Genomic DNA, 71,124 nt, shown 5'->3' with positions numbered 1-71,124 from the left:
ATTGGGCTGCAGTCCTCAGCTTAAACTCTTCTGAACTGAGAGAGTTAGACCTGAGTGACAATGATCTGGAGGACTCTGGAGTGCAGCAGCTGTCCTCTGGACTGGGGAACCTGAAATGCAAGCTAAGGAAACTGAGGTCAGCACCTCCAGAGTGTGCTTTTCCAAGCATTCAAGGATTGGCCTCTGAACAATGGCCACTACTGCACCAATTAAGCATTAATGTACAATTAATATACTTATAAATACGTATAAATATTTAATGCGATGCAGGACATAATATCTCATTGAGTTTTCTGGAAAAGGTATCGTTTTACATGTGGGCTTGAATCCTTCTGTAATTACATATGTAGTACTGTGTAAGTAATATGTAGGTACACCTTAATAACACAGTAATATCAGTTTGAAAGAGTTTAATTGCACATGTATAGCAAAGTAATGCATATGAATTTGTTACATATGCATAATACTTTAAATATTTTAGATGGTTAGAGTTTACATTCATGAAGGTGCAATAATACTGTGTCATTAGTATGGATTTGCATTATACTTTAACTACACGTACCACATTGCTTCCATAACACCTGCATAAAGAGTCCACAAGGCCTGACATAACCCTCCATAAATAATGACACCTTTTTGCACGCCCATGCAAACTGCTATCAAACAAGAAAAGATGTGATAATCTGCTATAAGATGTCATAAATGTTTATTGTAAATGTTATTTCAGATATGAAAAATAAACTATATGCTCGCCTTACACTGTATTCTTATTGACAGAAGGCACAAGTGTACACAGATGGTACAGTAAAGGGTTTCAATGGCCTTTCTCTCTGCAGGTTGTCAGGGTGTCGAGTCACAGAGGCAGGCTGTGCTTCTCTGGCTTCAGCTCTGCGTTCAAACCCCTCACACCTGAGAGAGCTGGATCTGAGCTACAATCATCCAGGGGACTCCGGAGTCAAACTGCTCTCCGCTATAATTAAGGACAGCAAACACAAGCTGAAGAAAGTGAAGTGAGTCTGTTTTACTCGGTGAAGCTCTGTTAACAAGCACAAAGAGCTTTCCCACTCGTCACAGAGCTCAGGGTTCCCACGGCGCACTTCACGGATAGGCTGTGCGTTTCTCACAATACCTGTCTGTTCCTCTCCGTTTCCCACAGCACTGAACACGGTGGAGAGCACAGGAACAAACCAGGGCTGAGGAAATGTGAGTACTCTACCGCACTGATTCTCAGTCCTGCTCCTGTGGGGGGGGCCCCCCTGCTCTGAACGTTTTCCATCTCTCCCTGCTCTACCTACCTGACTGCACTCATCAGTGGCACTTTTGATTAGCTGAGCACACTTGATTTAATCAAGAGCATGTTAATCACACTAATCAGGTGTATTTGGAGCAAGGATAGATAGAAGAAATGTATTACAGTGGGCCTCCAGGAGTAGGACTGAGAAACACTGCTCTACCATATTCTTGCATTAAGGACTTATTAAGGAATTAGGATGCATTAAGGAATATTCAGAAAAGTGGTGTCAAACACACCTGAGTGGCATTTGTAGGTGCCAGTGAAAAAAGGAAAACAGCTTGTCTGTACTGTATATATACTTTATAAATGTATTGTTAAAATAGTAGTCATACTTATCTGGGCCACTTTTGTGAACAAATTTGGGTTGGCAGTGCAGAGTAGTGGTGAAGGTTAAGCCAGTAGGCTTGCAAATAGAAGGTCCAGTTATCAACATTGAAACCTAATGGTTCAGTTTCCAGGTGGGACACTGCAGTAGTTCCCTTGGAAAAGAGACAGCTGCATTGCTTTTGTTAATTCCCAGCTGTATGGGTGGATTTATAAAGTGCAAGCTATGTCCCTGGTCCTCCAAGAAAAGGACATTTGCTGAACAGCGACAAGAAATGTTGCTGGCATTGTGATGTCAAATGTGATGTCGTTTCCTACGCTCCCTCCTTTCCCACAGATGCCTGTCAGCTCACGCTGGACCCCGACACAGCGCACAAGCACCTGTCCCTGTCTGAGGGGAACAGGAAGCTGACGCTGGGTGGTGATCAGCCGTACCCCGCTCACCCAAAGAGGTTTGACCGCTTGGAGCAGGTGCTGTGCAGCGAAGGGCTCTCCAAGGCCCGGTTCTACTGGGAGGCAGAGTGGAGTGGGTGCTGGACGTCGGTGGGCGTGGCCTACGACGGAATCGGCCGCGAAGGGAAGGGCGACAACTGTCGGCTCGGGTACAACGAGCAGTCCTGGGCCCTGCAGTGCTCTGACGCCGGCTGCTCCGCCCAGAACGGTAAAAGGCTCACCGACATCGCCGTGCCACACTCCAACCTGCAGAGAGTGGGGTTGTACCTGGACTGCCCGGCCGGCGCCCTGTCCTTCTACAGCGTCTCCTCCGACGCCACAACCCTCCTGCACACGTTCCACACCACGTTCACTCAGCCCGTCTACCCAGGGTTTGGCGTTGGGTTCGAGATGAAGACAGGGCAGGGGCATCGATTAGACAGCTGGGAGGAGCCCTCTTCTCTGTCCCTGTGCCAGCTGGATTAACACAATAAACAGAGAAGAGTCGTATTCTCATCAAAAGTCAACAGAAGTGCATGATTTCTCTTTTTCCAAATCAGTGAGTGGAAGTGATTTAATTAGTGATACATAGCTATATGCCATCTTATCCTGCCCTGAGATAGAATCAAATCAATACTCAGCTGAATGGTTGAAAAAAATTACCTTTTTACGTTTTACACCTGTTTCTCGTTGATTTATCATAAATGAATAGTCTCTCCAACAATTGTTCTGTGAAGTGGAGACTTCACCTGTCCCTTAGAAACTGAAAGTTTTTTTTTTTATTAGTTTGTGTTAATCATTAAAATGTTACATTTTCAAGGGCCCTTTGTCTTCAGTCCAATTCAAACCTACCAATAGCAGATCACATTTCACCAACTGCATCCAAACCTACTAATTGTTCATTTGCCTGTTTATCATTGTAATTGTCAAATTGTGAAGCCAGCCATTGGTTAACGGGCCACACCTGCCTAATAAAAGGCACATTAAATACAGATGTGTGGGGGGCTGCTGGTAGACTATTGTGAGCAGCTTGGGGTGCTTGTGTCCAAGGCTGGGTTTCTTTGCATTGTATTTTACAATAAACTATTTGAGTTTTTTGTAAGTTTGTTCTGTTCCGTTCTTTTGTTTCTGGCATTGGCCAGCTTCCTCACATGTTCTAACTGGGATGTTTTTCTGACACAAAAATCACATGACTGTGTTATCTTGAGAGATGTAAACATAGTGTATTGCATTTGAAATGTGTAATTCTGATAAAGGTGTCCATATCCATGCAGTGCATGGCTGAGACAGAGGGGGCGCTGTGGAGTAAATATGCTGTGACAATGGGTCTAAACACTTGGATTTCAGCATCCTGCTCAAGCACAACAAAAAAAAAACCAAGAACATGTGTGTATGTGTATTATTTTATTTTTACACTCCTTGCTTAGAATAAAGATGTCAGTGCTCCGCCTCCTTAGCTGTCGTGCTTTTGTTTTCCATGTATTTTAATCCTGCCCCGCTCCCCGCCCGGTCTCTGCCCGCCTGATTGCCTGCACACCTGCTTTCCATCCCCTCGTCAGCCCTGCCCTATATGTTCCCTGCTTTTCCCTGTCCTGTTGCTAGTTCGTCACAGTGTTTTTCTCCTGTTTCGTCCCCGCCGTTTGCTTTCTGCTTCTGTCTGCCTGTTTCCCGTTTTTTCAACCCTGCTCGTACCCTGACCTCGTTTTTGCCTGCCTCCTTGCCTCGTTCGCCTGATTGCCTGCCTGTCCGGTTCCCGACCTTGCCTGCTCCGATTTCCCGATCCTCGCTCTGTCCACGGACTGCCTCCCGGTTTTCGACCCTGCCCGTTTTCTGATTCGCGATCTGCCTGACGATTCCATTAAAGACGCTTGGAACCCAAGCTCCCGTGGTCCGCGCCTGAGTCCCTGCCTGAGCCTCGACAAAAGAAGTCTTTTGGTGTTAAAGTCATCAATGAATTATGATTGTCATGATTAGATCTTATGATTAAACACAGATAAGGTTCCATTGCCACTTGCCACATTGAGATTATTTTGCTAGTTTATTCCATCTTCAGTCAAAACGAAAGTGGTGATGTCATTGAAACGGTTTTGTCTCTGTGAACCTGGTCATCATACTCTTTGAAAATGACTGATCAAAAAAAATTGCAGAACCCAGGTTACCAAACAGCAGTTTGGGTCTGTAATGATTCAGCAGGAGAAACAGACTTAGGTATATGGAAGACTCACAAAAGGATGGAAATACATTTGAATTCTGCACAGGAATTTGTGCATGCAGCATTGTCTCAATTGGAGGGTATATTCTAACTGATGATTATTGCATAATTTATCATTTATGTTCATATACATGTGCAAAATGCATTCAGAACAACAATAATATCCGTCTGACTTAAGGGTAAGTAAATGTCTCGGATAAGTATACCATTACTGTATAAACGTCCCCCAGAAAGGAATTTAAAATAACAGGCACTCAAAACAAATTTCTACTTACTGTACACCTCTTAATAATTATAAAATAATGTAATAACAATAGTCTGGATAAAAAAAAAATCTAAAAGAAAAAAATGTTTTGCTCTAGTATGTTGCATTTAAATGGGACAATATGACTGGCCCATATCAGGGGTATAATTTGGTAAACTGATTCTGATAAAACGGTAGATGTGCACAATCACTGAATACATTGCAGTGAATTCAATCAATCACAATGGATCTTTCATTTAGTCATTATATATCATTACAACAGAGCCAGCACTGCCTCGCATGCAGTGAACTGTAGCCAATTGTGGAGAAGCTGGCCAACACCTCTCACAATTAAATGATAAAAAAGAGCAACGATTCAAATAATAATAAAAATAATTTATTTTAAAAACCAAACAGAAAAAAAACAGCTTGAAAAACTGACATCAGAAACAAAATGAGTGTCCCTTGCCCTCCAGCCACACACCTGTATTTAATAGGCTTTTAATTAGGCAGGTGTGGCTGATTAATCAATAGGCTGGTTTCCAGACAAATTAAAAACATGTTAGTTTTTAACAGTTAACAGGTTTTGGTTCAGCTGGTTAAATAAGATCTGTTATTGGTAGGTTCAAATTTGATTGACGACAAAGGGCCCTTGACCATTTAACATTAATCATTAACGCCAACAGTTAACAAACTTTAAGTTTCTAGGGGAGGTGAAGACTGTCGCAATGCACTCTATAAATCAACATCAGCATTAAAAAAAAACATAAAAGCTCAACGGTCATTGAAACTTAATGTCTACCTGCAGGTCTTTTATCAGATAATATTCTCATTCCCTATCACAAAATGTTTGAGCTATCACATTGAGTCATCATTAAATTATCTGTTTGTATTACTAAATGATCAGGTGTTACTGAACTGTGGACTTGAGGGCTCTGGTCTGGGTTTTCAGTTACCCTAGGGCTCTGCTGCTGTAACCTTACATAAGCTACAAAAAAAAAAAAAAATGGAGGGGGTTGGGGGGGGGCGGCATTCAACTGATCACAGCATTCTTGGTAAATGGAAACTGTATTGCACAGATTTAGCCATCAGACAGAATTTTCCTCCAACAGCCAAAACAACTGAATGTATTTTCTGATTTCACTCAACAGGGAGTTGCAAATACGTTCTTTTTTAAAACATGATTAGACTGAATACCTCATCGTGTTTAAATGGTTGGTTTTCACTTCTTACATATTAATATATTTATATATTAATATGTAAGAATATGGTTATATTAATTATATATATAATTGGCCCGGGGACCAACTCCAGTTCTTTTGTCAGTGCCTTGGTCAAGCGCACTGACAGGAGTATTAACCCTAACATGCATGTCTTTTTGATGGTGGGAGGAAACCGGAGCGCCCAGCGGAAATCCACACAAACACAAAGAGAACATGCAAACTCCACACAGAAAGGACCAGGGACGGCCAGCATTCGAACCCAGGACCTTCTGCTGACCACTGCTGTGAGGCAGCAGTGCTAACCACTGAGCGACCATGCTGCCCCGTTGTGGTAAGTGTATTAGCATATGGCAAATGGTATGATAACAGCCTTTAATGCCAATGTTCAGGACATTATTCTCATGGCCATTGAGGTCCCACCATATTATATAAGCTGTAGGTGTAGTGGTAAAGAGAAAGGCTTGTAACCAAAAGGTCGTTGCTTTTATTACCCTGCTGAGATACTGCTGCTCTCCTCTTGGGCAAGGTACCTAACCCACAACCGCCTCAGTAAATTCCATCGGTATAAAAGGAAAAACATTTTAGCCTCAGATGAGAATGTCTGCTAAATGACGATAATGTAAAGACTAATCTCCTGTAAGGTCACGCAGTAAGGTGCAGGTCATGGGCTATAAGTAGGCATTTCATTGAAAAAGATTTCCTTTTGTAAAGTGTTGTTGCCGGAACAAAGTGTAAATAACATTAATGCTTGTGATAAACGAAGCCAAAGCAAAATAAATTTCAAAAGATGCGAGGTCAAGGAACAGTCAGAGAGTTCCAAAAAATATTACACAAGATGCATGGGCAAATTTTAAATATACAGTATATTTATGTGTATTTAAGTAAAAAGAACACTTGTTTGATAGAACATAATCTTATTTACATATACACATTTACGGCTTTGTACAGTGAGAAATGGAGGGAGCATAACACAATTTGCATATACATTCACATGATAAATTTACATTATACTGTACATGGCACATTTATATTATATATTACATGTTGTATATTATAGTTGAAACAGAAAAACATATGGACTTAGAGAGAGAATATACAATTATCCATTCCCAAAAGTAGGGAATGAGGTTTGTCTTTTTAATTCAACACAAGGGATACGAGGCAATTTTCTTCTTTTTTTCTTTTTTCTTCTTCACAGCATTTTGACTTAAACATTTTGAGTTCAACAAATAAGGCTCTACATGTAAGGAGAAAAAAAAATATTTCTCCATATTTGCTAGATTACCAAACCAATAATGAATCAAATATCTGTCTGAACCTCTGGTAATTGATGCAGCGCTTAAATTAAGTAAGGATTATTATATATGCATCAGTGCATTAATGGACCTGTGGCCAATGGAATTTTTTGCTAATAACATATTATTTATCCTCCATAGTGACCACCCCCATTACACAACCAAAGCAACATACTGTATATACAGAAACAAACTGAGGCACCATAAGACTCTGACACACTTTCTTTAGCAAAAAGCATTGTATATAATATAATCTTTGCTCCACAGTCTTACGAAGACCAAACAGAATGAAAAAAAACACTGCAGGCTAACAGATTTTCACAACCAGTCCACAACTGATTTTTCGTTTCACACGCGCTCCTCTTCAGACCGTAAAGCCTGTAAGAACCCAGCAACCATGGGCAACATCAGGCCATTGCAAAAGCTTAGTCACCCCAACACGGCCATCACTTTTACTGTGAGGAGCAAAACTCACCGGGCTGCCAGAGGGACCAGTATGCATCTTCACTCTCAATTGATTGTCTGTACTTGCAGTTACCAAATTCCACATACTGCCATATTCCTACTTAATCTTACCCAGCTAGCTGTGCTCTTAACTCCCCCTCCCACCCAAGCCATCACATTTTGCCTTCACCTGCCAAGGACAGTAGTGCCAACAGTCAGAAATGGCGGATGTCCTCCTGGGTAAGGGGGTGGGGGGGCGCACTCAAAAGGGTTTCTGCCTCACAAAGTCAATTTTGCATGTTTCATTTAATGCACACCAAGGTTCACAAGCTGTCCAGGCTGATGCCAGCCATTACAGTGCAAAGCAAAAGCATGCTCAAAGCTTTCCTGTCCCCACACTGTGGAATTCGCTGTGGGAATCAAGAGCTGGAGTGCAGATCTGAGGGGCCTCAGACTCAGATCTCTGCCTCTCTGAAATCTGAGGCACAGTCGCGGTTAACGAACGAGACACGGGACACGAACTCCGTCTCCATCTGTTTGTAGGACTCCCTGTTTCCTGAGATGGTGCTCACACCTTGCCTTATGTGGTAGGTCTTAGAGTGCAGGGCAATGGAGATTGTAGGGGTGGGTATGGAACGGGCCTTGGCGAAAATCTCACTCCACTGTGGCATCAGAATGAAGATCTGCAGGCCCTGCAGTGTGATTGGCAGACAACAGGAGAGGGCATTTAAGCATTCATAAAACATCTTGAATTTAAAAACACGGTGAGCCACTTTTTTCATTCTTGCAGAATACTACATGATAATATATAAGCAATTAAAAGAACGATGGATGAAAGAATGATGGATGAGAATGAGGATGTTTCTCCTGTGATCTGAGTTGATGTGTAACATCATGGTAAGCCCCTGCAAAAGTGAAACTCAGTTTTTTTTTCAAAGCACAACAGTCAAACAGCACCTTCTCCAGGTTTCACTTTTAAGCACACACTCACATACTGAATAATCTGAAGCAGACTTTGGTGAAAACCACATTGCAACATTCCACTTACGGAAAGCAACAGCCATCAGTGTAAAATTCGTTTGAATGTAGCACAGCCTACTTTTGAGTGTGCAGATACTTCACTGGATTAAGAGATGGCCGCATACAGTATGTGTCATTGACGGCTCTGAGCTGGTGACCCACCTGGGTGGTGTTGAAAACACAGAAGATGATGCTGAGGACATGGACCACATCTGGGTCATGGGTCATCAGAATCAGGAAGCCCAGAAACCAAGAAAGGCCGAGCAGCACCGCTAGGGAGAGGTTGCTGAGGAATGCCTTCACCATCGTCCTGGGGTGGGTGGAAAGAACCGCTGAGAACAGTGTCTTATCTATGGTATTGCAATGTTGTCAAGTACAAGTATGGGTTTACAGTCCTTATTGAAACAGTGGGAAAGTCTGGATATATGAGGTGGGCTGCTTTCTTATGTTTCAGAATATTATATTGGGTTTTGTTTCAGTGGACCTATACCAGTAGACTGAGGCTAGCTAACTGACCAGACTTATATGCCTCTCTCACAGAAACCATATTGCACTAATCACCAGTTTAGCTTAATGCCACCTATATCGTAACAAAGCCTCTTACCACTATGTGCAGCATAGGTAGTGGTAGTGGTAAGTGGAAAGCAGCAGGGCTCATAACTGCAAGGTTGCTGGTTTGAATCTCCGCTGGGGCACTGTTGCTGTACCCTTGACCAAGGTACTCAACCCACAATTGCCTCAGTAAATATCCAGCAGCATAAATGAATAACATGTAAAAAAAACTGTAACCTACGTAAGTTGCTCTGGATCTCCATCTGCTAAATGAGAGTAATATAATGTAACGCAAATTTACAGAAGAAAAACAGACCCCTGGCCGCACCCCTGAGAGAGACAATATGCTAGTCATAATAAGCAGATATGAATGTTGTGGATGCAACGCTGCGGTATGCCACGTCAGCTGCATGAGCAGACTGCCTCTCCCATGTTATTGGTTCTGATTTTTCCCCCTTCAGCGCATTTACCATCTGCGGACGTGTCGGCCAGTCTTGCGGACGCTGCCGCGCTGTGTCTGCCTGGTTGTCATGACAGCGAAGTACACCAGCTCCCCGGTGTTAAAGAGGAGTATGAGGGCCACGGGAAGCAGGAAGCCCCACAGCATAGGCTTCCCGGCGTCAAAATTCCCTTCTTTGTCCAAGGAAGCCAGCCAGCAGCTGCAACATACACAGGTACAGTTAGGTGTGGGTATGTGCATATGTATGTGCATGTACATGTGTGCAAACACGTATGCACATAGTCACAGACACACACACACACACACACACACATAGGCACATACACATACACAGGCACAGACACACACACACACACACACACACATAGGCACATACACATACACAGGCACAGACACACACGCATGCGCATGCACACACACACATGCATCCACACGCACACACACACGCACACACATACACTCACTCACATTATTACTGCACACTTCCTGGCCTGATAAAATCAGTTTTAAATACATGGCTCTCATAGGTTCAATAATGTCTTGCATCCAGTGATATTTTCAACTGTTCTGGCAATCAGTGATGATTTACTGATCTGTGTTATTAAATTCTTATGATTAGAACTCATAGTCAGCACACTCACAACTCCTCCTGGCGATAGTTCAGAGGGTTGCTCACTCTGTATGTGGCCCCTAGCGTGATAGACACCACCAGCAATGGAAAACCTGAACAGTGACAAGGAAGACAATTGGACGAGAAATGCCAAAAGCTTAGCATAATGTTCCAGATAATATGAATAGGATAAAAACACAGTTTTACAGATGTTTTTGAAAAATGGATCATGCCATTTTGTGTGGTAAATCCATAAAGATCATACTCGATGTTCTAATAGATTTCATCGTAGGCATCGTTGATATCTGCGTACTGTTCCCTTCCATTTTCTCCTATGTGTATCAACAGCCCTCTTGGTAGCAGTGCAAATGTGAGTTAGCTTACCTCATAGAGCATCGCGAGCATTGTGAGCAAGCTCACTTGCAAGCACTGAATATTGCCCCTGCTTTCCATCTCAGGACAAATCACTCTTTGAGACAATGCATAAAAGCTACCTATAAAGTATTAGCTTCAGTAGTCATCTAGTAGTGAGCTATCACACATGGGTGCTGGACGAATTTTTTTTTTTTTTTAAACTTGCATGCACACAGATGCATGTAAAAATAAGAGGGCAAAGTTTAAGAACAGGCTGTTATGCTAAAAAAAAAAAAAATGTGTTTCATGCTCCTGAAATGACTTGAATTCAGACGGCTCCCTCACCCCAGCCAATCGCCATGGTGATAAGGTTGAGCCGGGACCGGGACTGCTTGCCGTGCTGGAAGCGGGCCTTCCTCAGGTTGGTCAGCAGCAGCTGGGTGGCATAGAGCGCGTTCCAGGTGAATGTGGCCAGCAGGAAGTAGTGCATCAGAGCGGCGACGGGCGTGCAGTGGCCGCCGTCGGGGTCGACGTGCTCTTCCGACGGCGGCCGTTTGTTCTCGGAATTGGCCCACACGGAGACCTTCTCCCCGGGGGAATTTTCGGACCCGGTGACGAAGAGGATGTTGAAGATCAGCAGAGATGAGTAGGTGCTCACCAGGGTTACGGTGGAGTTGCTGGTCCAGGACTTACTGTGAACCAACAGAGCAACACTTTGCTGGCACAAGACTGAGGCTAAAGCATCTCAGAATATTGAGGTGGGGACCGAGCCCTGAAATTGAGGGAGGCCCCTGGAATTTGTGGTGGTAAGAGGTGGGATGGGTAAGAGGTTCAGGGGCAATATGACTTTCTGGATGAGACCTCAGAATGATTGAGCTAATAATGACAATCTCTACTGATCACAAGAATCACATGTTGACTCTTCATTTGTGCTACATTAACAAAGATTATTAAACATAAACTTGACAATTTAATAAAATATCCAGCTTGGCTGAATATGCATAGATGATAGATAGTTTATTTCTCATGAAAGTATTATGGGAAAAAGCTTACTTATGCTCTGTTCAACCAAAATTCCCTTTCAACCACTGAAATCAGGATGTATAAATTCTTGGTAAATAGAAATTCATGTCAGACTGTGGCCATCTGTGTTGGTCTATTCTCACATTCGACATGTAATTACCGGTGCATATTTTAATTCAAGTCATAAAAACATTAAATGATATTAAATGAAAGGTCTTACCTGACCATCAACTCAAAAATAATCGTCAAGGTCAGGGCAATCATCGACAGAGAGCATCCAAACAAACTAATCCATTCCAGTGTTTCTGCATACTTAAAGTCCTGCCTAAAAGACTGCAGACAGACATAATTAGGCTTAGGACAAGCCAATGATCACATCAGAATGAGCAGAGTGAATTCTGCTGGATACCATCAAACACCACCAAGTCTTAAGGAAAAGTGCTAGCCAATTGAAAAAAAAAAACTTCCAAGATTGTAGCACATTTTTGCCTAGGTAGTATAGCAGCACTTTATTGTCCCAGTGACTGTATTTGATATATGTAACCTTAGATAAGATTAGTTCTGTCTTGCTACACTGACCTTTTGCTCAGCTTCAGCACTATCTGCATTGTATGACCTGTACACATCTTGCCCTTGTGCCTGCTTGCCCACTATATGCACTTTTATACGTCGATTTGGATAAAAGCGTCTGCTAAATGAATAAATGTAAATGTAAATGTACTCCACCACCATATTACAAAACTTTTCTTCCTTTAAAATGACATGATTTTGATTGAATCCCCTACTTATGATCGTTTGTCATCTTTAATCAGATAGAACAAGTATCCGTAGCTAGAAAATAGCAACAGAAAATATCTGTTAACTACAGCTAGAGAAAATCTTCTCTGTACGGCTATTTCTACTTAGTGGCAAACTAAGTACAGCAGCTGAGTACATCAATCATCTTTTTTTGCATTTTCTTTATGCTTTTTATTATGTTATTGCCATTTTCATCTCTAGCTGAGCCTATCTTGGGCCTAGGTTTGGATTACAGTGAGGCAGTGAACTGAGTTTGGCGGAAGGGGGTTGTCAGGGTGACGGGGTGTTTTTATAATTGGGGAGACAGTAAGCACGGGGGAGGCTCCCTCACCATCAGCAGGGCAAAGTTGGTGGTGTGGTTGCAGACACAGCCCAGGCTCCCAGGAGTGCTGCTGTTTTTTTTTGTGCAGCCCACGGTGCTCCAGTCTTTTGAAGTGTAGTCCCAGAACACACAGGCATAATCGTGTAGGCTCATGTTTGGCACAGGCTGAAAAAAAAAAAAACAAAAATAAAGACTCTCATAAAACCCTTAAAAACACAAAACCATACAGTCGTTAAGCAGTATGCCTTCGTGTTTTAAGCAGACACAGGGAGTAAAGATGACTATTTGCTCTGTATAGTAGTAACAGTAGTATATCATCTCTTAGGGGTGCAGCCAGGGGTTTGTTTTATTCTGGTAAATTTGCATTATATTGTGTTACTGTCATTTAGCAGACACTCTTATCCAAGGCAACTTACATAGGCTACAGTTTTTACATGTTATCAATTTATACAGCTGTATGTTTACTGAGGCAATTGTGGCTTAAATGCCTTGCCAAAGGGGACATTTGGGAATTGGGAATGCAGCAAATGTTAATTGGTGTTCCGGTTAATATTTATAGCACACAGAAAAGGGCAGGTCATGGTGAGATGGGCAGTGCGTGTTTGGGGTTTGGCAGGGTGGGGCAAGTCGCGGTGGGCGGGGCACAGGAAGCACTTACAGCTGGCCGGAAGATCATTTCCACCCGCTGAGGCATCACCTGCGCTCGGCTGCTGCCGCTGCTGCCCAGACTGGCCGAGATCACGGTCCGGTTGATGCCCAGCGTGTTCGGGAAAACGTTCGACTGGAAGAACTTGTCGTTGTTGTAGAGAACAAAACCGATGTTTGTGTCCTTGCGTGATCCTCCTGTCACAAGGAGGAGAGTGTTTTGGGCAGACAGGTTGTGATAGGCAGCCAGAGTGACGGGAGGCAGGTCTTATACTTGACAGTTCATCAAAGACAGGTTGGACAGATCCATTCATGTGGCACAGAGTGTTGCACTGAGGACTCTTGCTTGCTGATGCCATTCATATTAAGCTGAATATAGCTCTGTGTAGTGAAAGCATTTTGAGCAGGACAGCACTTTGTAGCAGTGGGCTGCCAGTTCTAATGTGGGCCTACACTGACCTGGGCCTGATTCAGATATATTTATATGAACAACACTGTGTAGTTAACAAAATAAATCACTAGTGGGAGCTATATATCAGAATGTGGGTATTTTTTTATTTATGCTTTAACATGCCAGCCTACACTGTTCTAACTTCAGCTGTTACCTGTATCTATACTCACTTGGGCCTGTACAAGCTGGGGCTTGTATTAAGGCCTACACAAACTCTTACTTTTATTAATCTACATCGAACTGTAACTTTACAGTAGTGTCCCATTACCACACTGTACTTGGTATGTCTTGCACTAAGCTGTCCTCTCCAGATTTGGGCCTCTGGTGATTTGGGCCTTGTATTCATGTCAGACCATACCAAAGAAGCATGTTTATCATCCTGATCCTATAAGTTATACCCTGCTCTAGCCTCAACCTGTACTAACTTGGGCTTGTATTAACCCAGCACCATGCCACACGGTATGGGCACTATCTTGGGCCAGTTCCATCCTGAGAGTGCACTATGCTTACCTGATGGAACTTTGATGAAAATGTCTACGCTTGCCCCTGTGCCGTTGAATTTGTTGGCTGTCAGTTGGGAAGCATTGGGGTTAAGATGAACTCCTCTGGACACAAAGCCACCTGACGTGCCTGAGAAGCAAACAAGCAATATAAAAAACCTTATGTGGTTAGGTAATGTGGTGGTCAGAAGTCTCTGTTGGGCAGGATTGTGGGTTTGAACCCCAAGGAGGACACTGCCTCTTGTGCCCTGTCTTCTGCAAAGATCCTCACTTTGATTAATCCATTAGATTTAATGGCTGTATAAACTATGTTTGTGAGATGTAAAGCTGCTAAGCAAATATGTAACGTCCTTGTCTATAGAGATGGATGGTGACACTCACCAACCATGGCTGAGAACTGAACCCCTGGAGATGACTGGGCAGGCACATTGCTGGACTGCACTGCCAAATTGGGCTGGACCAAAGGCTGGACCAAATCCAACCTTGAGGCACTTTGGTTCAGAGCGAACGTCTCCAGTGCCTTTGTCAGACTAAGAGTAACACACACACACACACAGCAAAGGTGAGGGCAGTCTAAACCAAAAACATCTCTAACCATGATGACCCAGTAATTGCATCAATCAGGGACAGGAAAGTGATCATTTTTGACTTTCCGTAATCTGACAAATCTTCTAAAATTTATGACAAATGATAAATCTCCACAGACGCAAAGGGTTAGCCTGAATCCGTGGGAAAGTCACTGGTTTGGGTAGTAAAGCCTTTTTAGAACTTAATGCTTCCACCCAAAAGTTACAAGATAAATGAGTGATAGTGATATTGTCAGAGGGCAGGCCCACTTCGAGGGCCCTTCTCTCAAAGTCACACGCAGGTACGTGGCATGAATGGCAGCACTGTGATCACCTGTTACAGGTGAGCTGGTTTACCTCTGTGTGGTGTTTCTGCTCTCTGAAGAGAACTGGTCATTGTTAGCTTGCAGAAGCTGACTGATGGTGGTCACCGTGGAGACAGCAACGTCCTGTGACATGCACAGAACAGACAGACATGAACCACATCTTAATTGGAGTAACTGCAGCTTAAGGTAAACCCAAAAATAGCTGCGTCTTCATTTTAGAAAACAATAATCTCTATTGTGTTTCCTTCAGATAATGATAAATAATAATAAGTTACATTTATATAGCCCCTTTCTCAATACCCAAGGTCGCTTTACATGGTAGTCAAGGGGAAAAAAAAAAGGTAGAGCTATGCAGTGGCGGTGGAGGAGAAGTGATCATTGAAAAGAAAGATTTTGAGATGTGCTTTAAAGAACGAAAGAGAAGTCAGTCGCAAAGAGGTTGAGGGAGGGAGTTCCAGAGTTTGGGGGCCATGGCACTGAAGGACCTGCCGCCCGGGGTGGAGAGTCTGGTGTGGGGGACAGCTAAGAGATTTTGGTCAAAGGATCTAAGAGAGCGGGATGGAGAGTAGGGGGTCAAGAGGTCACGGATGTAGGGAGGAGCAAGGTTATGGAGGGCTTTGAAGGTGAGAAGCAGTACTTTGTATTTAATCCAGGACAGAACTGGTAGCCAGTGAAGCTGATGAAGAATGGGGGTGATGTGTGCAGATCGTTTGGTATGGGTGAGGAGTCTGGCTGCAGAGTTTTGAATATATTGGAGTCTTTGTAGGGATTTAATGGGGAGACCAATGAAAAGTGAGTTGCAGTAATCTAGGCAGGACATAATGAAGGAGTGAACCAACGTTTGTGCATCGCTGATAGAGAGGAAGGGTCGGAGGCGAGCAATGTTCCGGAGGTGAAAGAAGGCAGTCTTGGTGAGTGTTTTAAAATGGGGATCGAAGCTAAGAGTGGAGTCAAGCTGTCTGCCAAGGTTTTTAACAACAAGAGTGGAGTTGACAAGTGTACCATCAATGTTGAGAGTGAAACTGGGAGATTTGGAAAGCAGAGATTTAGGGCCAATAAGAAGAATTTCGTTTTTGCCTGTGTTGGGTTTGAGAAATTGCTATGCATCCATAGTTTTAAGTCGGAAAGGCAGTCAGTGAGGGAACTGGGTGGGGGGTCAGTGGAGGAGGAAGTGGTAAGATATAATTGAATGTCATCTGCATAGCAGTGGAAATTTAGGCCGTGGCTGTGAATAATGTGGCCAAGTGGGAGGATATATATGAGGAAGAGGAGGGGCCCAAGAACAGAACCCTGGGGGACACCACAAGTGACAGGGGACATGGGGGATTTATGTGGACCAAGTGTGACAAACTGCTTTCTGTTGGTGAGGTATGACTGAAACCATGTGAGGACTGTGCCAGAGATGCCAATAGCAGACAGACGGGAGATGAGAACATTGTGATTGACAGTATCAAAAGCAGCACTTAGGTCAAGGAGGATGAGGATGTTTAATGAACCAAAGTCAGCAGACAGGAGAAGGTCATTGACCACTTGTAATAGGGCTGTCTCTGTGCTGTGATGTGTGCGGAAACCAGATTGAAAGGGCTCATATAGGTCATGGTGGCTGAGGAAGGTGTGTAGTTGTGAGGCCACCACTCTCTCCAGTACCTTGGCTAAAAAGGGTAGGTTGGAGATAGGGCGGTAGTTGGACAGGGAGGTTGGATCGGAATCAGTTTTTTTTAAGAATAGGAGTCACTGCAGCAGTTTTAAGGGCAGCAGGAACAACACCAGAATTGAGGCAGGAGTTTACAAGCAATGTGATGGGTTCAGAGATGACCATGGTGCATGCTTTAAGTAGAGGGGTAGGGGCTGGGTCAGGGGTAGGGGCTGGGTCAGATGGGTGTATTAAAAATTATAAGACTAGTCCACAACTTCAACACACACACACACACACACATACATGCGCACATACACATCGCTGTGTCAATGCTATGGCAATGATATGAAGGTTATACCACTACTGAGCAGGTTCAGTCTAAAGCGCAACACATTGCACCGTGGTGAGGACACAGAGCTATTGATGGCAATGAGTCTTATCTGGGATATGCACTTTGTGCTGTGCTGTGATTTGATTCCACAGTATTTGAAAGCCCTTCTGTGCCATATACAGCTGACAGCACTGATAATTGAACAGCAGCACTTGGAGTCAGGAGCGCACTACCTCAGAGAATTTGCCAAGCAGGAGTTTCTCTGCAATTTCAGCTGCAGCGGTGATGTTCTCGGCTGTGAGGTTCTTGGAGTTTGAAGTCAGGATTTGAGTGTTGGAAGCAACCTGTACCACATTGGCTGAGGTTATCTGCAAAGAACAGGCAGTTTTCTCACTGATTATAGTAAGCAGGCAATATCTGTGTACTTACACTTTATATTACACTTAACAGGTGCTGTGTGACTTTCACACCCAATAGAGGCACTTATGCAACCTTTGAATTTACATACAATTACATAAAGGGTTGTGGGAAGGTGAAGAACTCTGAGAACAGCAGGCACTAGGGTTGAGGTAACAAAATTCAGATAACAAAGGTCATTGCATTGCTGCAGATTAGAATTGCGTTCCCCGTGTGTAACCATGTAAGTTTGCATCCAGCGCATTCAGGATCAATTTCAGGATCAATTTACAATGCGGTTAAGTGAATTTAAGGGGTTGGCGCAACTGCAAATAAACAAGAGAGTAAGTGCTGTGCGTTATAAATATGAACTTTTTTTAAAAAAAGTCTTTGCATACATGTTTTATAAAGATGAATATGTTTGACATTTGTTCATTATTCTGCAATCAAACTACGTCAGGCAAGGCACACTGGGGTTCATTGTCCACAGAGCATCAGATTCTTTCCCCCTGCGTGCTGATAAGGGGAGAGACATGTCGCTTAATGCTGATTTAGGCGGGAAAATTTATGTCTGATATCACTGAGATTAGGAGTTGCTCCTTAGAAAGTGAAAATACAGGCCATAAATCAAAATGCCAACTCTGCTGTTTAGGTGGACGGTGTGTTTCCCACCCTGAGTGCATTGTTTTACTCCTGTCAGCTCTTTTTCCTGTGGCTTTCGGACTGAGGATATGTATGTATCAGTACATTGCAGCTGCTTAGTAGACACTCTTATCTAGACTGACTTTCAAAACTCAACATTTTTGTGTGTTATCCATTTATAACAGCCAGATCTTTTCCACACGTCATTTACGTTGGAGTGAGGACCTTGTCCAAGAGTACAACAGCCGTGACCCACCTGGGAATCAAACCAGCAACCTCTGATGCACAGCCCCTTCACCTTACCACCACACCACACTGCCGTCCCATGCATATCACCACGTAAAATGTGTCAGCAACTAATACTCCTTTTTTGATTCACTGATCAAGTTTAAAGAACAAGACCTCATGATTACATTACATTACATTGCATTACATTCATTAAGCGGAGGCTCTCATCCAGATTGACTTCCAGCACAATAGAATAAAAGTGTATCCACCCAAGTTAAGTGAGCGCCAGGCAAGGCTAACAAGTGTCAAGCAAGGTTAACAACACTCTCAACCAGTGAACGTGAGCACAACACCATTCAAGCACTACCACAAGTTAACTTGTGCTAAGCTGAAACTAGACAGCGTAGAAACTAAGAGTCAAGTACACACAGCTTCATAGAGAAGCACAATGTAATTTGGAGCCGAACTCCTTTTGGCCTCCCTCAAAACTCGGTCTGCTCTTGCCGGCTGCCAGTGGCACCTCCTCACAACCCCTCTGGCTGGTACTCACGTCCTTCTGGAGGTCGCGCAGGGTCGCACCACAGTCCACCTCCTGCACTGAGTTGAACTCGATCATTCCGCTGTTGTTTGTGCACCTCGCCGAAGCCCTGGGAGCTCCCGCTGACAGAGAATGGGAGATCGTATCAGCAGCCTGCACCTCATTGTCCGCATTGTTTTCAGTTTTATCGCCCCGCAGTCACACTTATCCAGGGCAACAGCGCTGAAAGCACATCTCACAGAGTCGCAAAGAACAGCGGTACATACAGAACGGGACAAGCCACATTCGAAACGCGTGTCAATCCACAACACAGTGCAGTAATAAGAAACACATTGCTATATCTGCTGCTAGTGCTAATGCTGATGCTAGTGTTAAGACCTTTTCCTTTTTTTTTCTGGGTGATAGAAAACTGTGGTTGTGTGGTTTACAAGCAAGCGAAAAGCCAATTAACATCTCAGTGCTTTCAGAGATTCACTGATGCTGCTTCATTTGGTCCATTACAGAAAAACGGTTTTCTTACATAGAATTTTGAATGAATGATAGCGTGAAACTATTTCTTTGCTGTATGTTGGCCCCGGAGTGCACACACAAAGGACACGAGCATGCTGTATGCTGGATGGAAACCTACCGTTTGTTGTATTTGAGGCACACAGCTCGAGAGAATAGCTGAACAATCCAACAATAGTTTGACTGAATGTGAAATTTTGAATGGTGTCGTTCTTGCAGAAATTTTCTATGGGATAAGGCAAAAGAAGACAACAGGATGAATTAAAAATAATTTAAAATTAATTTCTGTGTGTATTGGTGTGCACATGTGTGTGTGTGTGTGTGTGTGTGTGTGTGTGTGTGTGTGTGTGTGTATTTGTGTGTATCTGTGTGTGTGTGTTTGTCTGTACGTGTGTTTGTGTGTATGTGTGTATGTGTGTGTGTATGTGTGTGTTTGTGTGTATGTGTGTGTGTATGTGTGTGTGTGTGTGTATGTGTGTATGTGTGTGTGTGTATGTGTGTGTTTGTGTGTATGTGTGTGTGTATGTGTGTATGTGTGTGTGTATGTGTGTATGTGTGTGTGTATGTGTGTGTTTGTGTGTGTGTGTGTGTGTGTGTGTGTGTGTGTGTGTGTGTGTGTGTGTGTGTGTTTCCATCAGTGCTCACGTGTCTCGCAGGTCATCCCAGTCCATTCGTCAGGACAGAGACACACTTTGTCCTGCAGAGTTCCGCTGTTCTTACACACCGGGGCTGGCTCTGTTGTAGTGGTCAGGAGTTCCGTAGTAGCAGAGGTTAGTTTAGTGGTAGCAGCGCTGGTGGTAGGGATCAGTGTTAGATAGGTAGTATTTGTAGGGAGTGTCGGTGTGGTGGTAGTGTATGTTGTATCAGCAGTTGTGGGGATTAGTGTCTGATCAGTGGTATTTGTAGGGAGTGTTGGTGTGGTGGTAGTGTATATTGCATCAGCAGTTGTGGAGTTTAGTGTTAGATAGGTAGTATTTGTAGGGAGTGTCGGTGTGGTGGTAGTGGTTGTTTCAGCAGCAGTGGTGGAGATTAGTGTTAGATAGGTAGTATTTGTAGGGAGTGTTGGTGTGGTGGTAGTGTATATTGTACCAGCAGTTGTGGAGTTTAGTGTTAGATAGGTAGTATTTGTAGGGAGTGTTGGTGTGGTGGTAGTGGTTGTTTCAGCAGCAGTGGTGGAGATTAGTGTCTCATCAGTAGTATTTGTAGGGAGCGTTGGTGTGGTGGTAGTGTATATTGTACCAGCAGTTGTGGAGTTTAGTGTTAGATAGGTAGTATTTGTAGGGAGCGTCGGTCTGGTGGTAGTGGATGTTGTATCAGCAGTTGTGGTGATTAGTGTCTGATCAGTGGTATTTGTAGGCAGTGTTGGTGTGGTGGTTTCAGGGGTATCTCTAGCAGAGGTTGTGAAGGGCAGTTCTGTTGTGTTCAGTGGTAGTTCTGTTATGTTGAGGGGTAGCTCTGTGGTAGTGAATGCCGTTTTTGTGGTGTTGAAGGGTAGTTCTGAGGTCGTGAGTGTCGGTGTGGTGGCAGTGTATATTGCATCAGCAGTTGTGGAGTTTAGTGTTAGATAGGTAGTATTTGTAGGGAGTGTTGGTGTGGTGGTAGTGGTTGTTTCAGCAGCAGTGGTGGAGATTAGTGTTAGATAGGTAGTATTTGTAGGGAGTGTTGGTGTGGTGGTAGTGGTTGTTTCAGCAGCAGTTGTGGAGTTTAGTGTTAGATAGGTAGTATTTGTAGGGAGCGTTGGTGTGGTGGTAGTGGTTGTTTCAGCAGCAGTGGTGGAGATTAGTGTCTCATCAGTGGTATTTGTAGGGAGTGTTGGTGTGGTGGTAGTGTATATTGTATCAGCAGTTGTGGAGTTTAGTGTTAGATAGGTAGTATTTGTAGGGAGTGTTGGTGTGGTGGTAGTGGTTGTTTCAGCAGCAGTTGTGGAGTTTAGTGTTAGATAGGTAGTATTTGTAGGGAGCGTCGGTCTGGTGGTAGTGGATGTTGTATCAGCAGTTGTGGTGATTAGTGTCTGATCAGTGGTATTTGTAGGCAGTGTTGGTGTGGTGGTTTCAGGGGTATCTCTAGCAGAGGTTGTGAAGGGCAGTTCTGTTGTGTTCAGTGGTAGTTCTGTTATGTTGAGGGGTAGCTCTGTGGTAGTGAATGCCGTTTTTGTGGTGTTGAAGGGTAGTTCTGTGGTAATGAATGCCGATTTTGTGGTGTTGAAGGGTAGTTCTGTGGTCGTGAGTGTCGTTTGTGTGGTGGCGAAGGGTAGTTCTGTGGTCGTGAGTGTCGTTTGTGTGGTGGCGAAGGGTAGTTCTGTGGTCGTGAGTGTCGTTTGTGTGGTGGCGAAGGGTAGTTCTGTGGTAGTGAGTGACAGATTTGTGGTGGTGAAGGGTGTTTCTGTGGCAGTTACGTGCAGTTCAGTTGAAGTGAGGGAGATTTCTGTAGTGTTGAGAAATGGTTCTGTGGAAGTGGTAGTGTGCGCAAGTTCAGTAGGAGTGGAGGAAGAGTGCATTTCAGTTGTAGGCACGGGTATTGTTCGTAAAGTGGTAGCGTTACTCAGCAATTCTATGGTGGCATCTGTCAGGGTATCTCCTGGAGAGGTGACAGAACTGGCAGTTGTGGTGACATTATAAAATGTGGGGGTGCTGGTGTCATGGCTGCTGGTCTTAGGAAGGAAAGGGGTAGGTGACCTCTGGCTCACTGACACTGCGGCAAAAAGAAAGAGAAACAATAATGACATGTGCTGAAGACACTTAACGACCCAATAAATTTGCTTTACTAAATCGAAAAAGGAGCAGAGGTAGATGTCAAAGGAGGTTGTATAAATGTTATTTAATGCCCTTGCCAGACCACATTTGGAGGGTCCAGTTTTAGGCACCAAGCTATCACAAAGACATTTTAAGAAGCTCCTGTAAGGAGAGGAGCAACAAGACTGGCTCCAGGTATCAAACATGTACGTAACAAAAAGAGACACGAGACATTTAATCTTTTAAGTCTTGACAAAAGGAGACTTATGAGATATTTGATTTGAGTTTTTTTTTATTTGAGTTTTTTTTTGACTGAGTTTTTTATACATTTTTCTAAGGGATTATAATAACAACAGAAGATATTTTGAGAGTAGTTCTGTCAGCAAAATGAGATGACAGAGGTGGTGTCTAGATAGGGAGAATGATAAACCTATTTGGCCTGAATGGCCTGTGCTCAAACTTTTAGGTTCTTTTAAGTTTCATGTCCTTGACTGGTGGATTCTTCTGGAACAAATCTACTGTTTTGGGTCAACAGTTGATAAATTGCAACTGTTATAAAAACTAAACAAAAGAATTTGCAGTTGAGCTACCTGCCAAAGGCAAAGCTCAGTTCATGTCTTGGTCTGCACTGTGCTGTCACAATTTAATGAAATCAAAAGAGAAATAACGTGCAAGACAGAGAAAACGTCACTGGACTGGATACTTTTTATTTCCTTTTCTTTTCTCTTGCTGACATCACCCCCTTTTCCACCTTAGTTCTTAAGGCTAACTGCTGCTTTAAGAAGCTGTGAAGACCCACATCCCACTTTTTGTTTCACCGTCCCCTCAGTGTTGGAACCAAAGCATAATGAGTGAGAGAGTGCTCTGACCATGGGTCCACTCTTGCCACACACATTGTAGTGAAACGTTATGTGATTTGCATCTATACGGTGGCTCTGAGGTTCAAAGCACAAATACAAAAGACGTATCATTACAGAGTTGTGTCATGCTGTTCCCAGCAACATCTAATTCATGACACACCTGACTCTTTGAAGATGTGGTGTGGAGCCGCAAATCAGCTAAAATGCCGGAATTCTGCTTTATTACCTAAATGAAGCGGAATCATAATTCAACCAACCTTCGATCTCAAAAAATAAATAAATAAATAAAAACACATTGTGTAGGTGGCTACTCTTCAATAACGTCACAAATTCAATGGCACTGGAATCATTGGGATTGAATTTCAAAAGTTTTTTTTTGTTTTTGTTTTTTGAAGTTCAGGGCTACAATTTGTATTCCCCAGGGTGGAGCTCCACGCTGCAGCACATCAATATCTCTGCAAAGAGCAGCAGTTTGCCAAAAACATTCATCCGCAGCTCTGTGTTCACACAAATTTTGAGAAAATGGGCAGATTTCAGGTCCTGAAATCAGATGAAATACCCTTCGATTTTTTTCAGTATGTTCCTTTGGCTCAGATCGAGCCATTGGTGCGCTTAAAGACAGGCTTGCAAATACAATACTTAATCGCTAATGTGAATCAGTAGCTCCTTTAAACAATGAGCTTGTCTGAGGGCACTTTGCATTACATTACATTGCATTACTGGCATTTAGCAGACACTCTTAGCCAGTGTGACTTACATAGATTACAATGTTTTTATGCTGTCCATTTCTACAGCTAGATATTTACCGAGGCAGTTCTTGGTTAAGTACCTTTCGAGCAAAGGCAACCTGAAAAACACCTCAACAGAACTAAGCAATAAAGTTGTTCCCCTCATGTAACCTGAGATCATTTTTAGCCAAGTTCCGACAGACTTACAGCCTTATAGCACATCATAAATCCTGAATAACACAACTGCGGGGAAATAAAAATGCACAGCATGAAGTCATAGTCACAAATAAGCAATGTAAACATAAACTAACAACTGTCACAACTCACACACAATATGGCTGGATAGGATAGATACAGGGAAAGAGAGATACCAACCAATAACAAATAAACTATGAGGCAGACATTTATTTTTAAAGATGATAGAAGCGCTGAGTGCATCTGTCCTCCATTTTAGGACTGCATGAAAATCTTTGTTAGTTGGTTCAGCTCTACAGTTTTTTATTTGTTTCTCTTTTTTTGTATTGGTCAATATGCATTTACATTTTAAAATACATTTAAAAAATGTATCCCATGCCAAAAGAGGGAGGAAGAGAGAGAGAGAGAGAGATTCATGCACTGGCTAACACAGTCATACTGTACTAAGTTGCAGCTGTTTCTGATCGTTTTAAAGCATAGCGCTGTAGCATAACAGTCAGCACAGGCGTGAACATAAAATGTTTAATTGAGTCTCTTCTGCTGTATCATAACTGTACAGGTTCAGATGCTTGCGTGCCGATTTATATTTGTGAGTTAATATTAGAAAAAACAGCTTGCGCTGTGTTTCTGATCTACAGGGGAAAGAAAAAAGCTTAAAATCTTTGTAATCAGTAACTATCATTTGAGAACTGCTCTTTTATGAGAGTTCCCTTCCTGCTGATCACACTCGAAACACTGACTGTGGTCACCCCTTATTTTAATACGTCATTAATGGATACTGAGAACCAATGCTGGCATCTGAATGAAAAAGGAATCCCCAAAATTTACCCTCTCTATAGGACCCTACCAGCCCCCTCTGTCCCCACCTCCCCCCAAAATACACAACAACGTATAAAGACACCACTTCACCTGAATGCAAGCAGTTCAATTATCTAGATGAGTAAAGAGACAGATATGCACATGACAGCCTACCTCCTGTGAAGAAAATCAGTAGAAATATGGGTCTGATCTCCATTCTATACCGATATTCACTCAGTGTATTAGCGGTCAGTGTAAGCAACAGGTTGTTCATAGTCTGCCCTGTCATATGTCACGGTCACATGCATACGGATGCAATATTTTTTTTATTGGATGTGTCAGATTAATGATTTACATACCCTATCAACCCTGTTAAAGGCAAACTGCTACTGTAAACCACTACTTTTTTGCTTTTCCTTTGTTTTTTGGATACAATGTGCTGAGCTAAGCGGGGATTTTTTTTTTTTTTTTTTTTTTTTTTTTTTGCTTACGTGAAGAACCTAGGTGTTATCTTTGACTCAAATTTGAACTTTCAATGGCATGTTCAGAGGGTGTCATAGACATGTTCTTATCTGGTAAGAAATATTTTAAAAATATGGTCTGTGCCCTCTTTTAAGGATACTGATGTAGTAATCTACAAGGTCACATCCCCTCATTTAGAAGACTGCAACACCTTTTGAATCCAAACGGCTGAGGGAACACCTTACCCTGGTTGTAGCCTTTGTACACCAGCTACCAGTTCCCTTTAGAGTTGATTCTGAGATTTGCTAATGTTGATTGTTGATTTGCTAATCCCATTTGTACAGTACCAGTCAAAAGTTTAGACACATCTGATTAAGATAATGGGGAACATGCATTCAAAGACATTTTGATCTGAAGACTTATACTTAAAATTTAGACAAATATAAATTGTGACATTTATGCCTGTATATGAATTTCTCTCCATTTTTTTTTTATGTTTTTTTTGGCTATTTTGAAGAATCTAAAATGTAAGATTTGTTTATAACTCATTTTGGTCACTGCATAACTCTATTTGCATAGATTTGATGTCTTTACTATTATTCTAAAATGTGGAAAATAGTAAAAATAAAGCATGCCCAGACTTTTGACTGATACTGTACCTCAGAAGGTTTTTAGATCATTACTCTCTGTGCTCAAAACACAAGACAAAGGGTGACCCCTCTTTCCATTTCGTTATTGTGATTTAGCAGCCGCTCTTATCCAGAACTTACATAGCTAATACTTTTAGAAGGGTATTGCAGATCTGCTCTAGTAGGGAATCAAACCAGCAACCTCAGGATTGCAAAGCCAGCCTCTTTCCACCATACCATGCTGCTGCTCACATGAGTTCTCCACAAATCTCTAAGATATGGAATACTTTGCCAGAGAACATTAAGTACCTGCCAGAGTACCCTGTAGACCCGCGTTCGAGGTCTACAGGGTACCGGGTGGGGTGACTGCTCTTGCCCTTTGCTACAAATGGTGCCAGAGCGGTTTGGCTGGCTGCGAGGCCATTGGAGGTGTGCCCAGTGTGTGAGCCGTACAAGGGGGCCCCCAGGTTCGGTTGACTCCGGTGTGTGAGGAACCCCAGAGATGGGTGAAGCACTGGTTAGTGGGGCACCCTGGGATGGGAGAAGAACAGCAGCAGAATATGTGAGGGACGCCATGGTGCGTGAATCGCATGGGAGCGCTTCCCGAAGGGGAGGGCAGTGTGATGGAGTGCGGTCACTACAGTTGAGTATGTGCTCTGACTGCCATACCAGCTCTGACTGCGAGCCTGGCTCTTTGGCGTTGCGGTCAAAGTTGCATGGTTGGTACCCTGTAGACCCGTGTTCAAGGCGGGGTGGGGTGACTGTTCTCACCCTTTGCTACATATATATGGAGAGAGCGAAAGCATTTCAGATAAAGAATGACACCTCTCAAGATGATCTGTATCATGAAAAGGTGCAAAGCAATAAAACATTATCTATGATATCTTATTTTCTTATCAGTGGCCTTAATCCAAGGGTCATGTTTGCAGGGGTTTACAGGAATCAGTCAGGGTTCTTATAATGCATTAGAAATGAGTTATCTGTAGAGCACTTCATATCAATTTCCTGATGTTGATACTGTACCTGTAGGGTTTGGGGCCGAAGCCCCCGTAAGCTCTCCATGAGTGATCCTTGTACACAGGATGCAGCAATAGTCTTTAAACAGTCATTGGGTGGTCACTAAAACAAATAGTAACTATTATAATAATAATATAACTATTAATATACTAGTCATTTCAATGTCTGTGATAGCAAAGAGAAGAAGGAGAGTTAAAATGCAGCTACTCTGGTGCATATTTTAGCACAAAGGGAGCGTAAAGTTGTGTAAAGTTGTGTACACTTGTTCCCACACCCCGTGTGGTAGTTCATTGTCTACCAGAGTGTGCAATAGTGGTGATCTCACCCCCTGGAGGCAAAACAAGAAACACAAAGAGTATCTCACGCAGGAGGGTGAATTTGAGATTGCAGACCATGAAGTCACTGTTTATTAGGGCACAAACTGTAAAGATGTACATTTTATGTATCCTGAATACTTATCGTCTGCAACTGGTCATGACTGGTCACTGTATGTCTGTCATGGGAAATGGGGGAAACATCTAACAATGTGACACATAGTTTAGCAGGCCAATACTTTACTCCAAATAAATTTTGTCATTTTTTAGACACAGACAGAAAAAAAATGGCATTAGAAATTACTAAGATGAAAAAATGAAGTAAGTAAATTGAATCAGCTGTGCTTGTTGGAGATTTTGACTTAGGCAATAATGTAAATGATGGATATTGCTTCCGAGAAAGATACATTTTAGCAGGAAGGGGAAAGAGAGGCAGGCTTGTTGGCAAATAGTGAGGGTAAGAGGGATTTTGCTCTCACAAATTGCAATTCTGCCCCCTGGTGGTGTGTTGAAGTTGCTCTTTTTTGTTCACAACATGGTGACTGTCTCCTACCCACACACAGTTATATATTTACCACTTGAGTTATTTTTAATTCCATCAGAATAATGTTCACCTAGAGGCCATATGGATTGAGGCACTTTTAAACATTTTTATCATATTTACAATATAACTGTCATGTTTGAATTCACTTGACGTACATTCTTTAAGTAATGAGCACAACACAGGGGAAAAAAAAAGGTATAAAACATTTACTGAAAGGTGAGTAATGGGTCTGCATAATTAGGGATCCCTGTCTGCTAACAGTGAAAAATATGACACATATGTGAACAGCACCCAAAGCAGAAGGATAAACAAACCAATCAATGACTTGCACCCAGAGTTGTAGTGAGTACTGTGTTTTGACTGGACAGGTGTTCCTGAGGTATGAGGATTGCAAGTAGCTGTGGCTTGTTTGTTCACTCATCTGTTTTCAGTTCTGTTCATGGAATTTAAATTATTATTTGCACTATGAAATATTAGACAGGGCCACATGATTTTTCTGATTTTATGGTCTCTTTTCTATAATGTTTCCCTATGTTTTCATGATTGTGTGTCAGTGTAGATGTGTGTGTGTGTGCGTGTGTGTGTGTGTGTGTCTATGTGTGTGTGAATGTATATTTTCTTGCTTGTTTGCTTGTGTATGTAAGTGTGTCTGTCTGATTACTGTATATCAGACAAAGGGCTATTATGTGCATAGGTATGGGAGACTTTGTGCCGATGTAAACGCCGCAGTTAAATTATATGCGTAACACAACAGTGGCTCCAGTTTTTATTACCGGGGGTTAACTTGCAGAATGACAGGTGTCTGCTGCTTGCGCTTAATAAAATAATAAGTAACCGGTTTATTACTCCAGGCGTATAAACTTCTGTTGCCGCGGAGCTAATTTAGGGTTATTGTCCCCTATGTGATATGCGTCTTGTTTGAAGTCCAGCAGTTGTGTCAGATCAACCAAACCCACTTTATTTTTATGAGAGAAATTAAAGAGTGTGATACTGCTGAAGGAAGTATCGGAGAGGCTGTGTGTCACACATATTAGGCAGAGCAAGGCAAATGGTGTACAGATGGCACTGCATGGGCACCGGGGGAAGCCTGTTTTGCTGTGTGGGTAGGACTGAAATCGGTGTGTGACACAAAGGCTGAAATGAGGCTTTCCTAATGGTGAGTACATCCAGTTCTATTCATGTGTGTAATGTCTGACTTGTGGAAAATGTGTAGCAAAAAGATCCAAAGAGAAGTGTCTCTGAGGAGATTGTGTTAACAGTGTGGGCTTATACATGCTCTTTACAGCACATATATACTTCTTTACATTTATTTATTTTGGCAGATGCTCTCATTCGGAGCCACTTTCAAAGAGGATAGTGAGTAGAGGCACTACAGTCATACAGAAACATATTCAAAAGCTGCCACTGCTGGCCTTATTCCTTTCCATTGCTGCCCACTGCCAACTGTTTCACATTACCAGGAGTGGGGTTCGAACTGCTTCAGTAAATATGTAGTTCACCCCAGGTACTGACACCTGCCAAGCAAATTACGCAATATTGAAGCAGCTTCACACTTGCTGTCACTGGACAGTTCTGTCTGTAGCCGCAATGATGAGGAGAATCCAGGAGGAGCTTAAGCTGAAGCTGAGGAGAAGGTGGGACAGCATAACAGAGGGGACGGCCAGGCTATCACCACCAGCACCCCTTGGCAGGGTTTATACAGAGCTCTTCATCACAGAGGGGGAAAGCCAGGGAGTCTGTGAGGAGCACGAGGTGTGGCAGATCGAGACAGCATCCAGGACACAGGCCTCAAGAGGAAACGCTCTTAAGTGCAGTGACATCTTTAAACCCTTACCCGGCCAAGAGGGACCAGTCAGAACCGTGCTGACAAAGGGGACCTCCGGAGTTGGAAAAACAGTTTGCGTGCAGAAGTTTGTTCTCGACTGGGCGGAAGGAAAAGCCAATCAGGATATCAGCTTCATATTCCTCCTTCCTTTTAGTGAGATTAATTTGAAAAATGAAAAACACTGTAGTTTGATGGGACTTCTGAAAAACTTGTACCCTGAACTGAATCAGCGTGAAACTTTGAGTTTGAGCTCCTGCAAGGTCCTGTTGATATTTGATGGTCTGGATGAATGTTGCCTCCCTCTAAATTTTCAGCATAACAGGAGCTTGTGTAATGATGAAGCAACGGCATCAGTGGATGTATTAATGACAAACCTCATTAGAGGGAATCTGCTTCCTTCCGCACTCCTCTGGATCACCTCCCGACCAGAGGCAGCCAATCAGATTCCTCCTGAATGCATCCACCGGGTGACAGAGATACACGGATTTAATGGTCCACAGATGGAGGACTACTTCAGGAAGAGATTCAGTGATCAGAGGCTGGCCAATAGAATCATATCTCAGGTGAGGTCATCAAAGGCCCTATACTCCATGTGTCACATACCAGCCTTCTGCTGGATGACTGCTACGATCATGGGGAGGACGCTGAGCCAAGCTGATGGTGTGTGGGTCTCCAGTCTGACTCAGGTGTGTTCACACTTCCTGATTCTACAATGCAATGTCAAAGACCAGATGCGCCCTAAGGCTGGGTGCACTCAGGGACCATCAAGCTCGGATGGAGCTTTCCTTCTAAAAATGGGACAGCTAGCTTTTCAACACCTGGAGGACGGTGACCGCGTGTATCGAGAAGAGGACCTGAGAAAGTGTGGTATTTGTGACAGTGAGATTGCGGAGTACTCCTGGCTGTGCAAAGAAACCTTTAAAAGAGACTCGGAGAAACCTAAGCTTTATCGTTTCACATTTTCATTCCTCAAGGATTACTTCGCTGCCCTGTACGTCTTTTTTAACTTCAAAAACAACAACAAAAATCTGCTCGACGAAGCCGGAAAACACGTCAGTAAATGGTCCAAGCTCCTCAAGAGGCTCCAACAGCCTGACTTGCTCAAGAGGGCAGTAGATAGCGCCTTGGCCAGCGAGAACGGACACCTGGACCTCTTCCTCCGCTTCCTCCTCGGCATCTCACAACGGTCCAATCAGAGCCTCCTGCGGGGCCTTCTGACTCAGGGGGACTGCGGCTCCCAGGGCCTGGAGGAGACCCTCAAGCACATCAAGGGGAAGATCAAAAAGAATCCTTCTCCTGAGAGGACCATCGACCTGCTCCACTGCCTGAGCGAGCTGGACGATGGCTTCCTGGTGGAGGAAGTCCAACGGTTCCAGGCGGCAGGATGTGTCGAGGGAGAGGAACTCTCACCAGCCCAGTGCTCAGCACTAGCCTACGTGCTCCTGACCTCCGAGGAGGCCCCGGACGAGTTCAACCTGAAGAAGTTCGTCAGATCAGATGAAGGGCTTCTGAGGCTGCTGCCAGTGGTCAGGCGCTCCAGGAGAGCTCTGTAAGTACTGTCACCCCATGCCAGTGATTTCTACATCAATGTAAAAAATAAATAAATGTTCCTCCAACATTTAATGAAATTTCATTGAAGGTTTGGACCTCAACACTTGCTCAACTCCCACTTCCTTGTCTTGACAGTCAAATTGATGTGAACCGTGAACCTAAAAGATTAAAAGCCCTACTCCTAAACCACTTCTGTACACTGCAACTCCACGAGCTCAGAGACAATGTCCATATTGTCACAGCAGTTGAGCTGTTTCAAGTTCAATATGCCCTCTGTATTGTTACAGCTCTTCTAAAGATACTTGGTTTTCATATCAGGATGAAATCAGGATTATATTTCTAGTCTAAAAAATGATCACATTTCAAAATGCGAGAAAATCTAAATGTGGAAATTGTTACATATTTTGAGCTGTGAGTAAACTTGTGTTTTGTTGGGGCACCACTCCATTGAAAATATGTGTGCATGAATCCATAACTGATTAATCCATAGCTCTAAAGCACAACATTTGGTCTATTGGCAGGCTGGATAACAGCAACATCACTATGAGAGGCTGTGAAACATTGGCCACCAGCATTAGCTCAGGACTGATAGAGCTGGACCTGAGTCACAACGACCTGCAGGACTCAGGGGTGAAGCTGCTGTCTGGTGGACTGAGGAATCCGCACTGCAGATTGGAGATACTGAGGTCAGTGCTGGTCAGGAATCTACACTGTAAACTAGAGAGAGCCATGTCAGTACTGTTATTAAATCCATGCTGTAAACCAGAGGGGGCAAGGTCAGCTCTTTTAATTTATTTGTGACAAGGGCTTACAGTATGTCAACCAGATCAGATGACATGTTCTTAAGAGAAGTTTTTTAATGTAAGCAAAAGCTCTTAATGAAAACCATCAGTCATCACTGTATCAATATATACATCCGCATAGAAATAGGTCACAACAAACAAGCACCACTGCTGACTTGACCATCCCAAATCACATGAGCTGTTACCAATTGAGTCAACATAATAGGACTTATATGGGGCTGCTCCTAGCCAATGTAATTCCATTCATGACTACTAATGGCAAAAGGAAAGCAGATAAATTAACAGTCCTCAAATGACATTCCTATTTATGTTATAGCTTGTACTGTATGATATACAAACATAATGGCTACACTATTGCTACAAAGGCTGCATAATGACATGTAATGCACAATATAACCAATCATTGAAAGCACTTTCCGACAGGATCCCTTATTGACTGCAAGAAGTGGTTGTGTGCATCTTACAGATGTTTATAATTGACTATGAAGGTGTTATGGACTGCTTATGACTGATAGCCTAAGTAACTGCTCTGCGCGACTTTTCCGATAGGCTGGCAAATTGTAAGCTCACGATGAGATGCTGCGGCGTGCTGGCTGCCGCCCTCTGCTCAGAGAGACCTCCTCTGAAAGAGCTGATCCTGAGCCACAATGACCTGCAGGACTCAGGAGTGAAGCTGCTCTCAGACGGACTATGGAGTCCCCATTGTTGCCTGGAGACATTGAGGTCAGTGCTGCTGGGGAGTCCACTCTGTAGCCAACTGAAGACCATACTGTGAGGGTATCACCACTTTATTGTCCCAGTGACTGTATTTGATATATGTAACCTTAGATCAGATCAGTTCTGTCTCGCTACACTGGCCTTGCGCTCAGCTTCAGCACTATCTGCATTGTATGACCTTGCCCTTGTGCCTGTTTTCCAAATATACGCACTTTTGTACGTCGCTTTGGATAAAAGCGTCTGCTAAATGAACAAATGTAACTGTAAATGTAAATGTATCAGAGAGGATGATCAAAGCATCGGTCCAGATATTTGGATGAGTAAGCTTTCATAAAGGTCTACCTTCCGGCAGCAATTTTATGCATAACAGTCTGAAGTAGCTCGAATTACTAGAACAAATTTACATTATTGTACATACCTTACATAATATCATCCATTAACAGAGCAGAATATTTTCTGAAGAAATTTTGGTGTAGTAATTTACTGTAACAGCAGTGATCCACCTCGGATTGGAACCTGCATAATTAAGGATAGTAGACACAGCTCAGATTTAGCTTTTTTTGATTGGCCTTTTGACTTCTGAAATTCAGATGAGAACTTTTACCTTACCATAACATCTAAGACAATGTGGTCGTGTGTTAGGCCCTATGAATAACAATAAATGCTCTTCTGTGCACTTTACAAGCTGTAGGTGGATGGCAGGAACCTGCCACCTGTGAAAAAGTGCAGTCTGTGTCTTGGCATTTTCAGTGTCGACTTGCCGCAAGTGACGCTGGCAATACATACAGTAGAATAATATGCATGAATACACAATAGCGCAGTAACAGGCAAAAACAGCAACAGAACAAAACAGATGATTACAAGCCTTGCATTAAAAATAAATAAAAAATTCAACACATTACAAACCAAGACTGCAGGCACTTCTTTCTCATCACATGGGGATGATGAGAAATTTATTCAACTGTGACAATAAATAATAATGATAATAATAATAATACATTTAGTTTTAAATTACTTTGTGTTTAGTACAAGGCATTTTACATAGAAGGATACAAAAAAAACCAAAAACAGGACATGACATTGTGGCAGTGCACTAATAGGACAGAAACAGCACAGAGGCTTAAACAGTAACGTGTGTCCTGCGGTTATCTTATGTGAGGAAACAGGCCAACACTTATTGCAAAACACAGACAAGAAGCAAAACTTACAAAAACTATAAAATTATTTTCAAAAACCACAGACAAAAACCATCCCTGCACTGCAGCCAAACACCTGTATTTAATAAGCCTGATTATGAAGGTGAGGCACGTTAACCAATGGCCAGCTTTTACAGACAAAGACAATTGCAAATCAACAAGTAACCATGAAACAATTACCTGGTTAGATGTATTTGATGTGAAATAAGCTCAATTACTGACAAGGCTGAATATAAAAAGACAAGACATTAGACATTTAAACAACTACTGATTTTGGAGAAAGTTCTCCTTCTAACAGTAAATGCCTTTATAAACCTTACAGAACATCAGCAGTACATGACTCTGAAACTACTGCCAAGCCCTCAGTGGTGTGGTGGCACATGCTACCATTTCCTCATTTCAAAATTGATGTGGTGTGCAATTTCTCCTGCCTTCCTGATTCTGCAAAAACCCAGTTATAATGTTTTTCAGGTTATGTGACAGTAACACTGGTGGGTGATACACTGGTTTTAATAGTGTGTAACCTCGCTCTTGTGTTGACATGTCCATTTCCATACCCATTCCACATATTATATATCATTATATATCATCATATTATATACATTCATTCCATATACCTCATATTTTATATGTTTACCCTGTTACCTGTTTTCTTCCACTCTCTCTTCCAAGTGTTGTGTTGACAACTGTGAGCTACTTAAGCAAGAATGCCACATTATTTTTGAGTCTTCTGATTTCTTTTAGCCTGGACTGGTGTAACCTCACAGAAAAATGCTGTGAAGCGTTGGGCTCAGCTCTTTGTTCAAACCCCTCACACCTGAGAGAGCTGCATCTGAACGACAACGACCTGCTGGACTCGGGGGTCAAGCTGCTGTCTGATGGACTGGGGAATCCACACTGTAAACTGGAGACGCTGGGGTCAGTACTGAGGGGGAATCCACACTGTAAACTGGAGATACTGGGGTCAGTACTGAGGGGGAATCCACACTGTAAACTGGAGACACTGGGGTCAGTACTGAGAAGGAATCCACACTGTAAACTGGAGACACTGGGGTCAGTACTGAGAAGGAATCCACACTGTAAACTGGAGACACTGGGGTCAGTACTGAGGGGGAATCCACACTGTAAACTGGAGACGCTGGGGTTAGTAATGGGGGGAATCCAGACACAGTTTATCCAGAGCTGAAAGAGTAAAGACCTCTGGTTTCCTTCCTCTCTGCAGGCTGTCAGGGTGTCGAGTCACAGAGGCAGGCTGTGCTTCTCTGGCTTCGGCTCTGCGTTCAAACCCCTCACACCTGAGAGAGCTGGATCTGAGCTACAACCACCCAGGAGACTCAGGAGTGAGAGCGCTCTCTGCTGAACTGAAGGACCCCAGCAGTAAACTGGAGAAACTGAAGTAAATATTTAATTTTTTTTCCCCTCATGATTCCACAATCTAGCTTTCTGAAAACAATTATGTTTTTGGTCAGATTTCATGTCTAAATTTCTGTATTTCCAAGATTTTGATCTCTTTTTTTTCTCAGATTGATACATTTTTGACAGTCACTACAATGAAACAAACTGTTCAATAAATAGCCTTAGGTGTAGTTCAGAAATGTCAGAAGATGTACCATGAGTATTCAGTTTAAATCTTGTTGGCTGTTGGTTCAATTCTCTGGTAGGGCACTGCTTTTTTACCCTTGAGAAAGGTACTTAAGCCACAATTGCCTCAGCAAATATCCAAAACTGTAAAAAAAAAACTGTAACCTATTGTACGCATGTTGCTCTGCATAAGAGTGTTCACTAAACAACAATAATGTAATGTAAAAAAAAAAGTCAAAGGGAGATCTTTGAGCTGAATTTTTTTTCAAGGTTCCCATGGTACAAACCTCTGTGACAAAGAAGTGCACTCAAAAACAATTACACTTCATCCAAAAAGGATAACTCTTAGTAGGACTTAAAACTAACGATGAAAAATAAAGCTAATTTTTGAAAACTGAAAAATTTTAAAAGTTTTAAGTTACCAGTCATGATGCCAGAAGGTGTTGACAATCAACACTAATTAACATAAGAATTTTTAGTTGTGTCTATTTGAGTGCCTCAGTCATTCAGTCGCTGCCTGTTTTCTTAATTCATGTACAGTTTGGACCACAATGGAGAGTCCAGGAACAAACCAGGCCCCCAGAAATGTAAGCATATTCATAATTTACTAACATACTACTTTAAAATAATTGGTACTTGACAATGCACACAAACAAAATTTGCTTGCTTATAAAAAAGCAAGTGCATTTGCATTTCAATCAAATATAACATTGTTTTTAAATTATAACTTCACTATAACAGAGCTTCATACTCAGAGTCTCCCTGCAATGTTTCCACACTGCCCACAATTGTTGCACAACTAGACTGGATCAGTTCACGTTGACGATGTATCAAATAACCACCTGTGTGGTTTCCTACAATCCTACACTATAGTCCAGTGATATTGGTTTGGTTATTCTTCTGTCTGTGAGAAGGTAACATTACACATCTTAAAGCAACTGGATTATGCAGGCCCTTTTTCTAAAATCAGTATTTGTTTAACTGCACGTTACTCTTTCCTTATGGATATTCTCTGGTTTCATGTCTCCTTCTGCTAATACAGGATATATTACAATGTATTACCTCTTGTAACTTCCCTGAATACTCTTCTTCTCTGTGTGTCTCTGTTTGATGTTAGTATCAAGCTGACTGTTTGTGATGGTGCAATTTGAGACCTTTTATCTGTCTTCAACAGGTCGCCTGGTTCCTGTGACTCTGGTCCCTCTAAGCGCTAACCTCCCTCTTTCTTACAGATGCCTGTCGGCTCACGCTGGACCCCAACACAGCACACAAACACCTGTCCCTGTCAGAGGGGAATAGGAAAGTGACAATTCGGTGGGGGGATGACCAGCCCTATCCAGATCACTTGGAGAGATTTGACCGTCTGGACCAGGTGCTGTGCAGAGAGGGTCTGTCTGGCCGCTGTTACTGGGAGGCGGAGTGGAGTGGGAGTTGGATTCTCATTGGAGCGGCTTACAGAGCAATCACCCGGAAAGGAAAGGGGGATGAAAGCAAGCTTGGGTGCAATGAGAAGTCCTGGGGTCTGTACTGCTCTGATGACAGTTACTCTGCCTGCCACAACAAGTCAGTTCATATACCCGTCCCCTTCTCCCACTCCCAATCCCACTCCCGCAAAGTAGGAGTGTATCTGGACTGGCCGGCCGGCACTCTGTCCTTCTACAGCATCTCCTCAGGTGTACTGACCCTCCTGCACACGTTCCACACCACATTCACTCAGCCCCTCTACCCTGGGTTTGGCCTTGGCTTCGAGGTGAACATTCGAAATGCTCATCGGCTTGATGCTTGGGAGAGCTCTTCCTCAGTGTCACTGTGCCAGCTTTAACAGTATGCTGTGTCGTAAAGGACACATGAACCCAACTGGAGCAGCTGAAAAACAATAAAAAAACATAAACCCAGGGAAAGAGCTCATCTGAAAATGATAAGCAGTTAGCACCGCTGGTAAACAGCTCACTGAAAAGGTTTCCAGCTGGGGTGGATAGTTTTTGCCTTTAGCTGCTGCTCTGGGATCAGAATAAGAACTTTGCATTAGATACTTAGAGCTAAGGACTACAGTAGGAAATCTGATCTTAGACCTGTTGAGCTGTAACTGGAGCAGGCTAACCAGCTTTGGTGCCCTTGAGAAAAAGCTGAGCGTGTTCCTACGTCATGTTTGGATGGCAATGTTCCTGTGTAATGTAACTTTGGGTATGCAAAAGAAAGTACATTTCATTTTACTTCATTAAGGTTTAACTACATAAAAGGTTATGGGATGTCCAGATGACCCGTGATAATATCAGCAGATAATATTTTAAATCATTATTACTTTTGCCAATCAGAGACAATTTTGACAAGATTTACACTTTCAGCGCTGTCCCAACTGGTATCCAGGCTCAGAACCTACTGGTTAATAAGGCTTCTCTCTCTAACCTACTGTTAGTTACTGGACGGGATTTATCATATTGAAATGTCTGATTGAAACTGCTGAGGTATGTTTCATTCCTACCCTAAACAGTTCTCATTGTTGAAATCATGGATGGTTGTGAGTCATGCAGAAGTCTTTGCAACACAGCTACAAGTCTGTTGGAGTTGAGAAAGCCTCCACACAGGTTCAAACACACACACACACACATACACACACACACACTTGAAAATGCATCACAATGTGCTTTTGATGAAAATAAACTTAATGTTTTTTGTAATACTTTGAAAACTCCATCCAATCATTCATAAAACAAATGAATGGACTGAATCTTTTTTTCTTTAAAAAGGTCTCAGATCACATTCTTTCTTTGTGCTGAGCTGGTGAGGTTCTGCAGTGGTTTGGCTGCGAGCAGCAGGTGTTTCCTGTGAGTGGTGCCTATTTCCGGTCCTCTGACGTTCACACTTGCTTTTAAAAACCAAGGTCTATTTCATTTTCACCACTCCGCACCATAATAACAAGCCAATTATTACCATAATCCTTCCTCTCTTTAGATTTCGCCCACCCCAAGCCCCACACGGCGGCGGTCTGCGGAAACAGGGTAGATCAACTTCAGAAAAATATAAGTTATGTTCAAGGCTGGCAAACATTTATTCACTGTTGTTACAGGCTAACTGTTGGGTTGTGCAGGTTGCTGAAAACAATAAAGTTGCCTGTGGTTTCCTAATGATGGTAGCAACTTATTAGAGGCAAAACCAATATCGCTGCTTATAAAATGTGATAGGTGACCTGATATCATATGATATGAGGCACCAACTGACACAACATCTAAAAAAAACACTTTAATTATAAGTCCCTGCCTTAAGACCCTTAACTATCCAGTAGTGACCACACACCCCTTGAGATTGGGAAAAGAAACACCACCGCCCCCCCTTATTGGCATCCTCTCTGCAAGGGGGGGTGGAGGAACACTGAACTACAGAACAGCACCAAACCAAACCGTGCCAAAATGTATGGCAGAACTTTAGCTAAGAACACTGCAGTATGGTGGGGATTGATCCAGAATGTTGAACTCCAAGACCAGTGGGTGATGATCAGAGATAGCAATGGCATGATTACAATATGATTCAATATGACACTTTACTGGTCCATTTACATGGAAATTATTCACTTTGTGAAGTCCACACCTGCTCTATACATAAGGCGTAATACACATTTACATAGGACCACACACAACATTTCCCACTACGTTTCCACTGTACGTGGTGCGGTGGTAACTGTCTCCTCCCCCTGTTCCCTGAGATCCATGGTCTTTTTGTTCGTAAATAAGCCACAGTTCACTACATTGCCTGTTTAATGAGGAGTCTGATGCCTGTGGGGATGAAGTTTTCCCCGCCTCTGTTCCTATTGAACCCTGTGTCTCCCTCTGGAAGGTAAGGGTTCAAAGTGCCAGGTTGTGTGTGTGAGGTCTCCAGTGGTCTGCTTGGACTTTGTCAATGCCTTCACAAGCATCCCCTGGACCCCTCCGCATTATTTTAATTTCTTTCTTTTTTTTTTCATTAGTCTCAGTTATGATTGGGATGGAGTCCTGAATAATTTAATAAGAAACAGTCGATACAAGATTTTACAAGACCTGTGAACGCAGAAGAACGACAAAAGGAACACATCCTACCCACATTTCCTGTGCGAAGACTACATCGAAAGTATGTGTGTGTCTGTTTGAACTTCACTTCCTCTGCCATGTCAACGGGCTGGCGAGGAGATGCAGAGAAGAAAAAGCAAAATTCCAGGTGAGTGTAAACCTCGTGAAAATAGGATTAACATTAAGGATTATGAAGTATTACTTATTATCATGTATTAAAATATTGAGCCCAGCCGTGTTATTTGTCAATAGTGACTGGGAGCCCGCAGTAGCAGGACAAAATGGCTTCATTCTGCTGGGGTAGGGGTGGGGTATGTTAGACAGGGGTCCCTAATTGCACCCTGCGACTCATGCAGGCACCCATCAGTTACTGTTCGGCATTTGCCTCCTGGTGCATTGTGGGACTTGACGAGTGAAAAATAGTACTGGGCAGTTGTGAGGGTGTGTGTGTGTGCGTGTGTGTGTGTGTGTGCATGTGTGTGTGTGTGCGTGTCAGAGGATACACATGTATGGATGCAGAAGTAGTTGGAGTGACACAAGCCTACCATATAGTTTTCAATCATGAGAAGTTGCATGACAAAGGAAAGCAGAAAAAATCATTTTAAGAAAATTTGAGATATTTCACATCATAAGAAAATATTCTCACAAGGCTTATATGACTATTTTTTTTTTTGCAGGCAAATTATGTTCATGTTTTTATTCTTTCACATCTCATCACATCTCAAATCTGTTAGGCAAGTTTAACAGTTTTAACAGTAAAAAGTACAACACAAAGGAGAAGCAATCTTAGTCACAAAACAGGATATGGAAACACAAGCATATGGTTTTTGACACGCTTTTGCAAGCCTGTGGTAACCCAAACCACTGTTGGACACACCTCCTACTCAATGGAATTGAGTGGAAGCAGCAATATTAAACTGCAAAGTTCCCTGTGATCTATTTAGACAATGCAAAACAAGCCCTTTTTTTTTTTTTGCTGTCTACAATGACTGAAGCACTCTCCCTCCTCCTCTCCACCCTGGACGAGTTTGGAGAGGAGGAGCTGAAACGGTTTAAGCTGTACCTGAGCCAGCCACTGCTGGAAGGCCTCCCGCACATTCCCAGGAGCCAGCTGGAGCGTAGGAACGTCACAGACGTGTCTGAAAAGATGATTCATTACCACGGTGCCGACGGGGCTCTGAAGATCACGCTCCACATTCTGAGGAAGATCAATCGCAATGACCTCGTCGAGACGCTGAGCAGAGGTGGGGAGAGGGAAATAATGTGGCTTGCGCAATTTTACACTGTCTTCTGTAATGCAATGCTACAGGCTGACATTTTTTCACTGTAAAATTATTTATATTGGATTAATTTAGATAATTAAATGCACACTGCTAATACTCCAGAGGTTGTTGTCATAGTTACAAATTATAACCTTATTTTCTCCTATTTTGCTCCGGAAGGTAAAATCGTATAAAAGCGTACAAAATATCACATGAGAACATTTTTCTGGTAACAGGAAAACAAATGCACACCCACACACTATTATCAACTAAAAATTGAATTTGAATTTGTCAGTGCTCCCGCCCCCTAGCTATTGTGTTTTGTTTTTCCCTGTCCATGTGCTTTTGTTTTCCTTGTGTCCTAGCCCTGCCCCACTCTCCGCCCTGTCTCCGCCCACCCGATCATCCCCGCCTGCCTGCTTACACACCTGCTTCCCATCTCCTCATCAGCCCAGCCCTATATCTACCCTGCTTGTCTCTGTCTTGTTGCCAGTTCATTGCAGTGTGCCTTTACCTGTCTCGTTCCCGCCATGTTTTCTGCCTGATCGCTATTCCCTGAATCGACCCTGCCTGCTGTCCTGCCTTGTTCACCTGATCTTCCTGTCTACCTGGTTTGACCCTGCCTGTCCCCGGCTTTGATTCCTGTCTGTGTTTGGACTGCCTTCCTGGTATTTTGACCCTGCCTGTTTTGGACTGCCTGCGTGTTCTGCGATTTTGTTAATAAACGCCTGGACTCTGGAGTTCTTGTGGTCCGCGCCTGAGTCCTTGCCTGTGCCTTGTCAGAATTTGTCTTCAACATTAGATACAATATGCAATTTTGGATTTGTGAGTGCTGAACTCAAGCACAGCTGTCTATTAACTAAAATGATTATTGTGTAAATGTGGAATAAAAATATGGAAAATGTATTTTTAATACAATTTGTAATGATACAAATCATCATCATGTTCACATCACTCATTTGCACAACATATTGCGTTATGCACTGTATAATCCTTGCAATGAGTATTTTGAGAATGTCATTATCTGTGGAGGAGATCCACACATGAGCACGTATGGTTCCGCAGATCTTTTTTTTTTTTTTTTTTAGTCGCATCTGTTTCTCTCACTGTCTTCTGCATTCCACACAGTAACAAGACGGAGTCCAGACCCCTCTCCACGCTGTCCACTACTGACCAGCCTTGCTCCAAACTCTCCAATATCTCCAAAACAATCGTCTCCAAAGACAATGAGCAGGAAGGATCCAGCCCCACCTCTGTCCTCTGAAGTACTGACCAGAGAAGATCCAGACCTACCTCTTTCCTCTGCATTATTGATCGGAGCAGATCCAGACCCAACTCTGTCCACTACAGTACTGACAAGAGAGGATCCAGATTTGCCTCTTTCCTCTGTGGGACTGCCCAGAGAGGATCCAGATCTGCCTCTACCCTCTGTGGAACTGACCAGAGAAGATCCAGATCTGCCTCTACCCTCTGTGGAACTGACCAGAGAGGATCCAGATCTGCCTCTACCCTCTGTGGAACTGACCAGAGAGGATCCAGATCTGCCTCTACCCTCTGTGGAACTGACCAGAGAGGATCCAGACAAGATTCTGTCCCCTGCAGTTCTGCCAAAAGAGGATCCAGATAGACCTCTATCCTCTGCAGTAGAGACCACAGAAGGTCAAGACCCGCATTCATCCTCTGCACTACTGATTGGTGAAGATCCAGAGATTAAGACACACAATCCCTCAGGGGAGACACCTGCAACCAGAGAGTTCGGTGAGCTGAAAATTCCTTACACACAAATGGCTATGCCAATCAAGCAATTCTTTCAATTAAAGTAAATTACACCAAAAGTGCAACCATTTTAAAATGTTCTGACTGACTTTTTATAACTCATATATTCAACTCACATATTATAGGCATCAAAATACTGCACTTTAAGATTCACTTCCCTCTTAAAGCCTTGATATTTTTCCTTTTGATGCTCAGAGTAATAAAGGTGTTGTATTTTCAGATGATGGGAGTGTCAGGAGGAAGAAGACAGGTGACTTAGGGTGAGTTTGTTTTGCTCTAACAGTACTCCATAGCAAGAAGGAGCACTACCCTGACAAGTAAAAAATTTTGAGTGGAATTATTATTATTGTTGTTATTGTTGTAGATGTAGTAGTGGTAATAATAGTAGTAGTAGTAGATATAGTAGCGAAAAAAGGCACTCTGCACTAGCACTTTATACTTTATATCTTACTTTATATCTTACTGACCTCTTGTCATACTTCATGATAACTACTCTTAGCATAGTGATGCACTTATTTGGAAGTCGCTCTGGGTAAGAGCGTCTGCTTAATGAGGTAATGTAACGTAATGTAGTACTGGGAATAATAATAGTAGTAGTAGCATTATTCAATTGTTTTTTTTTTGTTGTATTTATTTAATTTGCAAATTTGAATTTGCATTTCCACAATGATTCACTGCAATCAGTCTTATATGTGCATTAAAAAATAGTTTTAGATAATAGTTTAAAAAAAAGATTTATCACTGCACACTCTGGAAGCTGGCGAGGATACTGGGCAAGGATCTGGCCCTGTGACAGGATTTCGGGGTCACTTCAAAGGAAGATACTGCCATCGCATCCTTCAGCAAGTGACTGTAACAGCTTTTAGTAAATATCCAGCTCTATAAATGAATAACACATATTTAACGTGGAGATACAACGGATGTCTACAAAATAAAAATTTTGATTTTGGTAATAAGAGCACGTCTTCATTTGGCATTTAAAGGGTGGACTGCCTGGTCTGCCTGCATCTTCTCTTTATATGGTACAGTTACAGAGTGTCTCTGTGTTTGATAAGCACACAAAACAACTGCTTCGTCTCTATATCTGTGCCATTCACAGGGTCTTACAGGAAGGGGTGGAGTCACAAGCAGTCAGGTCAAACAGCCCATCAGAGAGGACTGAGGTGAGGTTAAGGATTTATATGTTGACCATTTTTGGATGTCTTTCACCTCACATGAAACGAAAATCCTTATACAGTCCTTACAACTTCTTTTTCAGTCACTCCTGCAAACTCTGAAGACTTTGGAAAAAGATGATTTTAAATATTTTATGAAGGGGCTGAGTCGTGATTACCAAGAATGCTTTAAAAGTCAGCTGGATGACGATGATGCAGTGGAATTGATTGACAAAATTATCAAAAGCTCCAGTGAAGATGGTGCTCTGAAGATCAAGCTACACATCCTTGAGACCATGAACCACATCCATCTTATTGATTCATTTGAGAAACCATCTGAGGGAGGTATGTGAAGATACAATTATATTTCATCATCTTAGTTATTAATAATGGTTTTCCTTCAGAGGCCATTATACAGACTAATAGGATATTGTCTCTGTAAGGTTTGAGCATAATCATAAAAAATATTGTAGTATTGAATACTATATCAGCACTGCAAAATAATGTCTGACTGTGACATTACAGAACACCAAACACTACAACTATGACTTTGTTCAAATGCTCCTCAAAAATTAATTGAAACATTGTGATGAGCTGCAGAAACCAGTGACAGGTGCATATGAAAAATATTTCACTCACATATTTAACAATGGTGAAAACATCTACCTTACTAGCTAATGAAACAACCAACACAGCTGTTTGAATCAGCTGTGTTGGAGAAGGGAGAGATCTAAAACATGCAGGACAAGTGGTACTCCAGGAGAGGTTTGAGAAACGCTGGTCTAGAAAATGTATCTAACACTGTAAAGCCTAGTCTTGACCAATCCAAGTTCCTCTGCCTCCAATACTTTATATAGATACTTTATTTAGCCCACTTGGTTCCACTGAAAGAACTCCTCTTGAAAGGACTTCTGTAGTCCATCTTGTTAACGATTTAAAAACCCCAATCAAATCCACCTGACTCCTCTTTTGCTGAGAGTATGAAGATTAAAAGTTTGGGGGGGCTCTTCATAACCCACTTAATATCCAGATTTGGTCTTGTAGGGCATGTCAGCACTGTTTCAAGAGCCTCTCGAAGAGGTCTCATACCGCATGTTTACCAAGCAATCAGTCAGTCACTTGAAATTGTATGTCTCTGTCATGGACTGCGCACTTATGCTATTCATGATGGAAAAGTGAAGTGAAGTCATACATTCTTTCCTAACGAAATTCTTCACATTCGTTTCCCCTCAGAGAAACCACTGACGAGGGTCACAGAGAAATTTAAACAGATTGTGAGAAAGAGGTTTCAAAGTGTGCCTGACGGATTTGAGAAAAAGGGAAATCCAACTCTGTTTAACAATATTCACACAGAGCTGAAAATAATAGATGGTGAAACCGAGGTACTGCAGCAGACTGCCACAGAATCCAGGTTACTCAGGCCAGGTGAGATAGCAATTAGCTACAATGACATCTTCAAACCCTTACCTGGACAAGACAAACACATCAGATCCGTGCTGACCCAGGGGGTTGCTGGTATTGGAAAAACAGTTTGCGTGCAGAAGTTCGTTCTTGACTGGGCAGAAGGAAAAGCCAACCAGGATCTTGATTTCATATTTGTTTTTCCCTTGTGTGGGCTCACAGTTATTGAAGACAATGAATACAGACTATTAGGTCTTGTAACCCACTTTTACCCTGAAATAAAAGAGTGTGGTGATATCCACTTGAATAACTGCCAAGTTTTGTTCATCTTTGATGGTCTGAATGGCAGATTTCCCCCCTTCCAATTCCAAACTTCTTTTTTTGGAGAAGCACAAGAGATGTGTGATGAAACACAGATATCCTCAGTGCCTGAAATCCTGATAAACCTCATCAAGGGGAATCTGCTTCCTTCCGCTCTCCTCTGGATCACATCCCGACCTGAAGCAGCTCATCAAATCCCTCCTGATTTCATCCACCGGGTGACAGAGATACATGGGTTCAGTGAGTCACAGAAGGAAGAATACTTCAAAAAGAGATTCGCTGACGATGAAAATCAGGCCTGTGAAATTCTGTCCTCCTTGAAGTCATCAAGGAGCCTTTACAGCATGTGCCACGTACCAGTCTTCTGCTGGATAACAGCTACTGTCCTTGAGCAAATGTTAAGGGAAGCAGGTAGCAGAGAAATCCCTAAGAGTTTGACTGAAATGTACACACAGTTTCTTCTCATCCAGATCAATCCCACTACTGAAACACATTGTGATAAGCGTGAAAACAAGGCAAAGCGACAAATCAAATCAAACATAAAATCCATTCTGCAACTGGGGAAGCTGGCTTTTCAACACCTGGAGATGAGAGAGGTCATCATCGATAAAAATGGTTTGCGAACGTGTGACACTGACATCAGCCAAGACTCAGTGTACTCTGCCTTGTGCAAAGATATGTTGCAAGGGCACTCAGGGATCGCTCAAGGGAAAGTGTATAGCTTCATTCATCCAAGTCTCCAGGATTTTCTTGCTGCATTGTATGTGATCTTTTCTTACTCAAACGATAAAAGAAATCTCCTGGATCAGACCCTTATGGGTAAAGTCTCTCAGTTGTTCAAAGGCGTGACTCTGTTTGACGTGCACAAAAGCGCAGTGAACAGGGCCCTGAAAAGGAAAGACAAACACCTGGACCTCTTCCTCCGCTTCCTCCTTGGCATCTCATCATATTCCAATGGCACGCCTCTCCGAGGCCTGTTGAGGTTCCCCGAGCTCGGCTCAGAGAGCATCGATGACACAGTCAGATACATTACCAGAGCGATAAAGAAGAGTCTGTCCCCAGAGGGCAGAGCCGGTCTGCTCCAGTGTCTGATCGAGATGAAAAACTGCTCTCTCGCGGGAGAAGCCAAAGGTCACCAGGGGGCAAGAGATCAGAAAGGACAGGAGCTGGCACCGGCCTCCATGCACCTGCTGGGCGAGTTCGACCTGAGGAGGTACATCAGATCGGACGAGGAGCTTCTGACGTTCCTGGGGATGGTCCAGTGCACCAGGAGGGCTCTGTACGTATTACTCACATCCACAGCCTTCAGCGAATAACACTTTAGCGAAAATAGAGTGTCCTTAAGTTGTCATGGGAATTTTTTGAGCCTTTTTTTTTAACTCTAGCTGGTAATCATGCTAACTGGATGGGGAGTCAAGCACAACATCCAAATTATTATTTGCTTACTTGGCTGGTGTCCTAATTAGGTGCAAAAACAACACAGCTTAAATTTTTATCCATTTGCAACATCAGACCTGTCAGCAATGCTTCACTAGGGAACTGAACCTACCACCCTGTGGTTATAAGACCTGACCCTATACCACACTGACCTGCAATAGCCTGGAAAATTACGCAGAGGTGTTGATGCTGTTCCACAGAAGCGTAGTGTTTAGACATTTATAATAATAATAATAATATTGCTATTGCAGGTTACACCAGTGTAACCTTACGGAAAAATGCTGTAAAGCTTTGGCCGCTGCTATGAGTTCAGAACTGAGAGAGCTGGACCTGAGTGACAATGACCTAGAGGACACAGGAGTGATACTTCTCTCCACTGGGCTGGGAGATAACTGCTGTGAACTGGAGATACTGAGGTCAGTATTAGAGGGAAATACACACTGTGAACTGGAGACATTGAAGTCAGCACCGGGAGGTAGGACAAGAAAACTGGATTGTCAGTAAGATTAAATAATCATTGTAATATCAATTATGTTTTTTATATTATCAATTACATAATAATTTAAGTTAACACATTCATTTAAAACATTTCAATGTTACACTAAACTGTATACTCTGTGTGTTTTATAACTCTTAGGTACTTTTTTCCCAGTACATTATGGATACTTTTTTTTTCACCCAGTACATTATGTTATTAGTAACATGATTTCTCCTGCTCAGTACTCAGAAAGCTTTCAGATATTCAGAGATACTTGACAGTGGCTGACAAACGAACTTTGTTCAGTCTGAAAAGGTGTAAACTCACCGACAAGTGCTGTGAAGCACTGGCCTCGGCTCTCATCTCAAACCCCTCACACCTGAGAGAGCTGCACCTGAGCGGCAACGACCTGCTGGACTCGGGGGTCACGCTGCTGTCTGCTGGACTGGGGAATCCACACTGTAAACTGGAGACACTGGGGTCAGTACTGAGGGGGAATCCACACTGTAAACTGGAGACACTGGGGTCAGTACTGAGGGGGAATCCACACTGTAAATTGAAGAAACTGGGGTCCGTAATGGGGGGAATCCAGACACAGTTTATCCAGAGCTGACAGAGTACAGACCTCTGGTTTCCTTCCTCTCCGCAGGCTGTCAGGGTGTCGAGTCACAGAGGCAGGCTGTGCTTCTCTGGCTTCAGCTCTGCGTTCAAACCCCTCACACCTGAGAGAGCTGGATCTGAGCTACAACCACCCAGGGGACTCAGGAGTGAGAGCGCTCTCTGCTGGAGTGGAGGACCCCAGCTTTAAACTGGAGAGACTGATGTGAGTAACAAGTATGCATTACGAAGAATATAACAATTAGGGAATTGGCAATGGATTTTTTGAAGTGGGTGAAAGAGTGATAAATACTAGTATTTGTGTGACAGCTTTCAACCATTCAGCAATTAAACAACCTTCTACAGTGTGGAGCTCCTTATCAAACAAATTCTTTCCTGTTGATCTCAACAACCGTCTGTTTCTCTTGTCTTCTCACAGTGTGGATTATGCTGGAGAGTGCAGGGTCAGCTCAGGGTTGTGGAAATGTAAGTATAAAGCAGATGTAGTGATTGAGATTAATGTAGACTTTGGGGTCAATTCTGTTTCAGTTCAACAGTTCAGGGAATTAATTGAAATTCATTGAATTAACTGAAAGTTTTCAATCATTTTCCATGACTGGAACTAATCAACTAATCAATTGAATTTCAGTTCATTTCCTGAATTGAAATGGAATTAACCCTAAGTCTCACACCCACACATTATGCAGACGTGCACACACATACACACACACACACACACACACACACATACACCACACACCACACCACACCATACACACACACACACACAAAATAGTGCTCAGGACAGCTTAATGCATATTTAGAAAACTAATAGATAGTCTATCCTCTATATTCACTGTTGCAGACGCCTGTGAGCTCACGCTGGACCCCAACACAGCGCACAGAAAGCTGGCTCTGTCTGAGGGGAGCAGGAGGGTGACGCTGACAAAGGAGCAGGCACATCCAGATCACCCTGGCAGATTCGAGGCACTGACACAAGTGCTGTGCAGAGAGGGCCTGTCTGGGAGCTGCTGTTACTGGGAGGTTGAATGGAGTGGGACGAAGGCTGTGGTGGGGGCAGCGTACAATGGCATCGAGAGGAAAACAGGGTCTGAGGACGCTCGTCTCGGGCGCAACAGCAAGTCCTGGAGCGTGGTATGGTCCCCTGATAAATGCTTCGCCTGGCACAAAAACAAACACACCAAGATAAATTTTCTGGGGTCCCTCTTCTCCCGCAGAATGGGGGTGTACCTGGACTGGCCGGCCGGCACCCTCTCTTTTTTCAGCGTCCTTTCACATGGGAAGACCCACCTGCACACGTTCCGCACCACGTTCACCGAGCCCCTCTACCCTGGTTTTAGGGTTTACTCAGGCTCTGTGACCCTGTCCCCCGTTCCATAGCCGTACTCCCTGGAGGACCAGTCAGGACTCTTCAAACGGAAATCACATTTCGTGGCAGGGTTGGGGAGAGAGAGACCAGGAGGTGAAGAAGGATTCAGATGAGTTCCAATCAGCACTTGAAGTTACATGCAGAGTACCATTCAAAATATTGGACACAGCTTTTATTCTTTAATCTTACTATTTTTACACATCATTAGAATCATAGTAAAGATAAAATAACTCAAATGTAATTATGCAGTGATCAAAAAGTGTTAAACAAATCAAAACTATCTTACAATTTAGATTCTTCAAAGTAGCCAAAATATTTTTAAAAAAATATATATATTATATATATATATTTAGAAAGAAATTCATTCACAGACATCAACTTCTATTTATATATAAGCTAATATATACATGCTATTTATATTAGTCTAAGAAACACATTTCAGGCATTCAAGAGTTGTCATGGACTAGGTTCCACTCAGCTTAAACACACCGAAGAAACTCCAGGAGACCGATGGTTCATTTCCATGAAGTTTTACTTGGCATATTGTGAAACTGCAACACAGTATACAAAATACAATTAAATTCCCATGCTAACAACAGCGTAGCAAGCTAGAGCTAACTAAGCCTAGCATATATTAACACAATGGGCTAATGAAGCTAACTAGGCTTGCTCATGCTAATTATCATCTTAGCTGCCTTAATGATGAACAACAGTAAATACTGTAACTTATAACTCAATGTTACACAATAAAATACTCACAGACGTTGCCTGAGCCGAAGGGAGAAAAGAAAGGCGAGGAAAGAAAGCTGGAGACTACTGCGAGATCGCATATAGCAGATCACTGCATGACTGCTTCCTACTTCCTGTGTTTCCCAGAATGCACTAGTGGGTGCTATGGTTACAGAGTACACAAATAAACTGTACAGCTGAGATAAACTAACACCTTAAAACATAATATTAACTATATTTTCAGGCGGCATGACACTCCCCGCTTGGGGTCTTTAGAGAACCCACATTACTTAACAGAATCAGTCTTTGGAGAAAAAAGAAGAACCACTTCTGTAACGGGTCGGGAGAAAGTCTTCCTGGTTCCATCCTTGACGACTTCTACTTCAACTTTCCGAACCAATCCATCTTCCCCTGGAAAGGTTTTTGTGATGATACTCATAGGCCATTGATTTCTCTTTGCCTGATTGTCTTTCAGGAGGACGATGTCTCCTTCCTGGAGGCTTGGCCGTTTTCCTTGCCACTTGTGCCGAAGCTGTAATGTCTTGAGGTATTCGTGTTTCCATTTGTTCCAAAACATGTCTGCTAGGCCCTGAACCCGCTTCCACTCCTCTCTGACGAGGTCCGCTTCCTCAAAGCTGCCTGGCGGAGGAGGTGGTGCAGCCCCTGTCTTAAGGGTCAGGAGCATTGCTGGGGTGAGGATGAGAGGCGATTCCGGATCCGATGACACAGGGATGAGCGGTCTAGCATTCATGATTGCAGCTACTTCGGCCATGAGAGTAGTCAGAACCTCATGTGTCAGGTGAGACTTCCTTTGCTCAAGCAGCATGCAGTCCAAAATGCGGCGGGCGATGCCAATCATTCGTTCCCACGCGCCGCCCATATGGGACGCGTGGGGCGGGTTAAATACCCAGGTGCAGCTCTGTGTATCCAGGTACTTCTCCACACTGTTGAAGCCTGGATTGGCCTTGTCCATCTCCAGCTCATGGGAGGCGCCAATGAAGTTAGTTCCGCAGTCAGAGCGGATCTGCTTTGCGGGGCCCCTGACTGCAAAGAACCTCCTTAAGGCGTTGATGAAACTGCCGGAACTCATTGTCTCAATTACCTCGATGTGAACTGCCCTTGAACACATGCATGAGAACATCACAGCCCATCGTTTAGAGTTGGAGACTCCTCCTCTTGTGCGGCGTGAGACGATGTCCCATGGTCCAAAGACGTCGACACCTACATAGGTGAAAGGAGGTGCTACTTGTAGCCGTTCTGCTGGCAGGGCTGCCATCTGCTGATGTTCGGTCTTTCCCCTCAGCTTTCTACAAGTGATACATCTGTGAAGCAGACTGCTGATGCAGCGTTTAGCTCCCACGAGCCAGAACCCTGCAGCTCGAATGGCACCTTCGGTTAGATGTCTCCCTTGGTGTTTCACTGCTTCGTGATAGTGTGACACAAGCAGGGTTGCGAGATAATGTCGGCCAGGAACGATGATGGGGTGAGTCTCGTTCACGCTCAGACCTGACTGTCCAATCCGGCCTCCTACTCTCAGGAGTTGATCTTGGTCCGTGGTGGGGTGCAATTTCCACAGGCTGCTTGAGGATGGAAGGTTGGCTCCCAAGTTGATGCACTTAAGCTCCTCTGTGTAGCACTCATTCTGGACGCTCTTCACAATGCACACTTTGGCCCTTAGCAACCCTTCCTCTGTAGGACGACAGATGTGCCACCCCTGACACCCCTTTTGGGTAGAGTGGGCAAAGGAACGAGCTATGTGGATGAGGTGCGCTACGGCTGTGAGGAGAGTGCTGAACTTAGAGAAACGCTCAAAGCGTTGTGGGTGTAAAACGTCTCTGGTAACCTGAGTGAGACTTGTCACCACCTGAGGACGCACTTCCGTGTCGGTGTCAGGGTCAATTAGATTGTAAGCCTCTTGAAGCTCAGATGAATGCAAAGATGCATCATGGAGAAAGGCTGGTCCTTTGAGCCAAGTTGTGCTGCTAAGCAAAGCTGGTGTTACGGTTCTTGACCCGATGTCAGCTGGGTTGAGGTGCGTTGGAACGTACTTCCACTGACCAGAACAAGGTGATTGATGGATTCGCTGGATCCTGTTGTGTACGTAGACATAGAATCTTCTTGACTGGTTATGGATGTACCCCAATACTACCTTACTATCTGTGTAGTAGGTGATGTTGTCAAATACTGTGTCCATCTCTGTGACTACCATCTCGGCGATCTCAACGGCGAGTACTGCCGCACAGAGCTCGAGTCTCGGGATAGTCAAACCAGGCTGAGGGGCCAACTTTGTCTTCCCGAAGACAAAGCCAATCTCAGTCTGCTCTTGGTGGCTTGTCACCTTGATGTAGGCCACAGCTGCTATTGCTTTGACTGATGCGTCTGCAAAGACACAGAGTTCTCTTCTCAGAGCACCTGAGGTGGAGAAAGACGTATAAGGACGTGGTATGTGGAGACCCTCTAGATCTTGGAGTGACTGTTTCCATCGAGTCCACTCGATCTCCATGTCCTTGGGAAGAGGTGAGTCCCAGTCCTCTGCTTGCGTGGTAAGTTCCCTGAGTATCAGTCTCCCATGAACCGTGATGGGTGCGAGGAACCCTAACGGGTCGTAGAGGCTATTCACAGTTGAGAGTACCCCTCTGCGGGTGAACGGCTTGTGGTCGTCCTCAATCTGAAACATGAAGGTGTCTGTACGCATGTCCCAGGACAATCCAAGGCTGCGTTGGATGGGCAAATCATCGACGAAGAGATCTAGGCGGTTGACGTCCTTAGATCGATCTTCGGACGGGAATGCTTTGATGACTGCAGGTCGATTTGAAGCAATTTTGTGTAGCCTGAGGTTAGAAGCTGCAAGCATCTTCTGCGCTCGCCCAAGAACGCTGATGGCTTCTTCCTCTGTGCTGAAGGACTTTAAAGCGTCGTCAACGTAAAACTCACGATCAACAAATCTTCTTGCGTCACTGCCATAGTCAGCCTCGGCTTCCTTAGCTGCCCGTCGCAAACCGTACACTGCAACGGCAGGAGAGGGACTGTTCCCGAAAAGGTGGACCCGCATCCTGTAGTCCACGATGTCAGAGGTAGGGTCGTTGTTCCTATACCACAGGAAGCGGAGAAAATCACGATGTTCCTCCTTCACGACAAAGCAGTGGAACATGTGTTCGATGTCAGCGGTGATCGCCACCTGCTCCTTCCTGAACCTCATAAGGACACCTAGCAGGGTATTATTAAGGTCAGGGCCGGTGAGCAAAACGTCGTTGAGCGATACTCCCTCACATGAAGCGCTGCTGTCGAAGACTACACGGATCTTATCCGGCTTCCTCGGATGATACACACCGAACAGGGGCAGATACCAACACTCTTGTTCAGGCTGTAATGGCGGTGCAACTTCTGCGTGTGCCTTTTTGAGCATCTTCTCCATGAATTCTAGGAAGTCAGCTTTCATCTGTGGTCGTTTTTCCAATGAACGCTGGAGTGAGACGAGACGGTCGAACGCCTGTTTCCTGTTGTTAGGCAGCCGCTGTCTCGGCGACCGGAAGGGTAATGGTGCAACCCAGCTTTTGAAGCTGTCCTGATAGCACCCAGCTTCCATTATCCTCAGAAACTCCAAATCTTCCATGGATGGGGCGAGTCTGTGGTCGTCTGGAGTACGAGCGAAGACGGTCTGCCCCAAGCAGTCTCCAATGAGCGTCGTTGAGCTGCAGATGGAAGTTGGTGCTGGATAATGTTGATGTTTAGGTGCTTGACCAAATACCTCTTTCACTATGATGTGGTTGTTGCATGGCTCAAGATGACTCGCACGACCGTTCTCTAGGATGGCTGTTTTGTAACTTCTCACCTCGAGTGGTCTATGAGCACCTCCAAGACACACGTCACCGACGACGACCCATCCTAGGTCAAGCCTTTGAGCAAATGGTGCATCTCCTGGGCCACTTATCTGCTCTCGGACCTTGTGGACCCGTAAGATGTCTCTGCCCAGTAGGAGGAGTATTTTGGCGTCCGGATCCAGCGGCGGAATCTTGTCGGCGATGTGCTTCAGATGGGCGTGATGGTAAGCTGCGTCTGGCGTAGGGATCTCAGTGCGAGCATTAGGGATTTGGTTGCACTCGAGGAGTATAGGCAGAGGAATGCTTACTTTCTTATCCACTGGCTCCACAGTGTAACCGCTGGCTCTCCTCCCCGCTGTCTCTGTACGTCCCGCACAGGTCTTGAGTGTATATGAGTAAGAGCCCCCGGAGATCTTGAAGACCTCAAAGAACTCTGACCGTGCCAGGGAGCGATTGCTCTGCTCATCCAGTATGGCGTACATTCTCTTGGACTCTTCCCTGCGTCCGTTAGGGAACACACTGACGAGGCAGATCTTAGCACATGCTCTGGCGCTCAATCCTTCACCACATACTTGAGTGCACGTCGACTTGACCTCCTGGTTATCCGCTTTGTCCTCCTCCCCGCCATCCTCTGAAGTGGAAGGGGACGACTTAGATTTCCAGGTAGGTGGATAGGGGTGAAGTGCCGTCACATGAGCGGTGCTCTCGCACTCTGTACATTTTATCTCTGCGGTGCAGTTCTTTGCAAGATGCTCTGTGGAGGAACAACAGCGAAAGCAGATGTAATGTTCTTTCAAAAGCTGTTTGCGATCATTTATGCTCTTCTCACGGAAGCCTCTGCACTTCCTCAGAGGATGGGGCTTTTTATGCAGAGGGCAATGTTTGTTTGGATCGATTCGTTCTGTGCTTTCTTTAGAATCAGCTTTAGCAGCTCCTGAGACCTGCGTCTTGTGAACATAGACGGATGTCTTTGCGGGCCTTTCCCACTTGTTCTTCCTCTCTGCAGGAACTTGCATGAAGAGGTTGAAGCTTGGGTCAGTGCGAGCTCTTGCTTCTGAGGAAATGAAGTTTACCAACACGGAGAAAGGTGGGAAACTAACAGAATGTTCTTGTTTGTATCTTGTACCGAAGTAAAGCCACTTTTCTTGTATGTTGTATGGGAGTTTCTCAATGATAGGCCTAATTCCTCTGGAGGTATCCAAGTACGACAAGCCTGCGAGGTAGCCGTCTTCCTTGGCGGCTTGTAGCTCTGACAAGAGATCGGCTAACTCCCTGAGTCTCTGTGGATCCTTTGTTGTAACCTTTGGAAAGTTTTCTAGTTTGTTGAACAGAGCTTGTTCGACGGCCTCTGGTGAGCCGTATATTTCGTCGAGGCGCCCCCATGCCATGTACAGTCCAGTGGCTGGATTTCTGATGTTGACTGTTTTTATGCGCCTAACTTGTTCTGCCGACTCTTTCCCCAGATACCTGGTGAGGAGGTCGAGTTCTTCTGCGGCGGACATGTCTAGATTGGCGATAGCATTTAGAAACGATGACTTCCAGGCCCAATAGTTCATTGGTTGGTCATCATATGTGGTGAGGCCTGACGTCACCAGGTGGTTGCGAGCAAGGTATTTGATGAGGTCTCCAGTGGATGCAGAATCATCATGGCTAGCTCCATAAGACATCCTGTAAACGGGCTGGTGCGTAGGAGGTGAGGGATCCTGTTTGAAGTTCTGTTGCGGACGTCTTCCACAAAGCTGACGATCTGGAGAGAAGTTAAGGGGCTGATTGAAGCTTTGTTGTGGCGGTGCCCCACTGGTCTGCGAAGCCTGAGGAAGCTGGTGTGGCTTAATGTCAGCAGGAGCAGCAGCTTGCGTTTGACTCGCATTGAGTGGGTGGGGTGTTGAGGGGATAACGTTGTTTGGTTGAAGAGGTGGAGGATGTAGGGTTAGCGAAGCATTGTCGTTCCCTCTTTCAACAGATAAAGCCCTGCTGCATAGGCTGGCTTGTGCCCACGCGTAGGCCGCAACACGCTCATCTTTGACAGATTGGAGAACCAGGCTTTTAGCCTCACTGCGTACTTCAAAGCCCATATCTTGTAAACCGGCCACGAGAGTATTAGCTTCTGCTATGGCAGCATCCTTTTCTTTTTCATCCTTTAACGCATCAAGATTGGCTTGAATACGTGCTTGCTCTACTTTAAGTTCAATTTCCTTTTGTGAATGTGCCGCTCTAGCTTGCGCTGCTTCGGCTTTTGCCTTTGCTTTGGCGATGGCCATGCTAATCTTTGTGCTGGACGATGAACCAGATGAGTGACTGCTCCTTGAGCGTACAGCCTCAGACTGATTATCTCCATTTTCTTTAGTATTGTTGCTACGTTGTGACATTGTGACTCACTGCGTTTTTAATATCAGGAGAAGGGAGCTAATATGAAGCTGACTCGAAGCTGTAGTGTTAGCCGCTTATCTCTTGTTACTGAGTTGCTCCGTAGAATGGCAATCTTTGCGTCCCTCGTTAGCTGTATTGCCGTCTTTTCACTGTCATGGACTAGGTTCCACTCAGCTTAAACACACCGAAGAAACTCCAGGAGACCGATGGTTCATTTCCATGAAGTTTTACTTGGCATATTGTGAAACTGCAACACAGTATACAAAATACAATTAAATTCCCATGCTAACAACAGCGTAGCAAGCTAGAGCTAACTAAGCCTAGCATATATTAACACAATGGGCTAATGAAGCTAACTAGGCTTGCTCATGCTAATTATCATCTTAGCTGCCTTAATGATGAACAACAGTAAATACTGTAACTTATAACTCAATGTTACACAATAAAATACTCACAGACGTTGCCTGAGCCGAAGGGAGAAAAGAAAGGCGAGGAAAGAAAGCTGGAGACTACTGCGAGATCGCATATAGCAGATCACTGCATGACTGCTTCCTACTTCCTGTGTTTCCCAGAATGCACTAGTGGGTGCTATGGTTACAGAGTACACAAATAAACTGTACAGCTGAGATAAACTAACACCTTAAAACATAATATTAACTATATTTTCAGGCGGCATGACAAGAGTACTGCCTCACCTGGGAATAAAAGAAGCCAACATCACCCTTGCGCCGTACCATCTCCTAGTGCTGCCAACTATTTACAGAATGCGTGTGTGTGTGTGTGAGTGAGTGTGTGAGTGTGTGTGTGTGCGCGTGTGTGCGTACTTTCTTTGTTTTGACGTCTTAAAGAAAATGAAAGTTAGTTTGCCACGGGCGACGATAAGTATAACACTTCCGAAAATGAAATTATAGGAATGATAAAAACGATGAAGGAAATGTTAATCAAAGGTTGTAGATGTTTTGACAGCATTACCCTTGCGCCTTACCATCTCCTAGTGCTGCCAACTATTTCATATTATTAGGAGTAGGGCTTGAACTCACATGGACATGGGCCCATTTTATCTTAAGTCCAAAGCCTTCACCACTTGGCCTGGTGTACATGATACCCACTGAATACTTACCATAACACATCAATTAATACAAGTGTAGTGCATTCCTTTATTCATGATGGGTGTAAATAGAAACATTACATTGTTTTTAATTTAATTGGTTATCTCTGATAATTGGTTATCTCTGATATGCATTTTGAATTTATGCCCTTCTTCCTTTGCTCCTTATGTAGTAAGGCACGTGGAAGCCTCTAAGACAGGGGTGTCCAAACCTCTCCTGGAGGGCCACTTGTCCTGCATGTTTTAGATCTCTCCCTGCTCCAACACAACTGATTCAAATGATCAACTCGTTATGAACTCCTGAAGCTGCTGAATAACAAACTGATCATTTGATTCAGCTGTGTTGGAGCAGGGAGAGATCTAAAACATGCAGGACGAGTGGCCCTCCAGGAGAGGTTTGGACACCCCTGCTCTAAGACAATGTGGAAGATAACTTTTGGTCTGGTGAAAAAAAATTAGCTGTTTGGCTTTAATATCACTCTGACAACACTATGCCCATTGCAAAGTGTGATGGTGGCAGCATTATGTTGTGGGGTTGTTTTTCATCAGCAGGGACTGGAAGGCTTCTCAGAATCAAAGGAAGAATGGATGGAGCAAAACACAGGCAGATCCTTCAGGAAAAACCCAGAACTGTCTGCAAAAGACTTGAAAATGGGATGGAGATTTATTTTGCAGCAGTAAATGACCCTAAACAGAGACCCCAAAGCATGCAGTGGCTTCAATACAAAGTGAGTGGCCAAGGCAAAGTCCAGAGTTTTTTCAGTTTTCCATTTTTTTTATAGAAGGATTTTCCTCTATTAAAGTGTTGTATGCTTTGTTTACTGAATGAAATGAAATCCATTCAAATGCAATAAACTTTCAGATTGTAGCACAACAAAATGTGGTCAGACATGTACAATTTGTGATCAATGTGTGAGTGTGTGCGGTCATAATATATTAACTTAATATCATTCCCCAGGGTGACATGCAAGGAAATACCTTTTGACTGGGAGGAAAGGGAGGTGACATGATTCTAAATGAAACACAATAATCTCCTTCCATACAGCTATGGACATCACACCAGTCCAACATCCCACATTTGTAATTCTGTGTCCAATGGTAGCACACACAGAATTATCGAATTATCAATCAAATCTGGCCAGCTATGTTAACTTAGCAAACATTACAAAATAATAGACTAGGGAGAACAGAGGACATCATGTACTGTTTAGCTAATTTATAACCAGCTAAAATAACAAGTTGACTATCTTCATATTTTTTATATTCAGGCCAGTTCTGAGTGGTACCATCATTAGTGTGCCTTGGCACAACCACTTTTAAACTTTTTTGACCATCAAAAATAACAATTAGGGCTGCTAGCATATGCAAATTGGCTTAAAAGTAATTTGCAGAGAAAAGAAAAAAGGAGGACAGCATATGATGCACAATAATTTGCTGAATACTGGGTCTTACTGAGTCTTGACCTCATTTTACCTTTTGTATTTATCTTTCACCAGTGTATCCATATTGGTCTGAGAATCAAACAACCTGCTTCCTATTTTGTCACCAGCACACAACGTAATATGGTATTGCCTAAACAGCGAGGAATAGACTATGAACTGAGCAGGGTGCAAAGGTGTGTTCATGTGTCACAAGCTGTCTGTGTTGTTTTTCAGGAATAGCTGCATATAATATTCTCAGCTTGCCTGTTGGAAAGCTGTGTAAGGTTAGCCAGCTAGTTAATGTTAGCTGGGTAGCAAATTAGCTGGCTGTTTGAATAAAATCAGTTCACATACACTAGATTAACTAGCTAAACTAGTGGTTGGCTAGTTAGTTACTTCATAGGCAGCTACGTAAAAGTCAGAAATTAAAAATGAAAACCGTTAATCTAGCTGGCAAAATGGTGGCTTGCTACGATACTAGCTAACCAGCTCTCTTCCAGCAAACAAAATGAACATACATGGATGATGATGAAAACTTCACAAACGTTCGCTAGCTATTTAAAAGAATTGCACTGTGGTCTGCGCTGAGCCTGTATTGGCCATTTTGAGACCACAGACAACCAACCACTAATCCAACTCAAACCAGCTGGCTATCCAGCTACAGTTATATTTACATTTAGTCATCTAACAGGCACTCTTTTCCAGGCAACTTCCAGTGTGCATTTAACAACACATCATGACATGTGGCACATAACAAAGACATGTACTTTATTCAACATATAATTGAAACACAGTAACTCTATTATTATGAATAAATAATAAATGTGAAAATAGATACTCTCCCTGATGCTGCCGAGTGTGCATCTATGAGACTGTCTCCTGCAGATCTGCAGTAAAAGCTTTTGGCCTCTGTCATTATTGTGTAGTGTTGCATTCTGCCTAATGTTTGAACCCAATGTGATTTATTAACCGGCATTGATTTTCATAGCTGAAAGAGAAGAGGGGCGACAAGGCAAAGTTTTCTCCTACAGGGACTCAGTGGGAGGTGGCAGGGCTTCTTTTTCAGGTTCAGTGTTGAACATACATATATGGTTGGTAATTCTGTGCTGTAGAGGCTGTGGCTTTATTGAGGAACAGCATTATTGTTTTGTGTGTCTGGTGTGGTAGCAGGTCAGACGTTCTCTCCTGCCGTTGTGGACAGATGGAGACCATGGCTGTAATGGAGGGGTTTCTTCTCCAGGCCCCCGCTCCTATGACTCTTCTGGGGGCTGTGCTGGTGCTGCTGTTGCTTTATCTGCTCTCACCTTCTCCCGACTCAGCGAGGGAGCCCCCAGGCCCCCGGCCCCTGCCTCTCCTGGGGAACCTGCTTCTCCTGGATCTGAAAAACCTGCATGCATCTCTCTGTGAGGTAAGGAGGAAAGCAGGGAACTGGGCAGGTATCAGTTTAGAGTAACAGCTGTACAGATCCACTGGTATTATATAATATGGGTGTGTGGATGTAGGAATATGAGTCTGGATTTATGAAATTGTATTTGTATTTTCAATATAAACATCAGTGGATCAGTTTGCCTCTCCTTCCTTCTCTTTTTGCATATGCTATTTTCTTTCCCTCATATTTAGTTCAACACATTGCCCTGTGATGGCTTGTTTTTATGTAGAAACTACATATTAAAAAAATTTTGTTTGAAGAAATAATGCATTTTGTTTTATCTTTATATTTATTTATATTTATATTTTATATTTTATATTATATATTTATATATTCGATCCCCGCTGGGACATTGCTGCTGTACCCTTGGGCAAGGTACTTAACCCTCAATTGCCTCAGTAAATATCCAGCTGTATAAATGGATGACATTGTAAAGAACTGTAACCTATGTAAGTCGCTTTGGATAAAAGCGTCTGCTAAATGAATAAATGTAAATGTAAATATTTGTATTAAGTTACAGAATATAAGTAGTTATTGCTGCTGTTTGAGGAAAAAGAATGGGGGAAAAGGCTGGAACAGCATATTTGCAGTCAGTATGACTGTAGCGGGAGAGTGCTGTTCACATTCAACCTGGCTCTTATTTCTGTTTCTGTCCAGCTATCAGAGAAACATGGCAGCGTGTTCACTGTGCACTTTGGCCCAAAGAAAGTGGTTGTGCTGGCAGGATATAAGACCGTCAAACAAGCACTTGTCGACTACGCTGAGGAGTTTGGGGAGCGGGATGTCACCCCCATCTTCCATGATCTACTCCAGGGACACGGTATGGGACATGATGGCAGAGTGTGTGTAACTATGGCCTGTGTGACCATTCAGAGAATATTATATATACACTAACTGTCTAAAAATAAAAGACAAGACAACTTTTATTTTTTATTTTTATTATTTACCACATTTTAGAATAATAGTAAGGACATCAAAACTACAAAATAACACTAATGGAATTATGCAGTGACCAAGAAAGCATTAAACAAATAAGCACTACCTTAAAATTTAGATTCTACAAAATAGCAAAAAATATTTTTTTAAAATTACTTGTTTTTGGAAAGAAATTGATACATAGGCATCAACTTCACCATTTATGTTTGTCTAAGAAATCGAAATATCTTTGAATGCATGTTTCCCATTATCTTAATCAGGTGTGTCCAAATGTTTGACTGGTTTTGTATATACTGCATATACTGTGTGAACTAATGGCTCAGCCGTGGAATATGTTGTGTGTGAACTCTCGTACCAAGCATGGTTTGGGTTTTCTCTCTGAAGTCTACAGTAAAAAAAAAAAACGTTGTTTTCCTTGCACCAAAACTTTTGGTGCCCTGAGTCATTTCTGTACTTGGATTCGTCCTACTCGTTGTTACCCACATACAGGCAAAAAGTCTCATGATCAAATTTCATGATTTCAGTCATTATAATGAGTCCTTTACATCTCTGAACCATATTGTATGATTGACTGCTGTCATTGTCCTATGCAGAATGTCATGTTGATGGCTCTCCTACAGGTGTTCTGTTTGCCAATGGAGACTCGTGGAGAGAGATGAGACGCTTTGCCCTCTCCACCCTGCGCGACTTTGGCATGGGTAAGAGAGGGTGTGAGGAGAAGATCATCCAGGAGGTCCACCACCTGGCGGAGGTGTTCGAGAAGTTCAAGGGTGAGAGAAGGAGAACAAACACCACATGTAATATCTTCTGTCAGTTTCACTGCATTGGAATATTATTCAAACCCTCTTGAGTTCACATGGACATCATGTGAACATTTCAGAATGAAAAAACATTTAGAAGTTTATTCCTTGAAGTCGATTGGCAAACAGGATTAGCATTGGAGCTTTACTGGAAAACTCCTTTGTTGTTTTTTGTTCTGTTTGTGGTCATTAGGTGAACCTTTCAACACAGCCCAGCCAGTGAATTATGCTGTCTCCAACATCATCTCCTCCATTGTCTATGGAAGCCGCTTTGAATATGCTGACCCAGTCTTTCAAAAAATGGTCGACAGGGCCAGCGAGAACATCCGGCTTGCTGGCTCTGCAGAAATACAGGTGCTGACCTTTGAACTTTGACCTCATCACATCTACTCATACATGGACTGTGTCTCAAACTGCATTTCAGCGGCTGAGGATGTGGCTCCCTTTGCTTGAGTGTTCATGCATGTATGCTTCACATTGTCCTGACATCCTAAGAGTCAATTCAGCTGATACCACAGGGTGTACATTTATCCAGCTTATCTCTGAATTTTATGATTACGTTCAACCGCACCTGCACTGAAAAATTCCTATGTACAAGAGATTGTACTGAATTTGACCACATAAATGAAAGGTTTTTTTTTACATTCAATTACAAGACAGTGGTGACATTGGGTTCAGTGATTCTGCTACATTTTAATTAGTGAACAAAAAATATGATAAATAAGTTCACAGTTTTTTGTGTCTAAACAATATATAAAGCCAAAATTTTAAAAGTTAATGTGTAAATGATGGGTCATGTCAGTGGTAAGGCAGCAGAAATAATATGGTTGTTTGAAACCTGTTCCCAGATCAGCACTTAGCACCATCTCACTGGAGCAGGTTACGCAGTAAATGAGCTGGGTAAGCATGGTCAGACACATGGTGATTTTTTCAGCCTAAATTACCCTGAGGACCCAAAAATTATCCTAACATTTCACACTATGAAAAGCTCTACCCTAAACTTTACTCCAAGTTTCCAGGGTAAAAAGACTGGCAACCCTGATAAGTGACCTCAACCCTCAGAAAAGTAATACAGACTGTCAAGACCAGTGTTTTTTTTTCCTTTTTCTGAATTTGATTTCTACCAGCATATGCCGGGTGCTAATAAAGAGTTTTCTGATCTGTTTTGGGTTTGGGGTGGTGCTGCAGCTGTTCAACCTGTTTCCACGGCTGGGCCGCTGTCTGGGGCAGTGGTTAGGGAATCGTGCCTTGCTGCTGAAGAATTCCTACTCCAACATTGAGGAGATGAAGGGGCTGGTGAAGAGACTGCAGGAGTCGCTGAACCCTCAGCAGTGCAGGTGCTTTGTGGACTGCTTCCTCATTCGACAGCAGGAGGTACGGAGAGAGAGGTGGTGCTCTGTGCTTGTTGGAAGCATATAGTCTCTGTGATGCTCCGAGTCTGATGGAAGCCATCTTACAGTCTGTGTGGTGTTCTGTCTCTGTTGGAAGCAGTCTTACAGTCTCTGTGGTGCTCTGTGTCTGTTCCCATTCAGGAGGCAGGGCAGAAGGGCTCCCACTTTCACCAGAATAACCTGATCATGACTGTCGGCAACCTGTTTGCAGCCGGGACTGACACCACTGGAACCACACTGCGCTGGGGGCTGCTTCTCATGGCCAAGTACCCCCACATACAGGGTACCCTCACACACGCACGCACACACTTACACACACACACACACACACACGCACTCTCACACACACATACACACACACACACACACACACACACACAGAAGGGCAGCATTGTCTCACTCCCCTCACAGACCGCGTCCAGGAAGAGATGAGCCAGGTCATCGGGGACAGGCAGCCACGAACCGAGGACCGGAGGAGCCTGCACTTCACCAACGCCGTGATCCACGAAATCCAGAGACTGGCCAACATCTCCCCCTTGAGTCTCCCCCACATCACCAGCAGTGATGTCACCTTTCAGGGATTCCTCATTAAGAAGGTCAGTCAGCACTCTCTCCTCTCCTGTCTTTCTCCTTTGTCCCTCTTGCCTGTCTCTCTCTTTCTCTCTCTCTCTCCTCTGTCTCTCTCTCCTCTGTCTCTCTCTCTCTGTCTCTCTCTCTCTCTCTCCTCTCTCTCTATCTCTCTCTCCTCTCTCTCTATCTCTCTCTCCTCTGTCTCTCTCTCTCTCCTCTCTCACTCTCTCTCTCTTTCTCTCTCCCTCTCTCTCTCTCTCTCTCCTCTGTCTCTCTCTCTCTCTCCTCTCACTCTCTCTCTCTCTCTCTCTCTCTCTCTCCTCTCTCTCTCTCTCTCTCTCTCTCTCTCTCTGTCCTCTGTATCTCTCTCTCTGGCTCTCTCTCTCCTCTCTCTCTCTCTCTCCTCTGTATCTCTCTCTCTGTCTCTCTCTGTCTCTCTCTCTCTCTCTCTCTCTCTCTCTCTCTCTCTCTCTCTATCAAATTCAAATTCAAATTCAAATTCAAATTCAAATGAGCTTTATTGGCATGACAAAAACTCCATTTGTATTGCCAAAGCATTTCTACATACATTAAAACAAACAAACAACAAATACAGAAGTGTGTGTGTGTGTGTGGTGTGTGTGTGTGTGTGTGGTGTGAATGCGTGTGTTTGTGTGTGTGTGTGTGTGTGTGTGTGTGTGTGTGGTGTGTGTGTGTGTGTGGTGTGTGAATGCGTGTGTGTGTGTGTGTGTGTGTGTGTGTGTGTGTGGTGTGTGTGTGTGTGTGTGTGTGTGTGTGTGTGTGTGTGTGTGTGTTTATTTCTTGAAGTGTTTTACCGATGGAGTGACTCTCTTTCTCTGTGGCAGGCATCCACATACCTAGCTGCAACTCTGGCACTATCTTGTTCCTCTCCTAGTAATGTTCTTAGAACCTTACTGTCCTCAAACTTTTCAAAGTCTGGGTAGATTGTTTTGAATTCAGGAAAGAATTTCTTCCGGATAGCTTTGAATTTGCAGCATTCACTCAAGAAGTGGAGCTCTGTTTCTATCATGCCCTGGCTGCAATGGCTACATAGTCTCTCTTCTGTGGGCAGCCAGGTTTGCCTGTGTCTGCCTCTTTCAATAGCCAGGTTATGGTTGCTTAGTCTGTACCTGGTCAAGGTTTTCCTTTGTTTTGTATTAGACACTGTGGACAGGTAGTCTGCTACAGTGTATTCTCTGTTTAGGGCCAAATAGCATTGAAGTTTACTTTGACTTTTTGTTGTTTCAATCCAATATGTCAGATAGTTTTCTTTTTGTGTTTTTATAATTTGGTTAGGCCGAATTGTTTGTGCGAGGGTGGCATAGTCCTGAGGCTGATTGTTAGTTGTATTAGTCTGGTTATTCTTGTTTGTCGTATTAGTTTGTGTGAGCCTCAAGACTAGCTGGCAGAGGGGACTTATTTTTGTGCTCATCTCTTGGCTTTTCAGAGCTTTAAAACAATAAGCGTTGGGGTCACTTGATTTGAGATGTTTCCAGAATTTGATGGCTCGTTTCTCAATTTTAATTGATAGGGGATAGTGGCCTAATTCAGCCCTGCATGCATTGTTAGGTGTGCTCCTCTGTACTTTGAGGATACACTTACAAAACTCTGCATGCAGGGTTTCAACTGGGTGTTTGTCCCATTTTTCAAACCCATTGTACATGAGTGGACCCCACACTTCACTGCCGTATAATGCAATTGGCTCTATGACTGATTGGAAAATTTTGAGCCAGATTCTAATTGGTATGTCAAATTGGATAGATTTTTTAATGGCATAGAAAGCCCTTCTTGCTTTCTCTTTCAAGTCATTCACGGCCAGGTTAAAGTTACCGGTTGTAGTAATCTTCAGCCCAAGGTATGTGTAATTTTTTGCATGTTCGATTGTATTTGAACCGAGGGTGAATTTTTTTCCCTGACATCTGGATTTTTTCTGAAATGTTAGTATTTTTGTTTTTTGGGGGTTAATAGTCAGGGCCCAGGTCTGACAGAATTTGTGCAAGAGATTTAGGTTCTGCTGTAGACCCTCTTCTGTTGGAGACAGCAGGACCAAGTCGTCTGCAAAAAGAAGGAATTTAATTTCAGAGTCATTTAATGAGAGACCAGGTACTGCTGACTGCTCGAGTCTTTTTGCCAATTCATTAATATAAATATTGAAGAGGGTCGGTGATAGTGGGCAGCCCTGTCTCACACCCCGTTCTTGAGTGAAGAATTCTGTTTGTTTGTTTACAATTTTAATTGCACATTTGTTTTTTGAGTACATTGATTTTATTATGTTATATGTTTTTCCCCCTACACCAGTTTCAATAGGTTTAAAGAATAATCCATCATGCCAAATTGAATCAAAGGCCTTTTGAAAATCTACAAAGCAGGCGAATATTTTGGCTTTATTTTGGTTTACATATTTGTCAATTAGGGTGTGTAGGGTGAAAATGTGATCTGATGTTCTGCATTTAGGTAAAAAACCAATTTGACTTCTACTCAAGGCATTGTGTTCGATAAGGAAGTTTATAATTCTGTTGTTCAAAATGCTACAAAACAACTTCCTCAGGTTACTGCTCACACAGATGCCTCGGTAGTTGTTGGGGTCGAATCTGTCTCCGCTTTTGAAAAGGGGTGTAATGAGTCCTTTGTTCCAGACATCAGGGAAGTATCCGACACTCAGAATCAAGTTGAACAGTTTTAGAATAGCCACACGGAGATTGTGGCTTGCGTTTTTGAGCATTTCATTGAGAATGCCATCAGGCCCGCTTGCCTTTTTTGGTTGCAGGTCTTGGATTTTTTCTAATAATTCTTTTTCTGTTATTAGGTCATCTAAAGGGTTTTGATATTCCTTAATTGTCTTTTCCATATTGATCATTTTTTCGTATATTTGCATTTGTTCTGAGTTCATGTTATATTTACCATACAAGTTTTCAAAGTGGCCTTTCCATATATCTCCATTTTGTATGGCAAGTTCCTCATGTTGCTTTTTATTCAGTGTATTCCAATTATTCCAGAAGTTGTTTGAGTTTATAGATTCTTCAATTGTTTTTAATTGATTTTGAGTGAACTGTTCTCTCTTCCTTCTGAGTGTGCTTTTATATTTTTTAAGCTCATTGTAATAAGTAAGGCATAAATCAGGGTCGTTGGGTTGTCTGTGCTTTTGGTTTGATAGTAGCCTAAGGTTATTTCTCATAATTTTGCAATCCCTATCAAACCATTTTTCCTTTTCTTGGCTATTCTTATGAGTTCTTTTTGTTGTTTTAAGATTAGAAATTGATGCCAAGTAATGGAAAATGTTACTTAGGTTTCTGACAGCATGATTTACGCCTTCTTTACTATGGGGGTAAGTATTAATTAAAAAGTTTTCTATCAGTGAACTGACTTGGGGTTGGCAGATTGCTCTCAGGTAGTTTTCTTTGCTGTTTTCGGCCCATCTGTATTTTTCTCTGATGTTATAGAGCTTGCTGGGCCTTGTGAGTGTGTTAGTGAGAGTTAGCGTTAGTGTGTGCGTGTGTGTGTGTGTGTGTGTGCACATTTGTGTGTGTGCATGTTGCAGCTGCTTTCCCTCTGACTTTGCTCTTTGCACTGTCAATTCTGTTGGTGTGTGTTTCTCTGTGTTTGTGTATGTGTGTGTGTTTGTGTGTGTGCATGCGCATGTATGCATGTGTGTGTGTTGCAGGGAACCACAGTGATCCCACTCTTGGCTTCAGTGATGCAGGATGAGAGTGAATGGAAAAACCCCTACAGCTTTAACCCTGATCACTTCCTGGATGAAGAGGGCCACTTCATCAAGAGAGACGCCTTCCTGCCCTTCTCTGCAGGTAAAGCCATTGACATTGTTTTTAGTTTAGCACTTTTTGTCAAGAATGTGGTCCTTGCCTGTGGCTAGTGATACATGCAGTGAGATCCTGAAAAAAGGTTTATCGATACCCTCCCATAGAGCTGTAGAAAAGCACTGCCATAATCTTTCCCTCATCTATGGTTATAGAATGGCAGTGGAATTCTCTCTCTCTCTCTCTTTCTCTCTCTCTCTTTCTCTCTCTGTAGCAAGGCATTGGGTTAAACTCTGTCCCATGTAGTTGCAGAGAGAAAGAGCAATTTCTGTCCCTAACAGTTGTAGAAAGGAACCACAATAACCCCTCTGCCCTATAGTTGTGGAGGCACAGGGATAACCTCTCTCCCTCTTGCAGGGCGGAGGGCGTGTCTGGGAGAGAGTCTGGCCAGAATGGAGCTCTTCCTCTTCTTCACCTCCCTGCTGCAGAGGTTCCGCTTCTCTGTTCCCCCTGGGGTGTCTGAGACAGAGCTGGACCTTACCCCAATCGTTGGGGTAACCCTCAACCCCTCCCCCCATCGACTCTGTGCCATAAGCCGGGTGTGAACGCCACTCCTGCGTGTTGTGTGCAAACACCGCAACAATGCCTGACATGTTCTGCATATACCTGCATCTTTCAGTGTCTGTTTTCAAAGTCATCAGAGATTACTTATGCATGCTTTGATACATTAATTCATAGGTTTCTGCACTAGCTTGCATCAAGATGCACCTGTTTTACCTGGCACAGTTACAGTTAAAAGTTTTTTTTTTTTTAACTTTTTTTTTTTATCTAAATCTTGAACCAGTTCTGAACTCTGACAAAACATATATTCTATTTTCCAGTGCAAAATCTCATTATCAAATTGTCTCCTTTAAACTGGACAACCAACATATATATATATATATATATATATATATCTTGGCATTTGGACTGATGATAACTTGAAATACATTAAGCATATTGAGTTCCTGGTAGAGAACCTACAAATTGTAAAAAAATAAAGCCTGTTTTATCATTTCATCATTTCAACTATCATTTAAACATCATTTAAAACCAGGAAAAATGCCCACCTGTGTGAGAATACTCTGAACTCTGTCCGACGGTGAAAGTGAGAGAAACCCTTAATGTTAAACCCTGACTGACACACTATTGCTGGCTCTCAGATGAGGTCACTTCCTGTCCGGCCCCCTGCCACACTTTTACTCTCTCCAGCCTCTCACACAACATTAGCCTTTATTTCTCTACTAACCAGCAGGTCTGTAGGTGTGTAAAATCAATGTTTTCAGCTGCTGCTAGCTAGGTTGCTACACCAGAGAGGAGCAATATGGTAGTTGATGAACGTAGGGAAACTCGCTCACGTTATAGGCCTAGATAACTTTACCTGTAGAAAATAGCTGTGTGGGAAGCCAATAACTTAATGTTAACTAGTCGTCTGGAGTCTACGAAAAAGGATAAATGACAAAAGCGAACGGATTTTATGCCACATGTCAGTAGCGTCGTTAGGTCCGATCATTCGGGAATATAGCCCCGAATATTTTCGCCCTGAAAAGGGAGGTGTTTATAGCAAAACAACAGACACTGTGTAACAGAGCGGAACTTGACTTGCAGCGTCCGAAGGTGTGATAATATTTATTTATTATAAAGGTACATATAACCTCCCCAACCTACCGATGCCAATCTCCCTTCAAAAAAAAAAAAAAAAGACAAGCCCCAGGCAAACTTGGCTTATAGCCCCTCATCTTTTCAATAGCTAGAAATGCCCCTGGTGTGGATTGTCTGTGTAGATTGTTTTTCATAGATGATCTGGCGACTTGGGTAACGTCAGACAAACATACAAAACTTATGGGTCCGTCTATGACAATTATTCATAATAAAGTTTGCCGTGCAAATTACGGGAGTTTCACAAGAGAAACAAAAAGCGGGAGATGGCCTTGAAATACGGGAGAAACCCGTGAAAAACGGGTTGGCAGGTATGCCCCTACCTAGTGCTCCAGTGTTATGCTGAAGTCTTACACAGACTCAAATATGCAATATGCAATATTTCATGGATGCAAGCCAGGGCAATCAACTAAGCTATACACTCTTTGCACATCGGAAAGGGTAAGTTCTGCTGTTTATTTTGATATGTGGCACGTTGTGAAGCGATAGGGACTTTGTGACTTCAACTGAGAAGCAGGAGTGTGAAAATGGGAGAAGAAATTAGTAAAGATATTACTTTGCAGAAGTTTGAACTGTTTTCATAACGTGATTACTTCAGTATGTACAAATATGTGACTAGCATCATTACAAAGCCCCAGCTCCGCTCTTTTTTGAGTTCATGATTCAAACAAGAGTAATGGGTGTGGAGATGGTCTCGGACCCCTCCGAGACCCCCCGTATTTCGCACCCTGCTGCTATCCCCACTTGTATCATTCTCTCAGCCTCTTCTCTCTTTCTCTCCACATCTTCTCTGATGATTCTGTCAATCTCCTCCCTCTTTCTTTCCCCCTCCTCTTATATCTTTCTCTCAGACTCTTCTCTCGTTCTCTTCTCCTCTCATATCTTTCTCTCAGCCACCTTCCTCTTTTTCTCTTCTGTTTCTTGTATCTTTCTTTTAAACTCCTCCCTCTTTCTCTCTTCTTCTTCTCTGATCATTCTCTCTGACTCCTCCCTCTTTCTCTCTTCTTCTTCTCTAATCATCTCTCTGACTCCTCCCTCTTTCTCTCTTCTTCTTCTCTGATCATTCTCTCTGACTCCTCCCTCTTTCTCTCTTCCTCTTCTCTAATCATTCTCTCTGACTCCTCCCTCTTTCTCTCTTCTTCTCTAATCATTCTCTCTGACTCCTTCCTCTTTCTCTCTTCTTCTTCTCTAATCATTCTCTCTAACTCCTCCCTCTTTCTCTCCTCCATTTTTCTTATATTTATCTCAAACTCCTCCCTTTTTCTCTCCTCCTCCTCTCGTATTATTCTCTCTGACTCCTCCCTCTTTCTCTCTTCCTCTGCTCTTACGTTTCTCTGAATCTCCTGGATTATCACACGCATATAATGCTACCCTCTGCTCTTAAACAATAAGGTCTCTGTGTCATCCATAAGTTGTGTACTTTAGTCCAGTTTCTTGACCACTGCACCCTACTGCGGGCCACCTGCCCCTGCCCCTAAAGACAGACGCAGAGCACGCCGTCTGCAGATTGAAAGCCAAAAGCTCACTTACTCTTTTTCAGGACAATCGCAGATTGCGAAAGAGGAGCCACAAAGCCTCTCTCAGTTTTAGGAGATTTCAACAGGAGGGGGGGTCAGGAAAGCTACCAAGGGGCAGGGCCAGGCCAAGTGTGCGCAGTGACACGTTTTATAATTAAAAAGTCATGAGAAAATGGAAATGTGATGAGTGGTTCTGCATGTCTGGAACTGAAAATGGAATCTGACCGGACTGACCCAAGCCTGAGCTGAACTGGGCATGGACTAACTGAACTCTAGTTCTGTTCTTATTGATTTGTACGTTTCAGCTGTGGTTTTCAGCTCGGTTTTGACTGTGGTTTGTTTGCAGCAATGGGTACAGTCTGCAGCATGTGTCTTTACTGTGACGTCGGTACTGTTAC

At 43.3% G+C, this 71,124-nt stretch overlaps 4 protein-coding genes across 5 annotated transcripts in view; all 4 read left to right on the top strand.

Annotated features, from left to right (window-relative positions):
• The window catches only part of LOC118793292 (NACHT, LRR and PYD domains-containing protein 12-like), a 6,965-nt gene extending 5,951 nt beyond the window's left edge, over positions 1 to 1,014 (top strand). Inside the window, exons 6-7 of the mRNA XM_036551412.1 lie at positions 1 to 136; positions 837 to 1,014. The exon at positions 1 to 136 is cut by the window's left edge and continues 38 nt beyond it. Of these exons, the coding sequence (XP_036407305.1) occupies positions 1 to 136; positions 837 to 1,014 (314 nt within the window). The remainder of the gene's footprint in view (positions 137 to 836) is intronic.
• Positions 1,015 to 30,271: 29,257 nt separating this feature from the next.
• LOC118786951 (NACHT, LRR and PYD domains-containing protein 3-like) lies at positions 30,272 to 35,144 on the top strand. Its single transcript, XM_036542312.1, has 5 exons — positions 30,272 to 31,026; positions 31,550 to 31,714; positions 32,381 to 32,554; positions 34,489 to 34,662; positions 34,967 to 35,144. The coding sequence occupies exons 1-5, from the start codon at positions 30,272 to 30,274 to the stop codon at positions 35,142 to 35,144; spliced, it is 1,446 nt and encodes a 481-aa protein (XP_036398205.1).
• Positions 35,145 to 39,440: 4,296 nt separating this feature from the next.
• Positions 39,441 to 49,344, top strand: LOC118786878 (NACHT, LRR and PYD domains-containing protein 12-like). The gene is made up of 12 exons (XM_036542229.1): positions 39,441 to 39,513; positions 40,361 to 40,609; positions 41,756 to 42,385; positions 42,624 to 42,663; positions 43,503 to 43,566; positions 43,662 to 43,902; positions 45,308 to 46,558; positions 46,968 to 47,132; positions 47,501 to 47,719; positions 47,802 to 48,017; positions 48,231 to 48,277; positions 48,657 to 49,344. Exons 7-12 carry the CDS (start codon positions 45,357 to 45,359, stop codon positions 49,190 to 49,192), a joined length of 2,385 nt encoding a protein of 794 aa, XP_036398122.1. The 5' UTR covers positions 39,441 to 39,513; positions 40,361 to 40,609; positions 41,756 to 42,385; positions 42,624 to 42,663; positions 43,503 to 43,566; positions 43,662 to 43,902; positions 45,308 to 45,356; the 3' UTR covers positions 49,193 to 49,344.
• A 10,323-nt stretch (positions 49,345 to 59,667) lies between these two features.
• Positions 59,668 to 68,291, top strand: LOC118775033 (cytochrome P450 2K1-like). 2 transcript variants are annotated; one of them, XM_036524720.1, is made up of 9 exons: positions 59,668 to 60,038; positions 60,717 to 60,879; positions 61,616 to 61,765; positions 61,989 to 62,149; positions 62,984 to 63,169; positions 63,328 to 63,469; positions 63,598 to 63,782; positions 67,418 to 67,559; positions 67,929 to 68,291. In XM_036524720.1, the coding sequence occupies exons 1-9, from the start codon at positions 59,832 to 59,834 to the stop codon at positions 68,114 to 68,116; spliced, it is 1,524 nt and encodes a 507-aa protein (XP_036380613.1). In that variant the 5' UTR covers positions 59,668 to 59,831; the 3' UTR covers positions 68,117 to 68,291. The 2 variants fall into 2 exon arrangements, with proteins under 2 accessions (XP_036380613.1, XP_036380622.1); XM_036524729.1 differs by lacking the exons at positions 67,418 to 67,559; positions 67,929 to 68,291 and adding an exon at positions 64,564 to 64,688.
• Positions 68,292 to 71,124: the final 2,833 nt, after the last annotated feature.

This window comes from Megalops cyprinoides, chromosome 1, assembly GCF_013368585.1.
Source record: "Megalops cyprinoides isolate fMegCyp1 chromosome 1, fMegCyp1.pri, whole genome shotgun sequence".
Classification (NCBI taxonomy): Eukaryota; Metazoa; Chordata; class Actinopteri; order Elopiformes; family Megalopidae; genus Megalops; species Megalops cyprinoides.
Note: the sequence above shows the minus strand (reverse complement) of the source record. Positions and strands in the feature narration are given on the sequence as shown.

Excerpts from the sequence above, each read along its gene's own strand:
- LOC118786951 (XM_036542312.1), top strand. The coding sequence starts at position 30,272 with ATGGGACAGCTAGCTTTTCAACACCTGGAGGACGGTGACCGCGTGTAT. Across the intron at positions 31,027-31,549 it reads AGGCGCTCCAGGAGAGCTCT|GCTGGATAACAGCAACATCA; the intron begins GTAAGTACTGTC and ends GTCTATTGGCAG. Across the intron at positions 31,715-32,380 it reads TGCAGATTGGAGATACTGAG|GCTGGCAAATTGTAAGCTCA; the intron begins GTCAGTGCTGGT and ends CTTTTCCGATAG.
- LOC118786878 (XM_036542229.1), top strand. The coding sequence starts at position 45,357 with ATGTGTGATGAAACACAGATATCCTCAGTGCCTGAAATCCTGATAAAC. Across the intron at positions 47,133-47,500 it reads TGTGAACTGGAGATACTGAG|TCTGAAAAGGTGTAAACTCA; the intron begins GTCAGTATTAGA and ends AACTTTGTTCAG. Across the intron at positions 48,018-48,230 it reads TTTAAACTGGAGAGACTGAT|TGTGGATTATGCTGGAGAGT; the intron begins GTGAGTAACAAG and ends GTCTTCTCACAG.
- LOC118775033 (XM_036524720.1), top strand. The coding sequence starts at position 59,832 with ATGGAGACCATGGCTGTAATGGAGGGGTTTCTTCTCCAGGCCCCCGCT. Across the intron at positions 60,039-60,716 it reads TGCATGCATCTCTCTGTGAG|CTATCAGAGAAACATGGCAG; the intron begins GTAAGGAGGAAA and ends GTTTCTGTCCAG. Across the intron at positions 63,170-63,327 it reads TCCTCATTCGACAGCAGGAG|GAGGCAGGGCAGAAGGGCTC; the intron begins GTACGGAGAGAG and ends GTTCCCATTCAG.